Genomic DNA, 72,089 nt, shown 5'->3' with positions numbered 1-72,089 from the left:
TACCACTGATTGATCGATTGATCCATGAGGCAGGAAACAGGAAGATTTTGCTACTGGCCAGAGGACTTCGGTCACAGCGAGCACTCTGGGTATATTCAGTCAGTTTTTTGAGGGCAGGGACTTCGTCTTGTTCTTCATTTGAACTCCCTCAATCACTTAGTCCATGCTATATCATTTCTGATAACAATAATAAGAATAACAATAAAATAGTGATAATTTGAGGTGTTTATTAGGTGCCAAGCTATGTAGTAAACAATGGGATAAATACAGTATATCTGGAATGGACTCAGTCCCTTTCCCACATGGAGTTCGCAGTCTAAGTAAGAATGAGAACAACTATTGAAATCTCTATTTTACAGAGGAGGATACTGAGGTAAAGATAATTTAAGTGACTTCCCAAGGTCATGCTGCAGGCAAGTGTCAAAGTCAGGATTGGAATCCAGGTCCTCTTACTCTGAGGCCTGACCCTGTTACACGAGGCAATCCTGTTTCCCTAAGCATCTACATGGTAGGTAGTCAATATGTTCTACTGATTGATTGATTCAGTCCCCTCACCAAGGTAGACCTGCCTCCAGCAGAAAGACAGGACAGTTTCCATTCTGGTTGTATTTTGGAGGGAAAAAGTAAATGAAGTATTACATCCTGGTCAATCTGTTGTCATTGGCCTGTTGCCCGGAAGAGAGACTACCCAGCCCCAATTCCAACTAGGCCCCCCACCAGGTCCTGTTCCAATTATACAGGATGGGGCAATCCCACACCTTCTCTTGTCTCTGTATCATATCCACAGGGATGTCTCAGTGACACTTCAAACTCAACATGACTGATGGCCATGGTATTTGTTAAATTCTTCCTATGAGTTAAGAACTGTACTAAGTGCTTGGATAGATCTGAGATAATCAAGTCGGATATAGTCCCTGTCCCACTTGGGCATCTGAAAAATGATCAGGTCAGCAAATTGATGTATGGACTAGAGAGGGCAGAGACGGGAGACAGGGAGGTCAGCAAGGAGTCTGTTGCTGTGGTCAGAGTTAGAATTTGATTCTTGGGTGGGACAGGCACTTACTCCAACTCATTAGATGAGTCCACCATCTTTTCTGACCCAGAATAAAGAAGTAGTGCGGGGAGAGTTTATATTTACCTAAATACCTAGGGTTGCTAGGTTGTTGCGAGTCCAATCCATGGCTTCTTGTTCCATCTTTAGATTATACCATATGTGATATCACCATGAGTTTGCAGCCCTAAATTCCCGCCGCAAGAACCCCCAGGCTCCGGTCAACCTCCACTTGGTCCTAAAGCCCTACAATACCCTGTCCTTCAGAGAAACAGCGTAGCTCAGTGGGAAGAGCGTGGGCTTGGGAGCCAGACGTCATGGGTTCTAATCTCGTCTCCGCCACTTGTCAGCTGTGTGACTTTGGGCAATTCACTTAGCTTCTCTGGACCTCAGTTACCTCATATGTAAAATGGGGATTAAGACTGTGAGCCCCTCGTGGGACAACCTGATCACCTAGTATCCCCCCCAGCGCTTAGAATAGTGCTTGGCACATAGTAAGTGCTTAACAAATGCCATCATCATCATCATCATCATCATCATCATTCTATCACAGGTTTTGGGATGTCCTACTCACTCCCCGCCACCTAGGCTCCTGCTCCTCTATTGCTGCCACCATTCTTCACGTGGTTTCAAGGAATTTCCTTGAAGGTATAGGAGTCATCTCCCTCAAGGCCGCACCTGGAGAGATTCCAGCACTCTATTAGTCACGACTACCGGAGGGAGAATCAAGCAGATGCATACCCATTCCGTTCCTAGCTTGGGCAGGAGCTCACCTGTGCTGGGCAGCAGCGGCATGGGAGAGAGCCAAAGCTGGAGACTCAAATTTTCTGCACGGAAGAAGGCAATGGTAAACCACGTCCATATTTTTACCAAGAAAACTCTATGGATACACTACAAGAATAATTGCAGATGGAGGTGGGACTTTCTGGGAGAGATGTGTCCATGGAGTCACTATGGCTTGGAAGCAACTTAACAGTGTAAGACAAGACAAGACATGTTAAGCACTTACTATGCACCAACAACTGTTCTAAGCGCTGGAGTAGATACGAGTTAGTTCGGATATAGTACCTGTCTCACAGGAGGCTAACATTCTAATTCTCCATTTTACAGATGAGGTAACTGAGGTCCAGAGAAGTTAAGTGACTTGCCCAGGGTCACATAGCAGACATGTGGCAAAGTTAGAATTAGAAGCTAGGTCCTTCTGCCTCCCAGGCCTGCTCTCTATCGATTAAGCCACGCAGGACTTCAGTGAATGCTGTTACTTCTACTACTGGTGCTACAACTTCTACTACTACTGCTACCATTGCTTCTGCTACAACTATTACTACTACTGCAACTACTACTATAAAAACTACCAATTCTACTCTTACTGCTAATGCTACTACTTCTACTACTAATACTTGTTAAACAGTTCCTATGTGCCAAGCACTGTACTAAGCACAGTAGGATAAATGCGAATTATGCAGGTTCCAAACAGTCCCCGTCCCAAGTGGGGCTCACAGTCCAAGTAAGCGGGAGTAGGATTTAATCTCTATTTTACAGATGAGGTAACCGAGGCACAGAGAAGTTAAGTGAATTGCCCAAAGTCCCACAGTGGACACTTGACAGAGCAAGGATTAGAATCCAGGTCCTCTGACTCCCAGGGCCAAGCTCTTTCCACTAGGCACACTGCTTCTCACTATTCCCTACTATTACTAAAAGTGCTACAACTACTCCTTAAAGAAAATGATGTATCTTAACCCCAACACTGATTACACCTACACTGGTTTTCTCACCCATTACTAACACCATGCGCCCTACCCCTCGTCCTGTTTCTGCCCTCACTCTTGGTAATTAGGACGTGGAGTATGAGCGGCTTTTTCTGTTGCAGATCATTTAGAGTGGCTGAATGATCCCGTCTGTCTTGTTTGCCGGAGCCAAGAAGTATCTTAATCCTGGGAGCCTGCCTCTTCGAATAAGGAGGCTTCCTGGTTATCCCTTTGGTCGTCTATTGACATTTTAATCAGACCAGCAATCACTGGTATTTATTGAGCACTTACTGTGTGCGGAACACTACTTAGTAGAGTACTTTGCAAGAGAACTGGTAGAACAAATCCCTGCCCACATGAAGATTACAGTCTAGAGAGCGCTTACAGTCATTTCTATGTGATAGAATAATACCAGGCTCAATGACCAGCCAAATAAAGGAGTGTTTAACCCTAGAGAAATTGGTTTCGGCCCCAAACCTTGTTTAGGGTGGCCTTCATGTCCCTGTTTCTTAGGCTGTAGATGAGGAGGTTCATGGAGGCACGACTGTGTAGAACACTGACACCATCAGGTCCAGGGCCGACGGGGAGTCTGAAGGTGGCTTCAGGTAAGCACAGGCTCCATTAGACGGAAAAAACATGAAGACGGCAGTGTGAGGCAGGCAGGTGGAGAAAGCTTTGGAGCGGCTCTCTGTGGATGGAAATGTCAGCACTGTGGAGAAGATGTAAACGTATGAAATGAAGATGGATATGAAGGAGATGAAACCAAAGCTCATACCAATGATAACACTGACATCAACGACAATGTGCCTTTCAGAGCAGATGTTCATCAGGGAGGGGACACCACAGAAGAACTGTTGGATCATATTAGTTCTGCAGAAGCTTAATGTGAATGTTCCCGCTGAATACATCCCTACAAGCAGCCCCCCACTGAACCAGGTCGAAGCCACCATCTGCATAGAGTCCCCTCTGTTCATGATGACCTCATAGTGCAGCGGGTGGCAGATGGCCACATAGCAGTCGAAGGAGTGAGTGAGTGGATGAGCTTCCCAAGAGAATGGGTGCGGGGCAGATAGAGTAGGGAAGCAGAATGGAGACTTGAGGAGCACTAATAGTTCAGGGAAGTGAGGCAGAAGTAGAACCAGTGAATGAGATTGAGAAACGGCCAGAGAGGTAGCAGAAGAACCAGGCTAGTGTCAGATAAGCACAATCCATGGCTGAGAGTGTTCCAAGAAGGGGTTGGTCCACAGTGCCAAAGGCACCCTAGAGGTCTAGGAAGATTAACACAGAGTAGTTGGATCTGATGATAAGAAGGTCATTGTTGACCTTAGTGTGTGGAGTCGAAAACCTTATTGTGGTAGCTTATGAAGCATGTTGGTAAAGAGGACCAGAAGGTAGTCAGTGTAAATGACCCGTTTCAGGCGTTTGGTATTCTTGGGTCATCTGGGGTAAGCCACCTAACCTCTCTTTGGCCAGATTGTAAACTCTGTCAGGGCAGGGAGCATATCTGCCAACTATTTATGCTCTCCTGAGTGATTAATACAGCGCTCTGTAAACAGGAGGCACCCAGTAATTAAAGTCGATGAAATTTCCACATCTGCAAAATGAAGTTGTTTCTTTCTCTCTCTCACCTCTTAGACTGGGAGCCCCGTGTGGGACAGGATCTGTGTCCAATCAGATTCTCTTGTACCTAGCCCACCAAATGAATACTTAACAAATGGCAATAACTACAAATAACAATTAGGTGAGGAAACCATGCAGACTTGGTTTCTTGTCCCGCAAAAATCTCCGTTCCCTGTATCATTCTTTCATTCAGACTCACTTGATCCATAAAGAGTTCGGGAATCATGGTCCTTGCTATTCTCCTCTTCAGTGATTTTAGCTGTGGCTGGAAGGTTTCGGGGAGCAAACCATTCTACAGTATTCTCTTAATGCCCCCCTATCCCCCTTGGAGAAAACAGCTTTGCTAGGGGACTTTGTTGCCTGGTAAACTCTGGAGCCAATGGGTGACAACATCCTTGAGATGTGGCAGTGCTCATATCCCAGACTGTTTGGCCAGAGTTGCCAATCTCATAAAATGACTGTGGCACTGGGCTTATAGTCCCTCTCTGCCATGTGCTTTCTGTGTGACTTTGTTTCCAGTCACTCAATTACTCTGTATCTCATAGTCCACAGCTGCAAAATGGAAAGGAAATACCTATTCTTCCTTCCACTCAGACTCTGAATCCTGTATGGGTCAGGGGCTGAATAGAATCTGTATCTCCCTCTGCACTTAGTATGGTGCTTGGCTCGTGATACAAACCACTATTATTATTAATAACATTATTTTTTGTTGTTGTTGTTCTAGGCATTTCTTAGGGAATGGATTTCCCCCGAGGACCTTCCCCGGAGTGGCCGTCATGTTCTTCAGGCTGCAGATTAGGGGATTCAGGGTGGGGGGCACTATGATGTGGAACATGGACTCCAGCAGATCCAACACCAATGCAGGGATGCGGAGGGTGACAAGAGCTTCATGTACGCACAGGCTTCATTAAAAAGAAAAACCATGATGACTACCAGGTTGGGGAGGCAGGTGGAGAAGGCCTGGGACCGGCTCATGGCGTGTTGGAAACACATGTACGGAGAAAAAGATGTGAGCCTAAGAAACCACGATGAAAACAAAGAGAAGAAAGCAAAAACAAATCAAAAGACCATACTGACATCAAAAACAATGTGCATTTTGGAACGGGAGACCTTCAGTAAAGCGAGGTAGTCAGAGAAGACCTGCTGGAGCATTGAGGACCAGCTGAGGGCGACGCAGTGGTCGTAGGACATTGCAAGAGCTGTGTGAGACAGCCCAGGAAGGAGATGGAGCAGTTCCTGCTCAGGGAACAGACAATGTTATTTGGGAACTGTGACAGCGATGTACCAGAGAACGAGGAAGGACAGGTTCATTCACCCATTCAATTCATTCAATCGTATTTATTGAGCACTTACTGTGCAGAGCACTGTACTAAGCGTTTGGGAAGTACAAGTTGGCAACATATAGAGACGGTCCCTACCCAACAGTGGGCTCACAGTCTAGAAGGGGGAGACAGAGAACAAACCAAAACATATTAACAAAATAAAATAAATAGAATAAATGTGTACAAATGAAATAAATAAATAAACAGAGTAATAAATACATACAAACGTATATACATATATACAGGTGCTGTGGGGAGGGGAAGGAGGTAAGGCGAGAGGGATGGAGAGGGGGTGGAGGGGGAGAGGAAGGAGGGGGCTCAGTCTGGGAAGACCTCCTGGAGGAGGTGAGCTCTCTGTAGGGCCTTGAAGGAAGAAAGAGAGCTAGCTTGGCGGATGTGCGGAGGGAGGGCATTCCAGGCCAGGGGGATGACGTGGGCTGGGGGCCGACGGCGGGACAGGTGAGAACAAGGCATGGTGAGGAGATTAGCGGCAGAGGAGTGGAGGGCGTGGGCTGGGCTGTAGAAGGAGAGAAGGGAGGTGAGGTAGGAAGGGGCGAGATGATGGAGAGCCTTGAGGCCGAGGGTGAGGAGTTTCTGCCTGATGTGTAGGTTGATTGGTAGCCAGTGGAGATTTTTGAGGTTGTTTAGTGGAAAGCACGTAGGGTGCGGAGGCACTAGTCAAGATTGGTGATCGTAACGATTAGAAGATTCTCCATCTCTCTACCCTTTAGATTGTGGATTCCCATACAGAACAGGGATTGTGTCTGATCTGAATATCTTGTATCTACTCCAGCACTTAGTACAGTGCTTGATGCAAGTAAGCACTTAACAAATGTCACCATTGTTATTACGGGACACAAGATAAACCCAGATGCCACATATCCAATTTACTCACATAATTGCTGAAATATTTGCTGAATTAAAATAAGGCTGGGGCAGTTATGTGGCTTACAGAAAAATTAAGTCTAGCAGTAAGACAAGGAGGCGGAGGAGGTGTGGAGTGCCAAGAAACCATTTTAGAACCATTAGATCATTGGAGAGGCTTCTGCATCTCTTTTGGAGAGGCTTCTGCATCTCTTTTGGAGAGGCTTCTGCATCTCTTTACCAAGGACTGTGGTCTGGACCAATATGTCCCTCTAGTCTGTAAGGTCCTCCCTCTAGACTGTAAGACCCTCTCTCCAGACTGTAAGCTCCTTGTGGGCAGGGAATATGTCTACCTTCTCTATTATATTGTACTCTCCCGAGAGCTTAGTTTAATGCTCTATGCACTGTAAATAATATGACTAATTAATTGATAGATTGCCCCCTCTAATGACTGCTGTGCAACCTTGGACAAATCACCTAACCTCTCTGAGCATCTGTTACCTCATGTGTCAAATGGAGATGAAAGACTTGTTCTTGTTCCCTCTTAGACTGTCAACGATGCACATAGTGACATAGGGCAACACTAGTGGCACGGCCTGTGTTCCTTGAAAGCGACTAAAACAAACAAATAGCTGCTGATCCTCATATTCACGCAATCTCAAACAGAAAAGGAGTTGACTACAAAATATTCATTCATTCATTCATTTAATCGTATTTATTGAGCGCTTACTGTGCGCAGAGCACTGTACTAAGCGCCTGGTATGTACAAGTTGGCAACATATAGAAGCAGCATGGCTCAGTGGAAAGAGCCTGGGCTTTGGAGTCAGAGGTCATGGGTTCAAATCCCGGCTCTGCCAATTATCAACTGTATGACTCTGGGCAAGTCACTTCACTTCTCTGTGCCCCAGTTCCCTCATCTGTAAAATGGGGATAAAGACTGTGAGTCCCCCGTGGGACAACCTGATCACTGTGTAACCTCCCCGGCGCTTAGAACATTGCTTTGCGCATAGTAAGCGCTAAATAAATGCCATAAAAAAAATATAGAGACGGTCCCTACCAAACAGCGGGCTCAGAGTCTAGAAGGGGTAGACAGACAACAACAACAACAAAAATTAACAAAATAAAATAAATATAATAAATAAGTACAAGTAAAATAAATAGAGTAATAAATATGTACATATATATATGTATATATATATACATACAGGTGCTGTGGGGTGGGGAAGGAGGTAAAGCGGGGGAATGAGGAGGCGGAGAAGGGGGAGAGGAAGGTGGGGGCTCAGTCTGGGAAAGCCTCCTGGAGGAGGTGAGCTATCAGTAGGGCTTTGAAGGGAGGAAGAGAGCTAGCTTGGTGGATGTTGAGGGAGAGCATTCCAGGCAAGGAGGAGGACGTGGGCCGGGGGTCGACGGCGGGACAGGCGAGAACGAGGCACAGTGAGGAGGTTAGCGGCAGAGGAGCGGAGGGTGAAGGCTGGGCTGCGGAAGGAAAGAAGGGAGGTGAGGTAGGAGGGGGCAAGGTGATGGAGAGCCTTGAAGCCGAGAGTGAAGAGTTTTTGCCTGATGCATAAGTTGATTGGTAGCCACTGGAGATTTTTGAGGAGGGGAGTAACATGCGCAGAGCGTTTCTGCACAAAGGCGATCCGGGCAGCAGCGTGAAGCATAGATTGAAGTGGGGAGAGACAGGAGGATGGGAGATCAGAGAGGTGGCTGATGCAGTAATCCAGTCGGGATAGGATGAGAGATTGAACGAGCAGGGTAGCACTTTGGATGGAGAGGAAAGGGCGGATCTTGGCGATGTTGCGGAGGTGAGACCGGCAGTCTTTGTTGATGGATTGGATGTGAAGGGTGAACGAGAGAGTGGAGTCGAGGATGACACCAAGGTTGCGGGCTTGTGAGACGGGAAGGATGGAAGTGCGTCAACAGCGATGGAAAAGTCAGGGAGAAGGCAGGGTTTGGAGGGAAGATAAGGAGCTCATTCTTGGACATGTTGAGTTTTAGATGGCGGGCAGGCATCTTGATGGAGATGTCCTGAAGGCAGGAGGAGATATGAGCCTGGAGGGAGGGAGAGAGAGCAGGAACAGAGATGCAGATTTGGTTCTCATCAGCATAGAGATGATAGTTGAAGCCGTGGGAGCGAATGAGTTCACCAAGGGAGTGAGTGTAGGAGAGCTCACCTCCTCCAGGAGGCCTTCCCAGACTGAGCCCCCTCCTTCCTCTCCCCCTCCTCACCCCCCTGCCTTACCTCCTGCCCCTCCACACCGCACTTGTATGTATCTATATATGTTTGTACATATTTACTGCCCTATTTATTTATTTATTTATTTATTTTACTGGTACATATTTATTCAATTTATTTTATTTTGTTAATAAGTTTTGTTTTGTTTTCTGTCTCCCCCTTCTAGACTGTGAGCCTGCTGCTGGGTAGGGACCGTCTCTGTATGTTGTCAGGTTGTATTTCCCAAGGGCTTAGTGCAGTGCTCTGCACACAGTAAGCCCTCAATAAATACGACTGAATGAATGAATGAATGAATGAATGAAGGGGACAAAACCTTGAGGAACCCCTACAGTAAGGGGATGGGAGGGGGAGGAGGAGCCCGCAAAAGAGACTGAGAATGAACGGCCAGAGAGATAAGAGGAAAACTAGGAGAGGGCAGAGTCTGTGAAGCCTAGGTTGGATAGCGTGTTGAAGAGAAGGGGGTGGCCCACAGTGTCAAAGGCTGCTGAAAGGTCGGGGAGGACTAGGATAGAGTAGGATCCGTTGGATCTGGCAAGCAGGAGGTCACTGTTGACCTTTGAACAATGACCTTTGAACCTGACCTTTGATAGGGCAGGTTCGGTGGAATGTAGGTGAGGGAAGCCAGATTCGAGGCGGTCTAGGAGAGATTTGGCATTGAGGAATTCGAGGCAGCGCGTGTAGACGACTCATTCAAGGAGTTTGGAAAGGAATGGTAGGCGGGAGATAGGGCGCTAGCTAGAAGGGGAGGTGGGGTCAAGAGAGGGTTTTTTAAGGATGGGGGAAATGTGGACACGTTTGAAGGCAGAGGGGAAGGAACCAGTGGAGAGTAAGCAATTAAAGATGGAAGTTAAGGAGGGGAGAAGGGACGGAGCGAGAGATTTCATAAGATGAGAGGGAATGGGGTCAGAAGCACAGTTGGCCAGAGTAGCGCTTGAGAGGAGGGAGGAGATCTCCTCTGAGGCTACTGCTTGGACGAATGGGAGAGTAGCAAAGTGAGTTGAGAGCCGGAGGGTTGGAGAAGGGGGAGGAGTGACTTTGGGGATCTCAGATCTGATGGAGTTAATTTTATAAATGAAGTAGAAGGCCAGATCGTTGGGGGTGAGGGAAGGAGGGGGGGAGGAACAGGGGGCCTGAGAAGGGAGTTAAACGTACGGAAGAGCTGACGGGGATGATGGGCATGGGTGTCAATAAGGGAGGAGAAATAGTTTTGTCTGCCAGAGGAGAGGGCAGACTTAAGGCAGGAAAGGATAAAGCTGAAATGAACGAGGTTGGCATAGTGTTTAGACTTTCGCCAGCAGCGTTCAGCAGCTCGAGCATAGGAGCGAAGGAGGCGGACAGTGGTAGTAATCCAGGGCTGTAGGTTAGTCGTACGAGAGCGGCGAAGGGAAAGGGGAGCGAGGGAGTCGAGCTGAGTAGAGAGGGTAGAGTTGAGAGCATAATCTGATCATCAAGATTGGGTAGAGAGGAAAAAGAGAGGCGAGGTGGGGTGTGTGGCGCTCAGAAAGATGGATGGAGTTGAGATAGCGGAGGTCTCTGTGAGGTAGTAATATATATTTACAGAGGAGAGGAGTGTGAGTTACGAGGCAGGTGAGAAGGTTATGGTCAGAGAGAGGGATTTCAGAGTTGGTGAGGGTGGAGATAGTGTAGCGGTAAGAGATGATGAGGTCGAGGTTGTGACCAAGTTGGTGAGTTGGCGAGGTGGGATGGAGCAAGAGGTTGGCAGCGTCAAGGAGAGATAGAAGGCGGGAGGCAGAGAAGTCACCAGGAATATCCATTTGGATGTTTAAGTCTCCGAGGATCAGAGTAGGCATGGAAAAGGAGAGAAGGAAGGTGAGGAAGGGGTCAAAATCGTTAGAGTAGTTGGAGGTGGGGTCGGGGAAGTGGCAGATGACGGCTACAAGAATCTGGAGGGGATGGTAGAGGCGAATAATGTGGGATTCAAAGGAAGGGAAGGAGAGGGAAGGGGGAGTAGGGATAGTGCGAAAGTGACATTTGGGGGGCGAGAAGGTAACCGACACCTCCTCCTTTTCCGGTGAGTCTGGGGGAGTGGGAGAAGAAGAGGCCTCCACTGGAGGGAGCAGCAGAAGAGACCGTGTCGTCCGGAGAGAGCCATGTTTCAGTTAGGGCGAGGAGGAGTAGAGAGCTGGAAAGAAATAGGTCCAGGACGAACGGGACCTTACCTATAACGGATCGGGGGTTTCAGATGCCACACTTGGCAGCAGCTGTGGAGGGAGGGGAGGGAGGGTGAAGGGTGCGAAGGGTGGGGTGGGTTTGGATTGGGATTAGTTGACGGGGGCCTAGGTGGGCAGAGTGGGAAGAGGGGTGGTGATGAGAAAGGAGAACCAGGATGGGGTGGGGGCGGGGAGGAGGGGAGGGATAGGGCTGGGAGGGAGGAGTTGAGGGTTGGCACTGGTTCAGAGGGATCCTGGGTAGGGGGTGAGGTGAAAGGGTTGGGGGGGGAAAGGGAGCGAAAAAGCTGGGTGGGAGAGGGTAAGGTGAGGAATTGGAATGGCAGTTGGGAGCAAGGGAATTGATAGTTCATGGTGAGGTCAGCAGGGTAAATGACAGCACAGCTGGACGTTAACAATTGAAATACAGAAGCAATAACACAGCAATGATATAAGTAGGTGATGTCATCACAGAAGGTAGTTAACAATTAACATGCTATGGCAATAATAAAATAGGCAGATGATGATGTCACAGAGAGCAGATAACAACTACTATGTCATGGCAAAAAATAAGCAGATGATGACATCGCAGACAGAAGATAACAACTACTATGTGATGGCAAAAAATAAGCAGCTGACATCGCTGACAGCAGTTAACAATTAACATATGATGGCAGTAAAATAAACAGGTGATGACCATCGAGAGACGTTCGCAATTAACATTCGATGGGAAATAATAAAATAAGCAGACGATGACATCACAGAGAGCAGTTAACAATTAACATGCAGAAGCGACCATGATTTCTCCATAGGTTAGTCAAATCAGGTCAAAGAGGTTAATGTCAAACAGAATCCCGGGGCTCTTGGAAAACTTTCTCGGAGGTAGAGGAGGATATGAATAAGTGTGTGATTGAAAAGGTCAGTGGGGAACCACGGTCTCAGCCACACTAGGCACACCAAAATTTGTCCCTGGTTGTGCCAAGCACTATACTAAGCAGTGATAACGATATAATATATCATGTGCAGTCCATCTTCCTCATGGAATTCCCATTTGAAAGCGGAGGGAGAACAGATATCATTTTTATTGATGAGGAAGCTGAGGCTAAGATAATTTAAATGGCTTGCCTCAGGTCACACAGCAGTTGAGTGGAAGAGCCAGGAATAAAATTAGACACACACACACACACACACACACACACACACACACACACACACACACGTATACATCATCATTAATTCTTTCTTCTCGGGAAGTACAATCAACATTGTTCTCTGACTAGTCCAAAAGACATTCCCTACATTCTGGTGGGTCAAGATTTTAAGCATGTCTAAAACCACCTGCAAAATGAATGAAAGCCCACTCACTCACCAGTTAGGTGACTCGGTGGCTACTGGTTTGCCTTTGTCTCACAGCAACCAGGAGCCTGAAATTTTGCTGTAGCCAAAACATCCTCCAGATTTCTGTTTTTATTTTGTGTATTTGTGCTTACTTCATCACTCCTGATATGTCTATCTTCAGTCCTTTCTCCCATTATAGTCTTAGGTTATGAGTCCCTTAAGGACCAGAGATTCTATTTCCCATCTTTCTATACTATCCCAGCACTTACTACAATATTCTGCATACAGTAAGCACTTAATAAATACTACTTCTACTACTAGTAGTACTTGGTTGATGTTGGTAGAATCAAATGCTCAAAAGCACAAGTTCAAATTAATATTGCAGCTGATTCAAATTTGTTTGTGGGTTTGGGTTTGCCCAAGAGAGGGGCATGGGATGAATATGGAATGGAAAGAGGATACAGGATGATACTGGGGTGGAAACATAATAATGATAATAATAATGATGACATTTGTTAAGCGCTTACTATGTGCCAAGCACTGTTCTAAGCGCTGGGAGGGTATACAAGGTAATCAGGTTGTCCCACATGGGTCTCACAGTCTTAATCCCCATTTTACAGATGAGGTAACTGAAGGCCAGAGAAGTTAAGTGACTTGCCCAAAGTCACACAGCTGACGTGGCGGAGCCGGGGTTAGAACCCACGACCTCTGACTCCCAAGCCCGTGTTCTTTCCACTGAGCCACGTGAGCCGAGGTTAAAGCATCCTAGGATGGGTGGAGGTGTGGGGAAAAGCTGGGACCAGTGGTGGTAATGGACTTGCCAATGGGATAACTGGAATGGCAGCCCAAGTTCCCTCCCCAGGGGCCTCAGTAGGAGGGGAAATGTCTCCACTTATCTGTGGCCCCTTGTCTGCAGTTGGTGTGGGAACAGCTGCAGGAGGAGACAGTTACTGTCACAGAGTGTAGGTCAGTGCAGTTGTGGGGATTCATGTCACGGTGACAGACGCTGTTTTACTGTACTCTTCCAAGCGCTTAGTACAGTGCTCTGCACACAGAAGGGATCAGTAAACAGTACTGGTTGATTGCTTGAGAAGTCATTCCCTACCACGCTTCCCCTGGCTTTTCACCTTCTACCTTATCTTGCTGAATTCCTACTACAACTTAGTCTGCACAATTTATTCCTCAAGGCAAATTTACTCTGTCTTTTGTTTCATTAATAATAATAACAGTAATAATTGTGGTGTTTATTAAGCCCTTACTGTGTGCAAAACACTGTTTAAAACATTGGGGTAGATACAAGGTAATCAGGTTGTCCCACGTGGGGCTCACAGTCTTAATCCCAATTTTACAGATGAGGTAACTGAGATACAGAGAAATTAAGTGGTTTGCCCAAGGTCACACAGCAGACACGTGGCGGAGCCAGGGTTAGAACCCACGTCCTCTGACTCTCAAGCCCATGCAATTTCCATTATGCCATGCTGTGTCTACATCCTTCTTCTGGCCCGGAATGCCCTCCCGCTTTATATCCAACAGAGAAGGTCTCTCCACACCTTCAAAGCTCTACTCTAACTACAATTCCTCCAAGAGGCTTTCCCTAAAGAAGACTTCTTTATCCAATTTAGGCACAGAGAACTGAAATGAATAGTCCAAGATGATAATAATTTATTAAGCGCTTACTATGTGCAAAGCACTGTACTAAGCGCTGGGGAGATTACAAGGAGATCGGGTTGTCCCACGGGGGGCTCACAGTCTTAATCCCCATTTTACAGATGAGGGAACTGAGGCCCAGAGAAGTGAAGTGAGTTGCCCAAAGTCACACAGCTGACAATTGGCAGAGCCGGGATTCGAACCCATGACCCCTGACTGCAAAGCCCGGGCTCTTTCCACTGAGCCACGCTGCTTCTCATTAGCAACCTGATGACCCGCTGAGGTGAGGAACCCACGACTTTGCCACAGGGCACCTGTAGCATGACAGACCCCAAAGGCATACTTAGAGTCTGTATAGATGGTCACACGCTTCCCTTTACCGAGTAATAATGCCTGTGTAAGGGCTTCAAGCTCAGCTGCCTATGCACTGCAAGAAGCTGAGACTGAGACGGTCCACAGCACAGAGGTTAGGGTAACAACAGCAGCGCCGGTGAGACGCACCCCTTGGTCCATAAAGGAGGAGCCATCTGTAAATAAAGTTAGATCAGGAGAGGACAAAGGCTCATCGCAAAGGTCAGATCGAGGAGCGACAGTTTCCCGAACTACTTCATCACAATCATGAATTTGGTCAGTCATGGTCAGTCATCCAGCAGGGTAGCTGGATTCAAGGAGCCACAGCGCTCCACATGTACCTGCAGATTTTACAATAAAGCAACCTCATATTTAGTCAGGAGTGCCACAGATAAAGCTTGGGTAGCTGCTCCACGAAGGAGGTGCACAACTTCATGCGGAGTCCGAACAACAACGGGATGTCCCAAGAGGATATCCTGAGACTTTTCAAGCAACATTACCACCGCAGCTATGCAGCGGATACAGGGTATTTGACCTAGAATGACAGGATCAAGGACACCTGAATAATAGGCTACTGGTCGATAGTGAGGACCGAGAGTTTGGCACAAGAAACCTGAGGCCACTCCGCGGCGCTCATGAATGTACAAATAGAACGGCTTACTATAGTCAGGGAGTCCCAGGGCAGGAGCTGAACTCAGGCATGATTTTAGTGTCTGAAAGGCTTCTACAGCCTCGGGAGTCCAGTCCAGGGGCTCTGGGGAGGTCATTTTTAGGAGCTCAAAAAGGGGTCTGGTTAACAACCCAAATTCCGGAATCCAAGCTCGAGAAAACCCAGCTGCACCAAGAAAACCTCTCAGGACCCTCTTAGTAGTGGGGCGAGGCACGCATTGAATCAGGCTCGCTCGCTTGGGGGCGATTGCTCTTTCTCCCGCCCGTAACATGAACCCAAGATATTTTACCTGAGGCTGACACCACTGCAGTTTCTCGCGACTAACTTTAAGACCAAGCTGATGTAAACAAGCTAGGACCTGGAGGGAACCTGACCGACATAGATCCTCCGGGTCCCCAGCAATAAGGATATCATCCACATACTGGAACGTACTGATCCCTTCGGTTAATTTGAGAGGAGATAGGGCTCTGCACAATTCTCTGGAAAAGATAGTTGGGAAGTGAACAAAACCCTGGGGAAGCCTCGTCCAGGTTAGTTGACGACCTTCCCAGGTAAAGGCAAAAAGGTACTGGCTCTCACAGGACACCGGGATAGTAAAGAAAGCACCAGTTAGATCAATACAAGTAAAACAGGTTGCTTTGGGACTCACGGAGCTAACTACTGCCGTAGGACTAGGAACCACAGCATGCATGGGCAAACCGTAAGAGTTAATTGCACGCAAGTCCTGGACTAACCGATAGGATGGAGGGGAGCCTGGTTTTCGCACAGGCAACACAGGAGTATTACAAGGAGACCGACCAAGATCACACAGTAGGCAAGTGGCAGAGCAGGGCTTAGAATCAGGTCCTCTGAATCCTAGACCCTTGCTTTTTCCACTAGGCTATGCTGCTCTGAAATGAAATGAAATGAAATGAAAATGAATCAAATAATAACATAGTTATAAATGAATATGATGAAAAATAGAATGAAATCATGCGGTTCACTTTAATTCTTTAGCCATCCACAGGCTTTATCAATGGCCTCACAAAATATTACTGGAAGAAAATCACAGTAATAAGAACAGCATGAATAGTTTACGTGATGAAAAGAAATAAAAAACTATTTTTTTTCCATAAAGACAAAACTGGAATATGAGTTCAACTGATTAATTATTTTAAGTGAAAAAACTGGTTCTTCTATTGTCCATTTCTCAGATGTTCTAGAAAAAATTCTTCCTTAAATTTTTTTAGAAATTGTAAATATACACATACACATCTGTGAATTGTGAAATGTAAATTGTAAATATAATTGTAGATATAAAGAAGCATAAATAAACACGTTTTTAAATAGATGAAGCAGACTAAATAATGAAATATAAAGTGGATTATAGATTCACACTGAAATGCTAAATAGCTAAATAAATGCTTCAGGTGACTGCTGGGGTGATGAGACTTGTGTTACTGGAAATAAATCAGGGAAGTCTTGTTGGGTGTGAATTATTAGGAACATGCGGAACTTCTTGTCAGAGAAGCAGTGTGGCTCAGTGGAAAGAGCATGGACTTGGGAGTCAGAGGTCATGGGTTCTAATTCCTTCTCTGCCATTTGTCAGCTATGTGACTTTGGGCAAATCACTTAACTTCTCTGGGCCTCAGTTACCTCATTTGTAAAATAGGGATTAAAACTGTAAGCCCCACGTGGGACAACCTGATCACCTTGTATCCCCCCAGCGCTTAGAACAGTGCTTTGCACATAGTAAGCGCTTAACAAATACTATTATTATTATTATTATTATTATTATTATTATTATTACTCGCTTTCAAAGTCCTTGAGGGCAGGGATCATAAATCTTGCTTTTTCTGTACTTTCCCAAGCAATGATACAGTGCTCAGCATCTAGTAGCTGCTTTTAGAAAACCAAATTAAAGAGCCTTGTGCTTCCTTGGACACACTGACAGAGAGTGGCAGGAGCTAGGCAGCAAATCTTTGCCCAAATAAAGTTTATTAAATGATAATAATAACTGCAGTATTTGTTAAGCCCTTACTATATCCCAAGCACTGTACTAAGTGCTGGAGTATATGCAAGATAGGACAAATTCTCTCAATGTCTGTGGTCAATCCAGGTACCAACCTGGTGTGTCCAGGTTTTCAGTGTCTGATCCAGTTCTCATCATCATCTAGACTGTTCATCTAGCTCCCCAAGCACGTTTCCTTGAGAGTCATCCTCAATATCAAATGACAAGATACGTTTAGTGGAAATGATGCTGGAATAAATCTGGAGCCTAGATTCAGCGACTGTATTGCAGCTAGAAATGCCAAGGGGGTAAATAAATGTCAACCTCTCCGAAAGGAAATAAATGCCAGAGAGGGGGTTCCCGACCACATAAAGACCAAGCTACAAGACAATAACAGTTTTATACAAATTCCCATAATTGATGCGTGAAGGCCGTTTATAACATCCAGTGCCTGGCCAGGGAAACTCTAGAAAAAAGGCAAACATTGCAGATATTTGTGGGATGGAAGAGCCTCTAAAGGTCAAGGCGGGGGAACAGAAATAACAGAGTCAAGGCTCAAGGAGACACTTCATATCCAGGTGAAAAGAGTTTTACCAAGTATTATCCCCATCGCCGCCTTCATGTCCCGGTTTCTCAGGCTGTAGATGAGGGGGTTACAGAGTCGGAGGAACCACAGTGTAGAATACGGATCCCAACAGTGCCAGCACTGAGCGGGAAGCTGATGATGACTTCAAATGGGCGAGGGCAGCCGTGGTGAAAAATACAGTAGGGACAGCGAGGTCGGGCAGGCAGGTGGAGAAGGCTTTGGTCTGACCCTCGGTGGAAGGCATCCTCAACACAGCAGATGTGGATGTAGGAGACGAGGATGCAAGTTAAGAAGTTCGCAATAAAAGAAACACCAGTAATTATGATCACCTCAAGGGCAATGTATGTTTCAGAGTAGGAGAGCTTGACTACATAGGGGACATCACAGAAGAACTGTGGGACCAAATGGGCAGGGAGAATGTTCCAGCTGAGTACATCATTGCAAACAGACCTGCAGTGAACCATGAAGTGTCCGCCATCTGTACACAGACCCCTCTATTGATGATAATCGTAGCATGGAGGCAGCAAATAGCAACGTAGCGGTCATAGGACAACGCTGTGAGGATGAACAGCTCTGAACCGGCAAACAGAACCATGGAGAAGACCTGGGCAGCACGGCCTAGGAAGGAGACGGATATGTGGTTTGTCAGAGTGTTGGTGATGGATTTGGGGACGGTGGTGGAGATGAGGCAGAGATCAAGGAAGGACAGGTTATCGAGGACGAAGTACATGGGAGTGTGGAGGTTCCAGTCAAGGATAATGATCATGATGATGAGGAGATTCCCCATCAGGGCAGGCAGGTAGACCAGGAAGAACAGCACAGCATGGACCAGCTGCAGTTCTCGGGCCTCAGAGAACCCCAAGAGAAAGACCTCTGACTTCACACTAAGGTTGGCCATTTGGGGATGCCCAGTCACTGCCTAGGGAGAGAAATGAAATTCACTTTTTTTCTGTCTCCAAAAAAGAGATCATACTTTGTTTAAGTTATAGGAGCATCAGAGGATCCTCTGTCCCAAACTCAAATTTCCTTACCCCACCAACAACCGCACAGACACATATGGACATATAGGTAACACAAAGAAATGCACAAACACACATGGACATATAGATAAAATAAACATGTAAGGACGTAAAAAGATAGCAATTAAAAGGCCTAGAGACACACATGAAGAGAAATGAAAAACACAAACACAGACTCATATGTGAGCTGGATTCAACTCAGACAACATGTAAGTATTCACACAAAGGGATACAGCCAGGATACATAAATACGGGCAAAAACACAAGATAACAAAGGCATAACACACAGGGATACTAACACAAACGTGCACCTTGTTTCTGTTTCCCTCCCCTAAGCACTCGGAACACATTCAAGGAGCACACGATACATACCATTGATTGATTGATTGATTGATCTGGCTCTGTTCATTTTGGCCACCTGGATGCACACACTAAGCCATGCTGCTTCTCTATTCTCAAGAAGATTTCAATTTTCTCATCTGTGTTCTTTCAGATTTTCCCATCACCTTGGTTTCCCTGGACAAATTCTCCCCACATCTCAGAAACCTCCAGGAGTGGCCCACCTGCCTCCTCATCAAACAGAAACTCCTTACCATGGGCTTTAAAGAACTCAGTCAGCATAATCCTTTCCATCTTATCTCTCTGATTTCCTACCACAACTCATCCCACAAGCTTCACTCCTCTAATGCCAACATAGTCATTCTTGCCACTGACTCCTTGCCCACATCCTCCCTCCAGCCTGGAATTCCCTCCCCCTTCATTTATGACAGATCACCACTTACCAGCTTCAAAACCCCATTAATATCACCTCTTCAAAAGGCTTTCACAAACTAATCCCTCATTTTCCATACTGGCTCTCCCTTCTGCATCACCTAGGCACTTAGATATTTATACTGCAAGCACTTGATGGTCGTTCCACACTCAGCACAGCAGTACATTTGCACATATCCATAATGTATTTCAATTTCTGTCTGCCCCTCTAGACCGTAGGCTCGCGATGGGCAGGGAACCTGTGTACCACCTCCATTGTATTGTAATTTCCAAATGCTTAACAGATATGTGCAAACAGTACCTGCTCAGTAAAGATCACTGATTGATATTACAGTATTCTACAAATTGATGCTTTTCACTGCAGCTGTGAGAGGGTAAGTTCCTGGTAGGCAGGGAAAGTGTCTCATGCTTTTGCCAGATTTTCCTAACCCCTTAGTGTTGCGTTTTGCACCCAGTGAATGTGCAAGAAAAACCATTACCACTGAAACCACCTCTCCTTGCCATTACTGCTTAATAATGCTTGAAAGAATGCTTGCGAGAAGCAGGGTGACTTAGTGGAAAGAGCACGGGCTTGGGAGTCAGAGGTCATGAGTTCTAATCCTGGCTCTGCCACTTGTCAACTGTGTGACTGGGCAAATCACTTAACTTCTCTGTGCCTCAGTTTTGTCATCTGTAAAATGGGGATTAAGACTATGAGCCTCACATGGGACAATCTGATAACCTTGTATCTATCACAGCGCTTAGAACAGGGCTTGACACATAGTAAGTGCTTAACAAATACCATCATTATTATTATATTATAAATAATGTTAGTTTAAAGGCACCCTCTCAGGCTGCCCCCCTTTTAGAATAGACCTATGAGCTCTGCTCTGTTCTAGTTCTTCTTGACTTCTAGGCTCCCTCGGCCCCTGTTCATTCATTCATTCAATCATATTTATTGAGCGCTTATTGTGTGCAGAGCACAGTACTAAGCGCTTGGGAAGTACAAGTCAGCAACATATAGAGATGGTCCCTACCCAACAACCAGCTCACAGTCTAGAAGATGGAGACAGACAAGACAGAACATGTAGACCACCCCCGTTGACCATTTCCTCCTCCTTGAAATATCCCAAGGCCTCAGTTCTGCTGGTTCAGGACTGAACTGCTTCTCCTACCTCTCTGATCTCTCCTCAGTTTCTATGTAACTTCAGGGCCACCACTGATTCCTCACTCTTCTTCAGCTCTCTCATTCCAAATCCCACTGGTTCTTCCTACACAAAATCTCCTGGCTTGGTTACTTTCCCTCCATCCAAACAGCTACACCTCTGACACAAGCTCTAGTCACCTCATAACTACATTACCACATTGAACCCCCTGTGGTCAGAGAACGTGTCTACCAACTCAGTTGGGTTGTACTATTCAAGGCAGTTAGTAGAGTGCTCTGCATATGAGAAGCACTCAAAAAATACTATTGACTAGTTGATTAGAACTTACTCATCACCCTAACCCAAACTGCTCTCCATTCGTGTCTACTCTATGTAATAATAGTAATTAAGGATTATGGTATTTGTTAAGCGCTTACTATGTGCCAAGCACTGTAGTAAGCACGAGGGTGGATACAAGTAAATGGTGTTGAACACAGTCTCTGTCCGACGTGGGGCTCACAGTCTCAATCCCAATTTTACAGATGAGGTAACTGAGGCCGAGATAAGTGAAGGGACTTGCCCAAGGTCACACAACAGATAAGTGTTGACTAGAACCCATGACCTTCTGACTCCCAGGCCTGTGTTCTAACCACTAACCATGCTGCATGCTGCTATAGGGATCATCAAGAGCACGGGCTTGAGAGTCAGAGGTCATGGGTTCAAATCCCAGCTCTGCCAATTGTCAGCTGTGTGACTTTGGGCAAGTCACTTAACTTCTCTGTGCCCCGGATACCTCATCTGTAAAATGGGGATGAAGACTGTGAGCCCCACGTGGGACAACTTTCATTCATTCATTTATTCAATCGTGTTTATTGAGCGCTTATAATAAGCGCTTGGGAAGTACAAGTTGGCAACATATAGAGACGGTCCCTACCCAACAACGGGCTCACAATCTAGAGGGGGGAGACAGACAACAAACAAAACATGTGGACAGGTGTCAAGTCATCTGAATAAATAGAAATAAAGCTAGAAGCACATCATTAGCAAAATAAATAGAACAGTAAATATGTACATGTAAAATGAATAGAGTAATAAATCTGTACAAGCATATATACAGGTACTGTGGGAAGGGGAAGGAGGTAGGGCGGGGGGGATGGGGAGGAGGAGAGGAAAAAGGGGGCTCAGTCTGGGAAGGCCTCCTGGAAGAGGTGAGCTCTCAGTAGGGCTTTGAAGGGCGGATGTGTGGAGGGAGGGCATTCCAGGCCAGCGGGAGGACATGGGCTAGGGGTCGACGGTGGAACAGGCGAGAAAGAGGTACAGTGAGGAGGTTAGCGGCAGATGAGTGGAGGGTGCGGTCTGGGCTGTAGAAGGAGAGAATGGAGGTGAGGTAGGAGGGGGTGAGGTGTTGGAGAGGCTTGAAGCCGAGAGTCAGGAGTTTTTGCTTGATGTATAGGTTGACTGGCAGCCACTGGGGATTTTTGAGGAGGGGAGTAACGTGTCCAGAGCGTTTCTGCACAGTAATGATCCTGGTAGCAGCGTGAAGTATAGACTGAAGTGGGGAGAGACAGGAGGATGGGAGATTAGAGAGGAGGCTGATGCAGTAATCCAGTCGGGATAGGATGAGAGATTGAACTAGCAAGGTAGCGGTTTGGATGAAGAGGAAAGTGAGGATCTTGGCGATGTTGCGGAGGTGAGACCAGCAGGTTTCAGGAATGGATTGAATGTGAGCGGTGAACGAGAGAGCGGAGACGAGGATGATACCAAGGTTACAGGCTTGTGAGACAGGAAGGATGGTTGTGCCGTCTACAGTGACGGGAAAGTCAGGGAGAGGGCAGGATTTGGGAGGGAAGATAAGGAGTTCAGTCTTGGACATATTGGGTTTTAGATGGCGGGCAGACATCCAGGTGAAGATGTCCTGAATGCAGAAGGAGACCCTAGCCTGAACGGAGGGAGAGAGAGCAGGGGCAGAGATGTAGATTAGATGTAGATGTAGATGTAGAATACTTTGTTACCTTATATATACCCCAGCACTTAGAACAGTGCTCAGCACATCATAATCACTTAACAAATACCATAATTATTATTGTTATACTTTTGGAGTAATTACTATGTGCATAGCTCTGTAGTAAGTGCATGGGAGAGTACAATAGAGTTGATGGACAGGATTCCTGCCCTCAATGATCGTGCAATCTAGTGAGACTGTGAAGAGTTTTCCCATCCATCCATCCATCCATTTTCATTTCAAACAGAAACTTCTTACCTTCGGCTTTAAGCATTCAATCACTTAATAATAATAATAGTTTTGGTATTTGTTAAGTGCTTACTACATGCCAAGCACTACTCTAAACTCTTGGAGGATACAAGGTGATCAAGTTGTCCCAGGTGGGGCTCACAGTCTTAATCCCCATTCTCCAGAGGAGGTAACCGAGGCACAGAGAAATTAAGTGACTTGCCCAAAGTCACACAGCTGATAAGTGGCGGAGCGGGATTAGAACCCATGACCTCTGACTCCCAAGCCCGCGCTCTTTCCACTGAGCCACGGTGCTTCTCACTTCTCCTCCTTCTACCTCTCCTTGCTAATATACTGCAACCCGGGCCACCCACGTCACTGTAATTCCAACCTACTCACTATTCCTTACTCTCTTCTGGCCTTCCTTCAATGCCTTGCCCGCCTCCTCCCTTGGGCCTGGAAGAGGAATTTGGAATTCTTCATGTCTAACAGACCACCACTCTCCCCAGCTTCAAAAACCTACTAAAATCACACCTCCACCAAGAAGGCTTCCCTGCCTTAGCTTTCATTCCCTAAAGCCTTCCATTTCATCCCTCCATGTGATGTACAAGACTGGGGATCCCTGCCTAATAAACCCCGCTCCTGCACCTCTTTAGTTACTACCACCACTCCTTGATTTTGGAATAAGAGGTTTTTCACTAATAATAATTGAGATATTTGTTAAGAGCTCACTATGTGCCAAGTACTGAAGTAAGTGCTCGGGTAGATACAATACGACCAGGTTGGACACAGTTCCTGTCTTAAACGGAGCTCGGAGTCTACGGGGGAGGGGAACAGGCATTTATTCTCCATTAAAGTAGATTAGTGATAGGGGAAAGTATGACGGATCACAAGGGCCCCTTGGGGCAGTCATGTGGGGCACAGCCACTACCTTGGCTGTGAGAACAGGGCTTCAAGAGGAGCTGGATCTCAAGGGACCCAGTCCTGAACAGGATGTAATGTGGATCCTCACCCCAACATCTGGCTCGTCTCCTGGGGGGAATCCCATATGAAATAGCAGGGAGCTTCTCCAGAAAGCTTAGGCTTCACTGAGAGCCTGTCATTCTCCACATGGGAGCAAAGAGAAATCAGGACTCTCCTGTATATGCCAGTGATTTCTGTCAGCTGAAAGGTTAAAATGAGGTTTTCAGACCAGCAGAGCCTGGTCAGTGAATTCAAAATGCATGAGGGCTAGAGATGCCTGATTGGTTCATGTAGGATGTTGAGAACAAACTTGAAAGGCTGAGAATTGATTGCGGAAGGCATGTTTTCAGAAGGCAGGAATGACTGGAGAGTTGAGGTTAGAAAGGAAGACATCTTTTAGGAGTACATGAAAGAGATCCTTCTAAACATGAACAACAGTGGATGAAGCCAATGGGTTACTGACAAAAAATCAAGATGGACATATCACCGTACTCTGCTTGGTTACACCGGAACTTCTCCCTGTGAGATGAACAAATGTGATGGGGTCACATGGTCCCCATGGGGCAGTCACATGGCACAGGGCCACTACCCGGCCCATGGGACCCGAACCTGAATGGTGTCAGCCTCAGGGGACCCAGGCCAAAATAGGACATAATGAGGCTCCTCAGCCCAACAAACTGGCTCATCCCCCGGGGCGTGCCCTGCATGGAATAGCAGGGAGGTTTTCCAGAGAGGTTCAGCCTCACTGAGAGCCCACTGAGCTCCAAACGGGAAAGAAGCGGAGTCAGGACAGACCTTTCTGTGGCCCACGTTTATGAGCTGAGGGGACAAAGACAACTGGAGGACAACAGAGACCAGCACCTTCTTGTCCCAATCTGAACAGTGAGTTTGTCCCGGTGAGCACCAGGGATATGAAGGGCCTCATAGGGGGACCAGCAGTGACAGAGAAACCTCCCTGTCTCCTCTGACCTTCACTTGTAAAACAGATTGTCTCCACTGGCATCTCCAATGCTTTCCATCCAGCAGATCTCCTGGGTGGCTGGTGGGGATGGAAGTGGTTGACTCTATGAGAAACATTCTTAGAATATCTGTTTCCATAGTCCACTGTCAAAGCTGCTTATATCTGCCACTCATTGCAATTATTAAGAGCTCCCGTACTGAGAGCTCACCTTCTCCAGGAGGCCTTCCCAGACTGAGCCCCCTCCTTCCTCTCCCTCTCCTCCCCCTCCCCATCCTCCCCGCCTTACCTCCTTCCCCTCCCCACAGCACCTGTATTTATATATATATGTTTGTACATATTTATTACTCTATTCATTTATTTATTTTACTTGTACATATTTATTGTATATATTTTATTTTGTTCATATGTTTTGTTTTGTTGTCTGTCTCACCTTCTAGACTGTGAGCCTGCTGTTGGGTAGGGACCGTCTCTATATGTTGCCAACTTGTACTTCCCAAGCGCTTAGTACGGTGCTCTGCACACAGTAAGCGCTCAATAAATACGATTGAATGAATTAAGTGCTTTGTGTGTGCAGAGCACTGTCCTAAATGCTAGGGAAGAGAAGGATAAAATGATTATTTCTGCTAACACCATTGCGCTCTCCACACATTACAGTGTTCTGTATAGAGCAAGCACTCAAACAGTACAGACCCGCAACCTTGGTGTCATCCTCTCTCGTTCACCCCTCACATCCAAGCCGTCACCAAATCCTGCCGGTCTCAGCCCCGCAACACTGCCAAGATCCGCCCTTTCCTCTCCATCCAAACCGCTACCCTGCTCGTTCATGCTCTCATCCTATCTCGTCTGGACTACTGTATCAGCCTCCTCTCGGATCTCCCATCCTCTTGTCTCTCCCCATTTCAATCCATACTTCACACCGCTGCCCGGATTGTCTTTGTCTAGAAACGCTCTGGACATGTTACTCCCCTCCTCAAAAATCTCCAGTGGCTACCAATCAACCTACGCATCAGGCAGAAACTCCTCACCTTCGGCTTCAAGGTTCTCCATCACCTCGCCCCCTCCTACCTCACCTCCCTTCTCTCCTTCTACAGCCCAGCCTGCACCCTCTGCTCCTCTGTCGCTAATCTCCTCACCGTGCCTCGTTCTCGCCTGTCCCGCCATCGACCCCCGGCCCACGTCATCCCCCTGGCCTGGAATGCCCTCCCTCCCAACATCCGCCAAGCTAGCTCTCTTCCTCCCTTCAAGGCCCTACTGAGAGCTCACCTCCTCCAGGAGGCCTTCCCAGACTGAGCCCCTTCCTTCCTCTCCCCCTGCTCCCCTCTCCATCCCCCCGCTTTACATCCTTCCCTTCCCCACAGCAGCTGTATATATGTATATATGTTTGTACATATTTCTCTATTTATTTTACTTGTACATATCTTTTCTATTTATTTTATTTTGTTAATATGTTTGGTTTTGTCTCTGTCTCCCCCTTCTAGACTGTGGGCCCACTGTTGGGTAGGGACCGTCTCTATATGTTGCCAATTTGTACTTCCCAAGCGCTTAGTACAGTGCCCTGCACACAGTAAGTGCTCAATAAATACGATTGATTGATTGATTGATTACTATGGAGAAATTGATTCATTAATTGGATACAATCCCTGCACTTCATGGGGGCTTGCAATCTAAAAATAAATAGGAGAGGGGAAGACAACAGGCACTCATTAGTCTTTCCTTAATCCCACCCAGATAGGGCAGCCTCTCTTGGTGGTGATTAGGGGACAGGACTCTGTGGTTTTAGTGCTGCTTTCTCTGTTCAGTCCCCCCAACGGATGGGTCATCCTGGACTATTCTCTATATTAGCTCTGCCTGTGATAGGTTTTCCTGCCTCTGGTGTCTGAACCAGGAACAAGGATCTGAGGGAAGGGCATTTTGCCTCTAGATGGATGCTTTCTTCAGTATCTATTGTATCCAGAGAAGGGTGAGCGTGGGCAGCGAGAGGCATAGCTCCTTGGAAATAGTTCTAAGAACTCGAAGAAAGTGCCCTAGGGGAGAAAGAAGTAGAAATAAAATGTTTTTAAGACTCACTACCTCCCACCCCTGGTCCCAGTCCACAGACAGATGTGCCCTGGACAGGCTGGGTGGGCAGTGAAACAGAGGAAGAAGAGGAGGAGTAGGAGGAATGGCAGTAGGGCAGAGGGTGAACCACTCACCACCATGGCAGTTTTCCTCCTTGCACTGCCCCTCCTGACACAGAGACAGGGACATGGGCTTTTGTCTGGTTTCCACCTGATCTGTCCCCCTAACCAGTATGAATGAGGCATCAGGCACCTGGGAAATATTCAATCAATCAATCATATTTATTGAGTGCTTACTATGGGCAGAGCACTGTCCTAAGCATTTGGGGGACTACAATACAACATAATTAGCAGACATGCCCCCTGCCCAGAATGAGCTTACCATGTAGGGGAGGAGACAGACATTATGGAGCAGGCTGGGAACCCTGACAGCTCTGGTCATAGTTGGGGGTAGTTCAAGGTTCCCAAAATTACATATATGATAGCATGGAGGAGCAGTGTGACCTAGTGGAAAGATCGTGGACCTAGGAGTCAGAGAACCTGGGTTCTGATCCAGCTTTGCCACTTACTGCTATGTGACCTCGGGCAAATCACTTAACTTCGCTATGCTTTACTTCCCTCATCTATAAAATGGGGATTTGATATCTGTTCTCCCTTGTTCTTTACCTGTGAGCACCATATGGGGCAGGAACTGTATCTTATTGGTGATCTTCTAGCTGCTCCAGCACTTGCTACAGTGATTGACATATAGTCAGTGGTAAACAAATGCCACAATTAGCTGGGTCCAACATCACACAAAGGATACAACACTTGTTTCTGTATTCAGTATTCAAAGGCGTTGTAAACCAAGAGGTGGATTAAAGGCTATCTTTACTTGATGTTTTTATAAACCAGAGAGTAAATCTGGTGTTAAAGGTTTTGGTGTCTTCCTCCCTCGAGGCTGAGGGCTAGGAGGGATGGAATCTAAAGGTCACTTTGACCATCATTGTCATTTGAAGTTTGGAAAAATAGTCTTACTCTTGTGCCCTTTAGGTAATCTTGGAAATCCATGGGAAATGGTAAACATTGCAGAATGACCAGTTTCCTCCTTATGGGATTCTCTATTATACTGTACTCTCATAAATACACAGTAAGTGCTCAATGAATACGATTGATTGATTCTCCTCTCTCAGTGCTCCAGGAGACAGCGGAGGCCTTGGGAGACGAGATCCTTCCTTGGGAAACAGGGAGGTTCTATGTACTAATTGCTTTGGAGAGTGCAATAGAATTAGTAGATGTGATTCCTGACCCCAGGAGTTTACGATCTAGTGGGGGGATACAACCCAGTACAAATAGGAGGACATAATAGAGTGTAAATGAACACACATAAGGACACTAGAAGCGTGGAAGTGATGAGGTTGAACCACAGAACCTCTGAGACCATAGCATGCCCATACCGATCCCCCCACTAAACCAGGGTGAGCGTCTTAGGATGAATTCAGAGGCATCTCTCACTCTCTGCATTTGCAGTTGGAAGACATCAGAAAATTTAATTGATCGATTGACTGAAAGGCTGATTGTCAGAGGTTATTACCAAGATGAAGATAAAACTGCCTACAGTTGACCCAAATCGTCTGTCATTATGGGAACAAGCAGGATGGTGGGATGCAGATGCTGTTGTTTCCATGGAAATCTCTCAGGCCAGCTCCATTGCTGCAGATACGGGACTTTGTCTCTGTGGGTCTCAAGGGACCACAGGACCAGAATGTTCTCAGATTTTGTCTCTGTGAGTCTCAAGGGGCGATAAGACCAGAAGATTCTCACATCACCCAAGCCATTAGATCCTTTCACAGGCTCCAGGTCGGTCCTCCAGGGAACCTTCATGGTACAGCGGCTGCTTTATCTAAAGGGACAGGGGACTGTCTGGAGAGCAACTCAACATATGTAGCAGAGCTTAGAGAGGTTGAGGGCAACACACCATGCCTTCATGGCCATTTGCACCCAGGAGTCCGGGAAGAGCGGGGATCATCCCATCCGGGCAGAAGTCAGCGCCTCCCAGCCCTGCACTGCCTCGGTGAGTGTGACCATGAGCAGGACAGGCAGGGAGGGACTAGCAGGTCAGTGAGTGAGATGGAGCCAGTCGAAGGAGACCCTCGCACCTGGGGCCCAGGTTGGATTTCAGGTTGGATCTGAGTCCCCCAGCAGGGCATGTGGGCTTGTGGGAGGAAAGGCATTAGCCAGTGCAGTGCCTCCCATCTCTCACAAGGCTCCCCTACATCTAGTGTCCAACTGCGGCTACCCCAGCAGCTGCCATCCGGGCTATGGCACCATAGCACAGGACTGGCACTTCATCTTTCAATGGTGCTGCATGTAGCAAACCTTCACACTGTGCTGCACCCTTATCCACCCACTCACTGGATGCATTCAGCCCACCCCCCAAGTAATCGATGCATCCTGCATGTCAAAAGTATTGGCACATAATATTCGATGTACTGCACTTTTCCCACCTAACCAGTGGCTTCTTTGTCTGACCCAGGGGGGACATAACAAGCAGAGATAAGACCGTTCAGTAATGCTGCTCACACAACAAAGGCTATCATCAATTCCTCCACCCAGAACATTTCCCAAAATCTTGGGAGAATACAATGGTGTAAAGTATGAATTCCTTGCCCTAAAGGACTTTCCAATCTGCAGGGCTAAATGGACAATCAATCAATCAACGAATTAATCATATATATTGCACACTTACTGTGTTTACAAGACTAAGTACTTGGGAACATACAATACAAAAGTGTTGGAAGGCACATCCCCTGCCCACAAGGAGCTTACAGTGTTCAGAGGGAGACAGACATTAAAATACGTTATGGAAATGTACATAAGTGCTGTGGGGTTGAGGGTGGGGTGAATAAAGTGTACATGTCCAAGTGCAAGGGTGATGCAGAAGGGAGAGAGAATAGAGGAAATAAGAGTTTAGCCAGGAAAGGTCTTTTGGAGAAGAAAATTGGACACAAAATAATTTACAGCCTAGAGGAAAAGAAGAATGGAAAGAGGGATACGTAGATTACTAAGGGATTAGATAGTAACATGAAGTGTTGTGGGAAGTTTCAAATGTGTAAGTGCAGAGGTTGGGTTGATGTGGCCTAGGGAGAAGAAGCATTCATGCTGAAAGTTCTCTTGGAGAAAGTGGGCTTTCAAGAGGTTTTCTGTTTTTTTTTTGTTGTTGTTGTTTTGCAAATGTGGGGAGCTGTGTTCTGGGAAACTGAAGGGTATAGGTGTTCCAGGCAGAAAGACCATCGAAGCCAGGGGCTGGAGGAAGGAGAGTTGAGAACAGGGCACTGCGAGAAGGTTATCTGGGGCATAGTAGTAAAGAGAACAGATACAAGAAAAGAGAGCTCTTCGATTGTCTTGAAACCAGTGATCAGCCTTTATTTTCCCTCTTGCAGGGGAGAGCTACCATCGGATTCACTTTGCTTAATGCTTTAAGTGTGTGTGTGTGTGTGTGTGTGTGTGTGTGTGTGAGAGAGAGAGAGAGAGAGAGAGAGAGAGAGAGAGAGAGAGAGAAAGAGAGAGAGAGAGACAGAGTTAGTGTGTGAGGTGGGGCCAGGGAGGACAGCCTAGCCATAAACAAACGAACAAACGAACCAGGGTCCCTGCAGGGTCTGTTGCCGCTCTGCTGATGGGGAAGGAGTGGTAGGAGTCGTGAGAGTCCAGCTGGGGAGATGGGGAGAGAACCAGGAGAATTATAGATGTATTGCAGTAGGGGTCAAAGTGCCAGAAATAGTAGTAGTTATACTCACTGAGTGCCTATTATGTGTGACACACTGTATTAAACGCTTGGGAAAGCTTAATGGAGACCTCAGGCACATTCATTGTCTACAAGCAGCATACATTATAGGGGGGAAGGTCTGAGCAGAAGAAGAAAATACAAGGCAGAGTCAGCATCAAAGTAGGCAAACATAGTTGGGAAGATAAAACTTATTGGGTAGGACAGCGTCCCCTCCAGGCTATTCCCACAGCACCAAGGACTGCCTCTTCTGAGGGTTGGTCCAAAGACCATCACTCACTACCCAGAAAATGTCTCCAGATTCTGCATCTGACATCAGATAACCTGACCAAAACTGAGATACCTTCCCCAACCCAACTGCCTCTCACTGCCCTCAGCTTCTGCTTCCCCTCATCCATGCTCTGTGCTCCCTAGAAGCCCACCTGCTAAATAGTACCATGCACCAAACGCCTAGTGCAGTGCACCCCATAAAGTGAGTGCTCAACAAATTCTTCTACTACTACCACGGCCTGCTATGCTCTACATTTAACCCTTCCCTGCTCTGGGATATTAAATATGCTGCCCCCCAAGCCAGGAATGTCTTTCTCCTGTTTCTTGCCAAAGAAGACTTTCTCATCTTCCAAATTCCTGGGCCCAAATTCATGTCTTCCGGGAGTCTTCTGCCAGCCAGGATATGACGCACACTGAGCAAGTAAGGAGACAGGGACACTGCACATGACAGAGTGCTTATTTTTTTCCCTTGCAGGCCACTTTCCTCACCACTTGCATAACCAGACCATGTCCTAAACTCAACATTTGTAAAACAGAACTCACCTTTTCCCCTAAACTTATGCTTCCTTCTAGCATTCCCATCTCAGTTGTCAAACTTGACACTCTCCCCATCCCTTACGCCCACAGATATTGTGTCATCCTCAACTCTTTGCTAATCTTCAACTCTCACATTCATTCTATTGCCAAATCCTACTTGTTTTTTCTGAAATGACATCTTAATCCACATCTTCCCCTGAATCAAAAGTGCTATCACCCTGGTACAAGCTCTGGTCAGTCTCTTCCCCTCCAAACTATACTAGATAGTCAGCCCACAACTCTCCTCTCCCCAAAATTCTCCACTGCATTCCTGTTCTTTGCAGATCAAGCAGAAATTCATCACTGTTGTCTTCAAAGCTCTCCATCATCTGGACCCACCTTACCTATCTTTTCTCCTCTCCGACTATTCCTCAGCCCATTCTCTTCATTCCTTCCGACCCGATCTCCTCTCTCGGCCTTGCTCTCAATTCTGTCCCTACAACCCCTTTCTTTTTACCCACAGTAGACAGACTACAGCCTCTCCACATTTCAAGCCCTCCTAAAATCTCACCTCCTTCCACGAACTTTCCCTGATGAACTTCCCAACACCTGAGCCTCCAGCCAACTCTAGCATTTGAACACTCATTCCTACTTTCCTCAATTATTTATTTTCACTATAATAATTGAAAATATTTGTCTCTGCATTATATTGCAAACACCTTGTGCTAAGGGAATGCATTACTTCTTTATTCTGAACATCCCAAGTGCCTAGTACAGTGCACTATACAATGTTAGTGCTTAATAAATTATTATGATTACTAGTACTGCAACTACTACATTCTCCATCCTGTACCTTTGTAGTTTGTTTTTCGTCCCTTAGAGCTTATGCTCCTTTAAAATTCTCTCCTGATTATGTGGAAGCACTTTACTGTTTTGAAGGTCATTTGGAATTAAATATCTATCTTGGAACATGCTAGAAGCTATTCTTTACATAGAATCACCAACAAATATTCTGTTGATTTTTTTTCACCCATCCCGTAAATAAGTTTAAATTTGGTCCTTCCCTTTTCCTTTTCAGGGAGCTACTCTCACTTCACTGAAATGGCCAATGTCTCCTTGGTTACCAGCTTCCTCCGGATGGGATTTTCCAATATCAGGAAGCCTCAGGTCATTCATCTGATTTCCCTGAAATGACCAACATCGCCTTAGTTACCAAGTTCCTACTAATGGGATTTTCTGATATCAGGAAGCTGCAGGTAGTTCATGCTGCACTGTTCCTCCTGGTCTGCCTGGCAGCCCTGACAGGGAATCTCCTCGTCATCACCGTGACCATCCTCGAACAGCACTTCCACACCCCCATGTACTTATTCCTCAAGAATCTGTCCTTCATAATTATGTTACATCTCCTCCACCGTCCCTAAATCGATCGCCATCTCCCTGACCAGGAACAGCTCCATATCTTTCTTGCTTTGTGCCACACAGCTCTTACTCGTGGTTTGGCTGGCTGCTTCAGAGTTTTTTGTCCTCACAGCAATGTCATATGATCACTATGCTGCCATCTGCTGCCCCCTGCGCTATGAGGTCATGATGTGCAGGGAAGCCTGTGTGAAGATGGTGGCAGCTTCCTGGCTCAGAGGGAATCTGTTTGGTTTCTTGTTTTCGACTTCAGCACTCTCTCTGTCCTTCTGTGGGTCCAATCCTGTCCAGCAGTTCTTCTGTGATGTCCCCTCCCTGCTGAAGATCGCCTGCTCTGAGGTCCACATAGCAATTGATGTGAGTGTGTCTGCTGGTGTAACTTTAGGTGTCATCTGCTTCATTTACATCATCCTCTCCTACATACACATCTTCTCTGCCATGCTGAGGATGCTATCCAGTGAGGTCCGGGCCAAAGCCTTTCCACCTTCTTGCCCCACCTTATTGTCATCATCATTTTTTTCTCTACTGGGGCGTTTGCCTACCTCAAACCACTTTCGGACTCCCCCTCGGTTCGGGATCTTTTGGGGTCTGTGCTCTACACCGTGGTGCCCCCACCACCACCCTGAGCCCTCTCATTTGTAGCTTGAAGAATAAAGAGGTGAAATCTGCACTGCGGAGTGCCCTAAAGGGGATATTCCCTTGCTTTCCTCTTTCGAGTAAATTGTCCATTTTCTTGTGCTGATAATCCCAATCCCTCATTAGAGGGATTGTCTTCAGATTTTTCAAGATATAGAGCTGTCCTCCAGGCCCTAAGAGAAAACCTTGGCAAGGACAGTTTCCCAATGTGTGCTGTTGAGGCTGAGAAGGTCGTTGTAGTCCTTCATGATGAGGATGTAATATGTCTCCTTGATATCTATTAGATTTGCTTGGAAGGAATCAAGGCATTAACTGGGGTGCTGTGAAAGAAGAGAAAGGGGGTAGATAAGAAGGAGACGGGTAATGGAAAGCCTCAAATCTGAGGCCTAAGTGACACGGTCTCTGCTTTCCCAGCCCATGGAAGTCTTCCTTGATTAACTCAGAACAGCCCAACTTTTTCAGCTCAATAGTCACCCTTCACACTTATTTATGTTATTCCAGCTCCCAGCTCTTACTATGTAGAGAGTACCAATTGTATTGAGAAGCAGTGTGGCTTGACGGATAGAGCACGGGCTTGGGAGTCTGAAGAACCTGGGTTCTAATCCCCACTCTACCACATATTCATTCATTCATTCAATCGTATTTATTGAGCACTTACTGTGTGCAGAGCACTGTACTAAGCGCTTGGAAAGTACAATTCATCAACAGAGACAATCCCTCCCCAACAGTGGGTTCACAGTCTAGAAGGGGGAGACAGACAACAAAACAGAATAATAACAACAATAGCATCAAAATAGATAAATAGAGTTATAGATATAAACACATCATTAATAAAATAAATAGAATAATAAATATGTACAAATATACACAAGTGCTGTGGGGTGGAGAAGGGTGTAGGGCAGAGGAAGGGAGTAGGGGCGATGGGGAAGGGAGGAGGAGCAGAGCTAAAGAGGCTCAATCTGGGAAGGCATGCATATCTGCTGTGTAACCTTGGGAAAGTCACTTCACTTCTCTGGGCCTCAATTCCCTAATCTGTAACTGGACACTGTGTCCAACCTGATTAAATTGTATCTACCGCTGCACTTAGAACAGTGATTGGCACATAGTAGTCTCTTAACAAGTACTATTATTATTATTATTATTATTATTATTATTATTATTATTATTATCATATTCAGTTAGTGATTTGTGAATCATTGGTATCTATTCTTCCCACTAGTTTGTGAACGTCTTGAGGCCACAACTCCGTGAGACCTTGAGGTATGTTTTGCTTTTGTTGAACTCCCTCAAATGTTTCCTACAGTACCTCATTCAGTAGGTTGTCAATAGATGTCATAATTGTAATTGATTGATCATGTCATTGATTGATTTTGGTTTTTGTGAGATGGCATGAGTGGCCATTGGGTGTTTTCGTTCTGTTCAGTATTTTTCAAAAAGATGTATACTTACCAAATACCAGTAGTGCTGACTCAAGCGAGTTAAAGTGATCTATCTAGCCCCACAAAATGTGAATTGATTCAAGCCTCTTTGTTTTTTCATTCCACAGTCACCAAGAGCTCTCATTTTACAGGAAAACCCATATTTTCTGCATTTTTCTTAATGTCTTAGTTTTCATTCATTCATCCAATTGTTTAATCATTTTTAGGAGGCACTAACTATGTGCAAAGCACTGTACTAAACGCTTGAGAGAGTACATGCTAACAAGAAACTGACACAGTCCTGCCCATAATGAGCTCATCGTCTAGAGTCTAAATTAATAGACAAATAAATAAATAAATTATGGATATATGCCTATGTGTTGTGGGGATGGGATGAAGGATGAATGAAGGAGCAAGAAAGAGACACAAAGGAGGGAGTAGGAGAAGAGGAGAGGAGGGTTTAGTCAGAGAAGTCTTGTTGGAGGAGTTGTGTCTTCAATAAGATTTCGAGGTGGGGGAGAGCAATTATCTGTCTGCTATGAGGAGGGAGGGCATTCCAGGCCAGAGGTAGGATGTGGGAATGAGGTCAGCGGCAAGATATTTCATTTAACCTCTCTGTCCCTCCCTTTGCTCAACTGCAAAATGAGTATTCAATATCTCTTCTCCCTCCTACTTAGACTGCGAGCCCCCTGTGGGTCAGGGACTATGTCCAACCTGATTAACTTGTATCCAGCCCAAATTTAGAACAGTCCTTGATATGTAGTAAAGAAGAGAGGAAATGTGTTTTAATAAAATACAAAGAAATGGGACCAAAAGTGCAGGTAGAGGGGGTGGATTTAAAGAGGAGGTGGGAGATGCTGAGAGACTGCTGGGAAGAATGGGACGGGGGAAGCATAATAATAATAATGATTAATAATAATACTTATGGTGTTTGGTAAGCGCTTACTATGTGCCAAGCACTGTTCTAAGTGCTGGAGTAAATACAGGGTAATCAGATTGTCTCACGTGGGGCTCACAATCTTAATCCTCATTTTACAGATGAGGTAACAGGGGTACAGAAAAGTTAAGCGGCTTGCCCAAGGTCACACAGCAAACAGGTAGCAGAGCCAGGATTAGAACCCACATCCTCTGACTCCCAGACCCGTCCTCTTTCCACAAAGCCATGCTGCTTCTCAAGCATGGCAGAAAGAATCTGGCCTGGAAAGGAACAGGAGAGGTTTTAAGGAAATCATGTCTGATGATTTCAATTTTACCACTGAAATAGTTGTCAAGATCATCCTTCTCCCCTACTACCATTCCAATTTCCAATTTTTACAATTTTCCAGTTAACCCAAAAATGATGTTGGCATGCATATCATTTTATTTTTCATTGTTATCAACTTTATCATGTTGATGTTAACAGTTTACATACCAAATTATGTGCCAAGTGTTGGAGAAGAAACGAAATAAAAAATTAAACGTATTCCCTGTCCCACAGGAGCTCAAATGTAAGAAGAAGAGAGAACCGGGGATGGTAAAAAATTGACACCACATTGCACAGCCAATCAATGGCAGAGCTGCGATTAGAACATAGGTCTCATGACTCCCATTCACATGTTCATTCCATTAAGCATTGAGGCCTCCAAAAACTGGATTGTCAGTTACACATTAGGTTTAACAGCCAATCTGACAGACGTTGACAAATCTTCAGTGTCCAAACATTTTCTTTAGCCCACTAAGAAAGCAATATTCATGGGAATGACCAGAGGCAGTCGCTCTGTTGAAAGGTCAATTTGGGATTATTCACACAAGGAAACAGACATTCTGTCCCAGAATGGATGCTGGGAGAGTGTCCCCTTTAGGATCCTGCCCAGGGCAGCCTTCAGGTCCCTGTTCCTCATGCTGTAGATACGGGGGTTCGCAGTGGGGGGCACCACAGTGTAGGACATGAAAACCAGCAGATCCAGAGCAGAGAGGAGCGTGCCTGAAGGTGGTTTGAGATAGGCAAATGCTCCGGTAATTAGAAAATGATGATGACAGTGAGATGGGGCAGGCAGGTGGAGAAGGCTTTGGCCCGGCCCTCGGAGGATGGCATCCTTAGCACGTCTGAGAAGATGTGGACATAGGAGAAGATGATGTAAAAAAAAAACAGATGGCACCTAAGACTACTGCAAGGGCAACACTCACATCTTTGGCAATGTGGTCCTCAGAGCAGGAGATCTTCAGCATAGAGGGGACGTCACAGAAGAATTGCTGGACAATATTGGACCCACAAAAGTTCAGGGAGAAAGTAGAAGCTGAAAGCAAGACTCCAAACAGAACCCCATTGAGCCATGATGCTGCTACTAAGCGCACACAGGCTGTTTTGTTCATGATGTGCTCATAACGCAACGGGGAGCAGATGGCAGCATAGAGGTCATAAGACATTGCAGTGAGGACAAAAAACTCTGAAACACCAAACAAGACCACTAGGAAGAGCTGCGAGACACAACCCAGAAAGGAGATGGAGCTGTCACTGTTCAAGGAGTGGACAGTGGATTTGGGTACCGTTGTAGAAATGTAGCAAAGGTCTATGAAGGACAGGTTCTTGAGAAAGACGTACATGGGAGTGTGGAGATGCTGGTCGAGAGTGGTGACAGCAACAATGAGGAGATTCCCCAGAAGGGCCACTAGGTAGACAAAGAGGAACAGCGTGGTATAGACCAGCTGCAGCTCCCGGATGTCAGAGAACCCCAGGAGGAAGAATTCAGCCACCGTGGAGATGTTGGTCATTTCTGGGAGATGATGTTGACTCCCTGGAAGGGAAGAGGGGAACTTCAATTTAGAAACATTGGCATTCCCTCAAGACTGTAAGTTCCTTTTGGGCAGGTACCAATTCTACAAATTATATCATATTGTACTCTCTCAAGCACTTAGTACAGTGCTCTACACATTGTAAGTGATCAATAAATATGATTGATTCCCATTTTAATAAATAAAGCAGTTGCATTCATTGAACACCTATAGAGTTCAATAGTATTGATACATGTAGGGATATGAACACATCAATCAGTAGCTCAGTGGTATATACTGGATACTCACTGTGTGCAGAGCACAGTACTTAGTGCTTGGGAGAGTTCAATCCAACGGACTTGGCAGATATTTTCCTGCCCACTAGGTGGTAACAGTCTAGTGAGTAGACTCTGCATACCATAAATGCTTAATAAGTATGATAGATTGATAGCATCGATAAAGTAATCAACACTAATTCCTTTTGGAGTTTGCCAGCACTTGAACAGTGCTTCACACATAGTGAGCGCTTAACAAATCCCATCATCATCATTATTAAATCAATCTGTTGTATTTATTTGTCACCTGTAGTTTTCGATAGTATTAATATGTGCAGTGGTCTGACATGTCTTGACCTATGCTGTCGATTCACCTTTGACCCTTAGCGACTCCATGGACGAATCACTCCCAGAATGCCCCACCTCCATCTGCAAGCGTTCTGGTACTTTATCCATAGATTTTTCTTAGTAAAAATAGAGAAGTGGTTTACCATTGCCTTCTTCTACCCAGTAAACCTGAGTCTCCACCCTCGATTCTCTCCCCTGTCACTGCTGAATTAAGAGACTTACTCTTAATTCTAGACTGTGAGCCCACTGTTGGGTAGGGACTGTCTCTATATGTTCCCAACATGTACTTTCCAAGCGCTTAGTACAGTGCTCTGCAAACAGTAAGCGCTCAATAAATACGATTGATTGATTGATTGCTGCCTAGAAGAGGTGCGTTAAGACTTACAGCAAATTGTCTTCCACGTGCTAGCCACTGTCCAAGCTAGTCATGGAATGGGTATCGCTCTGCTTGGCCCCTCCCTACCTTGGCCGAGACTGGAAGAGTACTGGAAACACTCCAGGTGTGATCCGGAGAGGGGGCAGGGGTATGTACCCTCCAATTAATCAAGCAATGGTATTTACTGAGCACTTAGGGCTCAGTCTTATCTGCCATTTTACAGATGAGGTATTTGAGGCACAGATAAGCAAAGTGACTTGCCCAACGTCACCCAGCGACAAGGGGCAGAGCCACGATTAGAACCCAGGTCCCCAAGCTCCTTGTTGGGTAGGGGTTGTCTCTATCTGTCGCCGAATCGTACTTTCCAAGGGCTTAGTTCAGTTCCCTGTACACGGTAAGCGCTCAATAAATATGATTGAATGAATGAATAAATTAATAGCAGGATTAGCACCCAGGTCAATCAATCAATCAATCGTATTAATTGAGCGCTTACTGTGTGCACAGCACTGTACTAAGCGCTTGGGAAGTACAAGTTGGCAACATATAGAGACAGTCCCTACACAACAGTGGGCTCACAGTCTAGAAGGGGGAGACAGAGAACAAAACCAAACATATTAACAAAATAAAATAAATAGAATAGATATGTACAAGTAAAATGAATAAATAAATAGAGTAATAAATATGTACAAACATATATACATATATACAGGTGCTGTGGGGAAGGGAAGGAGGTAAGATGGGGGGATGGAGAGGGGGACGAGGGGGAGAGGAAGGAAGGGGCTCAGTCTGGGAAGGCCTCCTGGAGGAGGTGAGCTCTCAGTAAGGCCTTGAAGGGAGGAAGAGAGCTAGCTTGGCGGATGGTTAGAGGGAGGGCATTCCAGGCCCGGGGGATGACGTGGGCCGGGGGTCGATGGCGGGACAGGCGAGAACGAGGTACGGTGAGGAGATTAGCGGCAGAGGAGCGGAGGGTGCGGAGTGGGCTGTAGAAGGAGAGAAGGGAGGTGAGGTAGGAGGGGGCGAGGTGATGGAGAGCCTTGAAGCCGAGGGTGAGGAGTTTCTGCCTGATGCGCAGATTGATTGGTAGCCACTGGAGATTTTTGAGGAGGGGAGTAATATGCCCAGAGCGTTTCTGGACAAAGACAATGTGGGCAGCAGCATGAAATATGGATTGAAGTGGGGAGAGACACGAGGAAGGGAGATCAGAGAGAAGGCTGATGCAGTAGTCCAGACGGGATAGAATGAGAGCTTGAATGAGCAGGGTAGCGGTATGGATGGAGAGGAAAGGGCGTATCTTGGCAATGTTGCGGAGCTGAGACCGCAGGTTTTGGTGACGGCTTGGATGTGAGGGGTGAATGAGAGAGCGGGGTCGAGGATGACACCAAGGTTGCGGGCTTGTGAGACGGGAAGGATGGTAGTGCCGTAAACAGAGATGGGAAAGTCAGGGAGAGGGCAGGGTTTGGGAGGGAAGACAAGGAGTTCAGTCTTGGACATGTTGAGTTTTAGGTGGTGGGCAGACATCAGATGGAGATGTCCTGAAGGCAGGAGGAGATACGAGCCTGGAGAGAGGGAGAGAGAGCAGGGGCAGAGATGTAGATCTGGTTGTCATCAGCGTAGTGATGATAGTTGAAGCCGTGGGAGCGAATGAGGTCACCAAGGGAGTGCGTGTAGATCAATAACAGAAGGGGACCAAGTACTGAACCTTGGGGAACCCCCACAGTAAGGGGATGGGAGGGGGAGGAGGAGCCTGCAAGGAACACCTTTTACCGGTGTTCTCCTTCGTGTTTCCCTTTCTTCTTCACCAACTACCCTCCAGCCCTCGGAAATAGATCTGCTCCCTGTGCCTCTCCAAGGACATTCCCTTCTCCAACGCATTGCTTAGATCCTTCATTCTGCCCGAATCTCCCTCTCCCTCCAAATTTGCCCTGATTGATGTTTCTTCTCTCCATGCCGAATCAGCCCAGATGCCACCTCTGCATTTATGCATTCAACAACTGCTCATAGCCCTTCCTTATGTATAGAGTCACATTACTATGTAAGAACATATTAAGCTGTGCATTCAAATTTTCATGCTTATTTCCCCCTAGGTGTAAATTCATTTGGATCAGTCTACCCCAGCAAACTGGTAAATCCAGAAGGGAAGGGATTGAATCACTTACCTCCATTGCATTCACCGAACATTCCTTCACTGAGAAGTTGATGATAGTGCTCGTGGTCTAGAACGAATCACACACTCTCATTCCCTCCCTATCATTTCGCACCAGAAAGATTTTCTGGTGTCCAGGACCCATTTCTGGCCAAAGTGACCACAGGTGCTGATGCTGTGCTGCAGGGCCCCCGCCAGCCACTCAGACAAACAGACACAGGCACAGACATACAGACACAGACACAGACACACACACACACACACACACACACACGTTTCAATTGACTGAGCTTATGTAAACATACATACACACAGTCACACAAACCCACACCCATTTAGACACTCAATTATTCATTTAACTATTCGCTAAAGCATCACTCTCCCAACTCAAAATCGTACCTGGAGAGTATCCAGTACTCTACCAGTCTCGGCTTCCAGATGGATGGTTAAGCAGAGGTATACACATTCCATTCCTAGCTTGTGCAGTGGCTAGCGGGTGGAAGATAATCTGCTACAAGTCAAAACTCACCTGTGCTGGGCAGCAGAGTCATGGGAGAGAGTCAAGGAGGAAACTCAGGTTTACTGCAGCGAAAAAGGCAATGGTAAACAACTTCTGTATTTTTACCAAGAAAACTCTATGGATAAACTACCAGAACATTTGCAGTTGGAGAATGGGAAGTTCCTGGAGAGATGTGTCCATTTATTCGCTATGGGTCGGAGACGACACGATAGCATAAGAACAGACAAAGAAGTGCCCAAACATCTCTCCTCCAAACCCTTCACTGGCACCATGTATCTTTTCACATGAAACAAAAGCATCTCACAATTATGTTCAAGGCATTCGACGATGTGAGACTTACTCTTAATTCCCATTTTACAGATGTGGCATCTGAGACACAGAGAAGCCAAATAACTTGCCCAACGTCCGTCACACAGCAGACAAAGGACAGAGCCAGGATTAGAACTTAGGTCTTCGAGCCGGTTGTTGGGTGGGGAATGTCCCTATCTGTTGCCAAAATGTACTTTCCAAGCGCTTAGTACAGTGCTCTGCACACAGTAAGCATTCAATCAATGCAACTGAATGAATGAATGAATTAATGGCAGAGTCAGGATTAGAGTAAGTTCCCCTTACTACTAGCACTACTATTTGCCTCTCCCTGGGCCCAGACACACTTTTTCCATGGAAGGTGATGGGAGAATATTCCCTTCTCCTCCTCCCCTCCAGACCTCCGCCGGCCAAGTTTTGTTCACTGCCTCCCCTGCCCCACCTTGGATACACACACAGCCGCCGACACAACAAATCTGATTGTGGTTCTCAGAGGAAAATGAAATCTGGCTGACTCCAATCAACTCCTTGCCACTAGCTTCAAGGCTTTTGACCGATCTTCTTCTCCTTGTTTCCCTTCCCTCTTCACTAACTACCTTACAGCCCTTGGAAATAGATCTTCTCCCTTTTCCTCTCCTCCTCCTCCCCTCCCCATCCCCCTACCACCACCCTACCCTCTTCCCCTCCCCACAGCACTTGTGTATATTTGTACATATTTATTACTCTATTTTATTAATGATGTGTATATAGCTATAATTCTATTTATTCTGATGGTATTGTCACCTGTCTACTTGTTTTGTTTCGTTGTCTGTCTCCCCCTTCTAGATTGTGAGCCCATTATTGGGTACGGACCTTCTCTATCTGTTGCCGATTTGTACATCCCAAGCGCTTAGTACACTGCTCTGCACAAAGTAAGTGCTCAATAAATACAATTGAATGAATGAATGAATGAAAAAGAACATTCCCTTCTCCAACACATGGCTCAGATTCTTCTTTCTTCCCTAATCTACCTCTCCCTTCAAATTTGCACAGATTGATGTTTCTTCTCCTCATGCTGAATCAGGCCAGATACTACCTTTGCATTTACACATTCACAACTGCTCATTGAACTTCCCTACCTATAGATTCACATTACTAAGCACTTATTAACCTGTGCATCCACCTTTCCATTCTTATATCCCCTTGGCTGTAAATTCTTTTGGATCAGTCTAGCACAGCAGACTGGTAAGTCCAGGAGGGAAGGGATTGAATCTCTTACCTCCACTGTGTTCACCCAACATTCCTGCATGGAGGAGTTGATGATAGTGCTCAGGTCTAGAACCAATCACACTGCCTCATTCCCTCCCTTTCATTTCTCACCATAAACATTTTCTGACGCCCAGGATCCACTCGGGTTAAGTGACCACAGCATAATGCTGACGCTGTGCTGCAGGGCCCCAGCCAGGCGCGCGTGCGCGCACACACACACACACACACACACACACACACACACTTCAACTGACTGTGGTTGCTTACACATAAATGCACACAGTCACACAAACCACACCTATTAGGCCACTCATTTATTCATTTAACTATTTGCTAAAGCATAACTCACCCCCACTCAGAATCGTACTTGGAGAGTTTCCAGTATTCTACCAGTCTCGGCTACCAGATGGACGTTTAGGCAGAGGCAATCCCATTCCATTTCTAGCTTGGGCAGTGGCTAGAGAGTGGAAAGCAATCTGCTACAAATCAAAATTCTCCTATACTGGGCAGCAGTGTCATGGGAGGGAACCGAGGAGGAACCTCAACTTTACTGCAGGGAAGAAGACAATAATACACCACTTCTGTATTTTTAACAAAAAAAGACTATATGGATAAATAACAGTTGGAGAATGACGAGTTCCTGGAGAGATGTGACCATTCATTCGCTATGGGTCAGAGATGACACGATAGCAAAAGAAAAGACAGAGAATTGCTCAAATATATCTCCGTAAAACCCTTCATTGGCACCATGTATCTTTTCACATGAAACAAAAACACCTCACAATTATCTTCAAGGCTTTCTACCATGTGAGGCTCACTTTTAATTCCTATTTTACAGATATGGTGTCTAAGGCACAAAGAAACAAATTGACTTGCCCAACATCACACAGCAAACAAGGGGTAGAACCAGGATTAGAACCTAGTTCCCAAGCCGGTTGTTGGGTAGGGATTGTCGCTATGTGTTGCCAAATTGCACTTTCCAAGTCCTTAGTACAGTGCTCTGCACACAGTAAACGCTCAATCAATGCGATTGAAAGAATGAATGAATGATTGAATGATAGAGTCAGGATTGGAACCCAGGACCCCTTATTACTGCCACTACTATTTGCCTCTCCCTGGGCCCAGACACACTTTTTTCTTGGAAGGTGATGGGAGAAGATTCCCTTCCCCTCCTCCTCTCCAGACCTCCACCAGCCAAGGTTTGTTCACTGCCTCCGCAGCCCCACCTTGGATATGCACACAGCCGCCGACACAACAAATCTGATTGTGGTTCTAAGAGGAAAATGAAGCAGAATGAAATCTGATTGACTCCAATCAACTCCTTGTCACTAGCTTCAAGGCTTTTGACCGGTGTTCTCCTCGTTTCCCTTTCCCTCTTTACCAACTACGATCCAGACCTTGGAAATAGATCTTTTCCTTTTCCTCTCCTCCTCCTCCCCTCCCCATCCCCAAGCAGGCAGGGGACAGGGGGGGGGGGCTCTGTCCTACCCCCTTCCCCTCCCCACAGCACTTATACATATTTATTACTCTATTTTATTAATGATGTGTATATAGCTATAATTCTATTTATTCCGATGGTATTGTCAGCTGTCTACGTGTTTTGTCTTGTTGTCTGTCTCCCTCTTCTAGACTGTGAGCCCGTTATTGGGTAGGGACCTTCTCTATATTTTGCTGATTTGTATTTTCCAAGCGCTTAGTACACTGCTTTCTATACAGTAAGCGCTCAATAAATACGATTGAATGAATGAATGAAAAAGGACATTCCCTTCTCCAACACATGGCTTAAATCCTTCTTTCTTCCTGAATCTACCTCTCCTTTCAAATTTGCACAGATTGATGTTTCTTCTCCCCATGCTGAATCAGGCCAGATACCACCTCTGCATTTACACATTCACAACTGCTCACTGCACTTCCCTACCTATAGATTCACATTACTAAGCACGTGTTAAGCTGTGTATACACCTTTCCATTCTTATTTTCCCCTAGCTGTAAATTCTTTTGGATCAGTCTAGCCCAGCAGACTGATAAATCCAGGAAGAAAGGGATTAAATCTCCATGGTGTTCACCCAACATTCCTGCTCGGAGCCCCCCGTGGCTCATGAATGTGAGCCCCCCGTGGGACAACCTGATTACCGTGTAACCTTCCCAGCGCTTATAACAGTGATTTGCACATAGTAAGCGCTTAATTAATGCCATTATTATTATTATTATTATTATTATGGAGGAGTTGATGATAATGCTCGTGGTATAGAACCAATCACACTCTCTCATTCCCTTCCTGTCATTTCTCACCAGAAACCTTTTCTGAGGTCCAATACCCACTCCTGGCCAAAGTGACCACAGCATAATACTGAGGCTGTGCTGCAGGGCCCCAGTCAGGAAGCGACTTCCATGTTAGCTGGATGGAGGTGGATGAGGAAGGGGAGATGAGTGATAGTTGGGGCCACTGTACTGTCAAATACCTACTCTCCTGAAAGCCCACCTGCCCCTCTGGGGATGTAGCCCTGCCCCAAAGTCCGAAATTGGCTCCGTGGGTGAGCACGTCCCCAGAATGGCTCCATCTCCTGCACCCCCATCATGGTTTCTCCCTCCCACTCCACCATTCACCGGTCACACTCACTGGGGCAGCGTCGGGCTGGAGGGCTCTGACCTCTGCTGGCTTGCGATGGTCCTCTCTCCACTCCAGGTACTGGTTGCAGCTGGCTATGAAGGAAGGGACAACATAGCACCCTTAGGCCCTCTCTGATCTCCTCTGGGCAGGGAAATGTTCTCCAGTGAGTCCCCCATCCCCAAAGGTAAATTTCCACTGCACCGTGAGGAACCCCTGGAGGATCAACTCAGGTGGGACCTCGTGTCCTGGCCGATGCCAAAAACCTCTGCCTGTGAGGTACCTGAGGTTCTGCCTCTGCAGATAAAGGCCCAGTCCCTAAAGCTGAAGTCATGATGCTGCACCCCAAGGTTTTCATGGAAACAACAGCATCTGCATCCCAACATCCCAACTGTTTCTAATGTTACTGACAATCTACAACAACTGTGGGTGGTTTCAGCTTCATCAGATATACAACCTTAGACAATGAGCTTCTCATTCAATCAGTCAATTGAACGATTTCATTTCTGACACCTTCTGATTGCAAGGCTAGAGAGAGCAAGACAATCCTCTGAATCCATCCTATGATTCTCCCCCAGGCCAAATGTGGTGGGGCAGGGGACTGAGGTTTTGAGAATGGGATGATGGGAAGGAGAAATCCCTGGCTTGAAGAAGACTAGGATGGAAATGGCTCCTCCTGTTGTGATGATTTACTAACCTGGGTTCTGGAAACAAGAGTTCCATCAGTGAATGTCTCTGTCCCCTTTCAAACACCATTATTTTGATTATTATCACTTTTATTATTTGGTGTTAGCAATTTCTGTGTCCACGTCTGTGCCACGTGATGAAGCAGAAACAAAATAATTCAATCGATTGATGGTATTTGTTGTGTGTTTACTGTGTGCAGAAAATTGTAATAAGCACTTTGAAGAGTACAATACAACGGAGTTGGTAGATTCAATCCGTGCCCACGATGGTCTTACATCCCAAAAATGAAATTACATTCCAATCAGGCGCGTTTCCTGTCCCACAAGGGCTCTGAGTGTAAGAGGAAGTGAGAGCCCAGGAATGGTAATGACACTAACGCCAGGTCACATAGAAGGCCAGTGGCCGAGCTGGGATTAGAACTCAGGTCATGTGACACCCATTCACATGCCATTTAGCCATGAAGCCTCCTAAGGAATGCATTGTCACTCATGACCTAGTTTTATCAGCCAACCTTCCAGACCTTGACAAATCCGGAATATCCACGCTTATTCTTTGGGTCTCTGGTTCAGTGGTATATATATGGATATGTCTAATGGCAATTCCTTTTTTGAGGGTGGGTAGGGGATTATTGGTACGTGGACACGGAAATTTTGTCCCAGAATGGATGCTGGGGGAATGTCCCCCTTAGGACCCTGCCCAGGACAGCCTTCAGGTCCCTAATCCTTAGTCTGTAGATAAGGGGGTTCACAGTGGGGGGAACCACAATGTAGAACACAGAAACCAGCAGATTCAGAGACGAGGGCTAGTCGGAAGGTGGTTTGAGATAGGCAAATGCTCCCGTAAAAAGAGAAATGATTATTTCACTGAGATGGGCAGGCAGGTGAAGAAGGCTTTAGTTCGTCCCTCATAGGATGGCATCCTCAGCACGGCCGAGAAGATGGAAACGTAGGAGAGGGTGATGTAAATGAAGCATACAGCATCTAAGACGAACCCACCAGCCACACTCACATCAATGGAAATGTGGACTTCAGAGTAGGAGATATTCAGCATAGGGGGGACATCACAGAGGAACTGCTGGACAATATTGTACACACAAAAAGTCAATGAGAAGGTGAGGAGTAAATAATCCAATAACATTGGTGGGCTGAGTGCGAATGCAGGTAGTTCATTCATTCATTCACTCATTCAATCGTATTTATCGAGCGCTTACTGTGTGCAGAGCACTGTACTAAGCTATTGGGAAGTACAAATCGGCAACATATAGAGGTGGTCCCTACACAACAACGGGCTCAAAGTCTAAAAGGGGGAGAAAGACAACAAACCAAAACAAGTAGACAGGTGTCAATACCATCAGAATAAATAGAATTATAGTTATATGCACATCATTAATAACATAGAGTAATAAATATGTACAGATAAAGTAAATAGAGTAATAAATATGTACAAATATATACAAGTGCTGTGGGGAGGGGAAGAGGTTAGGGCAGATGGAGGGAGGAGGGTTGATGGGGAGGGGAGGGGAGGTGGAGGACCGGAAAAAGGGGGGGCACAGTCTACGAAGACCCTCTGGAGGAGGTGAACTCTCAGTAGGGCTATGAAGGGAGGAAGAGAGTTAGTCCAAGACTCAGCTCCTTTTCTTCCCTCCCAAACCTTGTCCTCTCCCTGACTTTCGAAGCACTGTGGATGGCACTACCATCCTTCTCGTCTCACAAGCCCACAACCTTAGCGTCATCCTTGACTACGCTCTCTCATTCACCCCACACAACCAATCCGTCACCAATACCTGCAGGTCTCTCCTTCATAACATCGTCAAGATCCGCCCTTTCCTCTCCATTGAAACCGCTACCTTGTTGGTACAATCTCTCATCCTATCCCTACTGGATTACTGCATCACGCTCCTTTCTGATCTCCCATCCTCCCTTCTCTCCCCGCTTCAGTCTATACTTCACCCTACTGCTTCACACTCTGGGAATGTCACCCCGCTCCTCAAAAATCTTAAGTGGTTGCCTATCAACCTTCGCATGAAGCAAATCTCTTCACTATTGGCTTCAAAGTCCCCAGTTGGAGAAGCAGCGTGGCTCAGTGGAAAGAGCCCGAGCTTTGGAGTCAGAGGTCATGAGTTCAAATCCTGGCTCTACCACTTTTCAGCTCTGTGTCTTTGGGCAAGTCACTTCACTTCTCTGGGCCTCAGTTACCTCATCTGTAAAATGGGAATGAAGACTGTGAGCCCCCCGTGGGACAACCTGATCACCTTGTAACCTCCCTACCGCTTAGAACAGTGCTTTGCAGTAGCGCTTAGAACAGTGCTCTGCACATAGTAAGCGCTTAATAAATGCTATTATTGTTATTATTAATCACTTGCCTCCTCCTGCCTCACCTCCCTTCTCTCCTTCTACAGCCAAGCCCGCACACTCTGCTCTTCTGCCACACCTCCTCACTGTGCCTCGTTCTTGCCTGTCCCACCATCGATCCCAGGCTCACGTCCTACTTCTGGCCTGGAGTGCCCTCCCACCTCACATCCACCAAACTAGCTCTCCTCCTCCCTTCAAAGCCCTTCTGAGAGCTCACACCCTCCAGGAGGCCTGTCCAGACTGAGCCCGCCTTTTCCTCTGCTCCTCTTCCCCTCCCTATCATCCTACTCCATCCCTCTACTCCACCACAACTCTGCTCCATCCCCCCTCCACGCCTCACAGCACTTGTGTATATTTGTACATATTTATTATTCTGTTTATTTTATTAATCACGTTTATATATCTATAATTCTATTGATCTATTTTGATGCTAGTGATACCTGTCTACTTGTTTTGTTTTATTGTCTGCCTCCCCCTTCTAGACTGTAAACCCGTATTGGATAGAAATTGTTTATATCTGTTGCCGAACTGTACTTTCCAAGCGCTTAGTACAGTGCTCTGCACACAGTAAGTGCTCAATAAATACAACCCCAGAGTCTCCGAGGCCCAGGATCCCCTGGGCCCCTCTAGCCCCAGGAGCCCCACAACACTAGAGCTGCAGAGCCCCCGTAGCCCCTGAGCCCCAAGATCTCCAAGGCCCCAGGGCCCTGAGACCCAGGAATATTCATTCATTCATTCATTCATTCGTATTTATTGAGTGCTTTCTGTGTGCAGAGCACTGTACTAAGCGCTTGGGAAGTACAAGTTTGCAACACATAGAGACGGTCCCTACCCAACAGCGGGCTCACAGTCTAGAAGACTAGATCTCTAAGAGAGCTAGGAGAGCTAGACTAGGATCCTAGGAGCCCCAAAGCTCCAGAGCCACAGAGCCCAGGAGTCCAAGTGTCTCAGGAGCAACAGGACCAAAGGGTCCCAGAGCCCCAGGAGTCCCAAATCCCCAAGGCCTCAGAGCATCAGGAGCCCCGGGACCTCAAGGGACCTATACCCCAGATTTGCAGGTACCCAGAGTCCCAAGAACCTCTCAGCCCACAGCCCCAGAGACCCAGTAGCCTCCAAGCTTCGGACCCCCATATCCACAGGGCCCAGGGAGTTCTGATGCTCAATGAATGCCAGAAGCCCCAGCGCCCTAGAACTCCAGAAGCCTATGAGGCCCAATGCCCCAGAGCCACAGAGTATAAAGCCCAGGGCCCAGGAGGCCCAGAGCCCCAGAAGCCCCAGAGCCCAGAGCCTCAGAGTCCCAGGAGCCTCACAGCACCAGGAGCCCCAGAGTCTTAGGAAACCTGGAGTACCAGCAACCCCAGGAGCTGAAGAGCACCAGAGCCTCAGAAGTCCAGAACTCCAGTAACCCCAGACCTCCAGGAGCCAGAAGGTCCCAGAGCCACAGGAACCCCAGAGAAACAGGAGCCCCTGATCGCCAGGAGCCGCGGACTCCGGAGACCCAAAGACCCAGGAGCCCTAAGGAGCACCTAGGCCTTAGAGCCCGAGACCCAAGGCACCCAGAGCCCCAGATTCCAGAGCCCCTGATTGCCAGGAGTCAAAAGACCTCAGGGCCCCAGAGCCCAAGGAACCAAAAGGCTCTGGAGTTCCAGACCCCCAGGACACCAGAGCCCCAGTGGCTCCAGAGCTCACAGCCTCAGAGTACCAGGAATCCCAAAGCCCCAGAGAACCAAATACCATGATCCCCAGAACACCTATACTCCCAAAGGCCCCAGGGGCCCCAGTGCCACAGGCCCACAGAGCCTCAGGATCCCTAATAGCCCAGTGCCCCGAGAAGCAGGAGCCCAGAACAACAGAAGTCCTAGAGCTCGAGGTGCCCCAAGGCCGTAAAGACCCATAAACCGAAGAGCTATAATTCCCCATAGCTTCAGAGTTAATGGAGTACAAAAGTCCAAGGATCACAAGGCGACCTCCTGCCCGAGCCCCAGAGCACCCGGAAACCCAGAGACCCAGATTCCTCGTGCTTGAGGAGTAACAGAGACACAGAGCCCGAGGTTCCCTCAGGCCCCAGAGCCCCAGAGCCCCAGAGCTACAGAAGCCCCAAGATCACATAACACCAGAAGCTCCAGAGCTCCAGAACCTCAGAATACTAGGAACCACAAGTCCCCAGAGACCCAAGGCCACAGGAGCCCCAAAACCAAGAGTTCTAGTGTAGAAAGAGTCACAAAGGAACAGAGCCCCATCATCCCCAAGGCCCTAGTTCCCTATAAACCCTGGAGCTCCGGAACCCCAGATGCCCCAATGACAAAGAGCTCCAGGATCCCCCAGGCTGCAGAGCCCCAGAGCCCCAGAGACACAGGAGCCCCTAGAACCCGCAGCCCCAGAACTCAGACTTCCCAGAGTCCAGGAGCCCCAACACCTCAGAGCCCCAGAGACCCTGAGCTCCCAGAAACCCCAGGAACCCCAGAGTCCCAGGAACCTCCAGGCCACAGCCAGGGGCCCCAGAGCCCCAGAATCCAAAGCCCCAGAGCCCAGAGAGTCCCAAGGCTCAGGAGACCCAGAGTCCCAGCTTTCCCAGAGCCCCAGAGAATCAGGAGCCATAAGGCCATCTTGCTCGACAGACCCAGGACCCCCAGAGCCCAAAGAGCCTCTGATGTCCCAGAGACCAGAGTCGTAAAGTCCCTGGAGCCCCATCAACCCAGAACCCCAGATCTCCTATGCCCCAGGAGGGCCACAGCCTCTCACCCCCGGAGCCCCTAAGCCCGGGGAATCCTTGGAATCTCTAGGAGCCCCAAAGAACAAGAACAAAGGAGGACAGAGGCTCGAAACTCCCAGAGCCCCAATGAGCCCCAGAGAGCCAGAGCCTCAGCAGCGCCAAGGCTCCAGATCCCGAGAACCCAGGAACACCAAAACACCAGGAGAACCAAGGCCCCAGAGCCCCACTACCCAAAAAGCCCTAGAGTGCAGAATCCCAGAGTTCCATATCTCCTGTGCCCCTGGAGTATCAGACCCCGAGATTTCAGGGCCCCAGGGTCCCAGGAATCTCAAAGCCCCAGAGCCCCAAATCCGCTGTGCCCATGGAGTCCCAGATCCCCTGAAGCCCCAGATCCCTGAGGCCCGGGTGTCCTTGAATCTTAAATAACCCAGGAGCTCTTAAACCCCAGACCCCCACTCAGAGGATCCCCAAGGTCTGAGAGCCCAAATATCCCAGGAGCCCCAAAGGTCCAGAGCTCCAGATATCCCAGAAGCCTCAAGGGTTCAGCGTCCCAAGGACCCAGGTACCCGGAGCACGAAATCCTCATAGCCCAAGGAGTCCCAGATCCCAAAGCCGCACAGTTCCAGGAGTCTAAAAGCCACAGGACACCAGATCCCCAGATCCCAGGGTCCCTGGAGATCCAAGAACCCCAGAGGCCCATGAGCAGCAGAGACCAATAGCCCCAGAAAAAGGTGCCCCAAGTCACCAGAGCCCCAATGTTCCAGAGCCCTAGATTTCTGGAACACCAAGGCCACAGAGCCCCAGAGCCCCAGAGTCCCAGGAGCCCTTTGACAACAAAATGTCCAGGACTGGAAACCCTAGAGCCCCAGAGCCCCAGAGTAGCAGGAGCTCTATAACGTCAGAGTTCCAGATTCCCAGAACCCCAGGAGCACTAGAGTCCCAAAAATTTCAGGAGCCCCAGAATCCCAGAGTCTAGGAGTCCAAGAGTCCAGAGGACCAGAGTTCCTCGATTCCCAAGACCCCCAGAGGCCGGGGAGCACCCGAGCTCCAGGAGTGCCTGAGCCCCAGGAACCTCACATTCCAGAGTCCCAGAGCCCCAGAGTCCTAGGAGTCCACTAGCCCTGGGTCCCAGAGGCCCAGACTACCAGAAGCCTACAAACCACAAGCCTAGCCACAGTAGCCCTGTAGACCAAAGTACCCGAGGAATCCCAGAAATAGCCCTGGAGCCCAAAGTACCCGAGGAATCCCAGGACCCCAAAGCTCAAGAGCCTCAGGAAATCCAAAGTCCCAGGAGCCCCAGAGCCCAGAGCCCCAGAACTCCAAGAACCCTATAGCCACAGAGCCACAGAGTCACAGAGCACAAGGACTCCAGAGACTCAGAGCACTAAAATCTCACATTTCAGAGCCAGAGGATCTGCAGAGCCCAGAGCCCAGAGCCTCTGAGTTCCAGCAGACCAAAAGTCAATAGCCCCAGAATCCGGAGCTGCAGGAGCTGCAGAGCCCAGAGCCCCTGAGTTCCAGAAGCCCCAAAGGCCCATAGCCCCAAATCCCCAGAGAACCACCCTAGAGTCCAAGAACCCCCAAAGCCCCAGGGCCCAAGACCCCCAGAGTCCCAGTAGCCCCTGGCCCCGGAGTACCAGAACCCCAGGAGCCCCATAGTTTCAGGATCACCAAGTCCCAGAATCCAGAACCCAGAGCCCCAGGAGCCGCTAGGCCTCAGAAACCTAGAGAAACCCGAGCCCTACAGTTCTTTAAGCCCCAGAGCTCCAGCATCCCCGGTACCTAGAGACCTGGACCCCAGGAGTCCTGGAGTCCCAAGAAATTTGAGTGCCCCAGATCCCCAGAGCCCCAGCAACCCTGAATTACTAGAACCTTTTGAGCCCCAGAGTCCCAGTGGCCCTAAGGACTCAGGGTCCAGAGCCCCAGAGCCCCAGAATCCCTTAGACCTCAGAGACCCAGAACACAGAGAATCCAAAGAAGCCTAGGAGCACCAGAGCGCCAGAGCCTCAGGAGCCATGAAGTCCCATGAACCCCACGACCCTAGAGCCCCAGAGCCACAGTGCCAAAGAACCCCAGGAATCCTATAGCCCCAGTAGGCCCACAGACCCAAGAGCCACAGGACCCCAGAACCCCTGAGCTTTCAGAACCTCAGAGCCCCAGGAACCCCAGAGCCTCAGATTCTCCAGAGCACCTGAGCCCCAGGTGCCCCAGAACCCCGGAGTACAGAGCCACAGAGCTCCAGGAACCCTAATGCCCCAGAGCCCTAGGAAGCCCAAGAACCCCAAAGCCTCAGATTCCCCAGAGCACCTGAGCCCCAGGAGCCCCAGAACCCCGGAGTACAGAGCCACAGAGCTCCTGGAACCCTAATGCCCCAGAGCCCTAGGAGCCCCAGGAACCCCAGAGCTTCAGATTCCCCAGAGCGCCTGAGCCGCAGGAGCCCCAGAACCCCGGAGTACAGAGCCACAGAGCGCCTGGAAACCTAATGCCCCAGAGCGAGCCCTAGGAGCCCCAGGAACCCCAGAGCCCCCAAAGCCCCAGTGCCACCAAACTCCAGAGGCCCAGTAGCTCCAGAGTCCCAGGACTCACAAAGCCCCAGAGCCCTCGAGGTCCAGGAACACAAAATACAGAGTACCAGAGTACAGAGGACCAGTACCCAAAGTACAGAGTTCCAGAGCCCCAGGAATTCCAGGAGCCCCAGAGCCCAAAGCCCTCGATCCCCAGAACTCCAGGAGCCCTGGAGTCCAAAGAACCCAAGGAGCTACAGAGCTCCAGGTCCCCTGAGCTAGAGGGTCCCAGGAGCCACAAAGCACAAGCAGCCCCTAGACCTCAGAGCCCCAGAGCCCCAGGAGCCACAAAGCCCCAGGGTCCCAGTACATCAGTGGCGAAAGAGTGAAGACCACCAGTCCCATGGGCCCCAAAGTCCCAGAGCCCTAGATCCCCAGAGACTCAGATTCGCAGAGCCCTAGAGCCCCAGGTTCCCCAAGGCCATAGAGACCCAGAGCTCCAGAGTCCAGAGCCTCGGATCAATCAATCAATCAATCAATCATTTTTATTGAGCACTTATTGTGTGCAGAGCACTGTACTAAGCGCTTGGGAAGTACAAGTTGGCAACATATAGAGACGGTCCCTACCCAACAGTGGGCTCACAGTCTAAAAGGGGGAGACAGAGAACAAAACCAAACATATTAACAAAATAAAATAAATAGAATAGATATGTACAAGTAAAATAAATAAATAGAGTAATAAATATGTACAAACATATGTACATATATACAGGTGTTGTGGGGAAGGGAAGGAGGTAAGGTGGGGGGATGGAGAGGGAGAGGAGGGGAAGAGGAAGGAGGGGACTCAGTCTGGGAAGGCCTCCTGGAGGAGGTGAGCTCTCAGTAGGGCCTTGAAGGGAGGAAGAGAGCTAGCTTGGCGGATGTTGGGAGGGAGGGCATTCCAGGCCAGGGGGATGACGTGGGCCGGGGGTCGATGGCGGGACAGGCGAGAATTAGGCACGGTGAGGAGATTAGCAGCAGAGGAGCGGAGGGTGCGGGCTGGGCTGTAGAAGGAGAGAAGGGAGGTGAGGTAGAAGGGGGTGAGGTGACGGAAAGCCTTGAAGCCGAGAGTGAGGGGGTTTTGCTTGATGCGTAGGGTGACTGGTAGCCACTGAAGATTTTTGAGGAGGGGAGTAACATGTCCAGAGCGTTTCTAGACAAAGACAATCCGGGCAGCGGCGTGCAGTATGGATTGAAGTGGGAAGAGACAAGAGGATGGGAGATCAGAGAGGAGGCTGATACAGTAGTCCAGACAGGATATAATGAGAGCTTGAACAAGCAGGGTAGCAGTTTGGATGGAGAGGAAAGGGCAGATCTTGGCAACGCTGCGGAGCTGAGACCGGCATGTTTAGGTGACGGCTTGGATGTGAGGGGTGAACGAGAGAGTGGAGTCGAGGATGACACCAAGGTTGTGGGCCTGTGAGACGGGAAGGATGGTAGTGCCGTCAACAGTGATGGTAACCTCGGATCCTCAGAAGTCCCAAGTCCACAGAATCCCAGAGCCTCAGGATAGCAAGAGCCCCAGGATCACATAACACCAGAAGCCCCGGAGCTCCAGAACCTCAGAGCCCAGGATTCCTGGACTCCCAGGATTCCCGGGACGCCCGGATCCAAAATGTCCCAGAGCCCCAGTGTCGTAGCATTCCCAAAGCCACAAGTACCTATAGACCGTGGGGCCCCAGATCCCCAGATGCCCAAAGGATCCAGATCCCCCAAATCCACCAGAATCCAGAGCCCCGAAGTCCCAGTTTCCCCAAGGTCCCAGATCCCCAGAACCCAGGAGACCCAAAGGCCCCAGAGTGCAGAGTCCCAGAGTCCCAGGAGCCCTAAAACCCAAAAGCCCTATTCCCCCAATAACCCCAGGAGCCCTAAAGCCCTAGAACAAAGGAGGCCAGAGGTTCGAAAGCCTCGGAGGCCTTGAGACCCAAGGCCTTTGAGTCCCTTGATTTCTGGTGTCCCAAAAAACCAAGGAGCCACAGAGCCCCAAAGGGCCCAAGCCACCGAGTCCCAGGGGTCCATAGCCTCAGAGTCTAGAGGCCCAGATCCCCAGGAGCACCAAAGACATAAAGCCCCTGAAGCCCAGGAGCCCCGGAACCTCAGCAGTGTCAACGACCACTAGCCCAAGAGCCCGAGGAGCCCCAGAGCCCCAGGAACCCCAGAGCCACAGACCACAAGAGCCAAGGGACTCTGGATATACAATAACCTCAGGAGCCACAGAAATCCAGGACCACACAACCTAGATCCGAAGGGTCCGAGGAGCCACAAAGTCCCACAGCGCAAGAGCCCCAGAGCCTAGGGATCCTTGATGTCCCAAGAAGCCAGGAACCACATAGTCCCAGAGAAACAGGAGACTCAGAGACTCAGGATCCAGAGCCCCAGACCCCCAGGAGACCCAGAGGCCCAGGAGCCTCTTAGCTCCAGTGTTCCAGTATCCCCAGAAACCCAGAGCCACAGAGCCCCAGGAGCTACAGAGCTGCAGGACCACATGACCCAGGTCCAAGGGTCCCAGGAGCCCCAAACTCCCAGAGCCCCAGACCCTAAGGAGCTCTGAAGTTCCCCAAACCCCGGGAACCCCTTAGTCCTAGAAACACAGGAGCCCCAGAGCCCCGGAGTCCAGAGCCCCAGAGCCCCAGGAGACCAACATCCCCGGGAACCTTAAGGCTCCAAAACCCCCAAACCGCAGGAACCCTTTAGCCCCAGAGGTCCAGGAGCTCCAGAGACCCAGGATCCCTCAGGCGCCAGAGTCCCTGAACCCCTGGTAGCCCTTGTGTCCCAAGAACCACATGAATCCCAGAGACCCAGGAACCAAAGGTCCAAGGAGCCTGAGAGTCCCAGGACTCCCAGGGATCCAGAAACCTCAGAAACCAGAGAACCCCAGAGTCCCAATAACCCCCAATCCCCAGAGTCCCAGATTCCCAGTTCCCCAGGAGTGACAGAGCCCCAGGGGTCAAGGCCCCAGAGTCTTAGGAGGCCTAAAGCCCCAGAGCCCCAAGCCCTCTGCACACAAGGAGCCCCAAAGCCCCTGAAGCGCCAGAGCCACTTGTATGCAGCATGACCTTAGGCAAGTCAATTCACTTCTCTGGGCCTCAGTTCCCTCATCTGTAAAATGGGGATTGATACTGTGAGCCCTCATGGGACAGGGACAGTGTCCAACCCAACTTGCTTGTATCCATCCTATTGCTTAGTACAGTGCCTAGCACATATTCAAAAGCTTAGCAAATACCATTAACAAACAAAGAGAGTTATGGGGCCCGGGAACCCTGGAGTTCCAAGAACCCCAGGAGCCCCTAATCCACAGAGCCACATAGACCCAGGAACCTCAATGCTTCAAAGACACAGAGCCCCAAATCCCCATTTGCTCTGTAACCCCAGAACCTAAGAGCCCCAGAGTCCAGAACCCTAGAGCCCCAGGAGAATTAAAGTGCTGGAGCCTCAGGAGCTCCAGAGCCCCAAGGTCCCAGAGACCCAGAGCCTAGAACCCCAGAAGCACTGGGGTCCCAAGAACCCCAAGAGCCCCAAAGCCCCAGAACTCGAGAACACAGGAGCCCCAATGTCCCAGAGCCCCAGAAACCCAGCATCCCGAAGGCTCCAGAGACCCCGCCCCCCGAACCCCTGAGCCTCAGACTCCCACAGTCCATAGTCCAGACTTCCAGGAGCCCCAAGGCCCCAGAACCCCAGAGTCCGGGAATCCCCAAGCTCATGGAGCCCCTGATCCCCAGGAGCCCCATAACCCAGAGTCTCAAAGCCCCAGAGCCCCAGGAATCTCAAAGGTCCAGAGCCCCAGATCTCCAGAAGTCCCAGAGCCCAGAGCCTCTGTGTCCAAGTAGCCCCATAGACCCATAGCCCCATAGCCCCATAGCCCGAGATACCCAGTGACCCAGGTCCTCTGGAGTCCCAGAGTTAGCCCTGGCCCCGGTGTAGTAGAACCCCAGGATCAGCCCAAATCTCCAGGGTCCAGATTCCCCAAGCCCCATGAACACTGGAGTCCCAAGAATCCAAGGAAACCCAGAGCCCTAGAGTCTCAGATGTCCTGAGGTATAGAGGCCCAGGATCCCCAAAGCCCCAATAGCCCCTAGGCTCCAGATCCCAAAAACCCAGGAGTCGAAAGCACCAGTAGAACAAAGTCCCCACAACCCCACTACCCCAGAAGCCCCAGAGTGCAGAATCCCAAAGTCCCATGAGCTCCAAAGCCCAGGAGTCCAACATCCCCGGAGCCCCTGAGCCCTTGAAGTCCCAGGAACCCAAGGAGTCCCAGAGATCCAGAGCCCCAGCAGCATAAAGTCCCTACAGGTCCAGAGACCCAGAATCTCAAGAGCTACAAAGCCTTAGAGAACCAAATCCCCTGGTGCCCTGGAGACCAAAGACACCCAGGACCCGAAGAACTCCAGAGATCCAGAGAACTAGAGCCCCAGAAGACCCAGAGCCCCAGGAAACCCAGAGCCCAGAGTCTCAAAGTCCTAAGAGCTCCTAGGATCTAGAGCCCCAGATCCTCAGAGGCCTAGGAACCTAGGAGTCTCAAGAACCCCCAGGAGCCTCTGAGCCCCAGAGCCCCAGAGCTCAAGGATCTCCAGAGCCCAAGGAGCCCCATAGCTCCAGAGCCAGAGCCGAAGAAGCCATAGAGGCCACAGCCCCAGAGTCCTAGCAGCTCCAAAGTCCCAGATCCCCCGAGCCCCTGAGACAAAGAAGTCCCAGAGGCCCAAAGTCCAGAAACCCAGAACAACAGGAGGCCCAAAGCCCCAAGGTCCTAGCACCCCAATAGCCCCAGAGACTCAAGAGCCACATAGCCCAGAGCGCCATATACCCAGGAGCATCAAAGCCCCAGAGCCCCAAGTGATTTGGAGTCCCAAGAAACCCAGGATACCAGGAACCACACAGCCCTAGAACCACAGGAGCGATACCCGGAACCACACAGCCCTAGAACCGCAGGAGCCCTAGAGCCTCAGAAGCCCCAAGTCCCTGGAACCCTACGAAAGCCCTGGATCTACAGCCCTGGAACCACAGAGTCCCTAGAATCCCAGAAACCCAGGTGTTCCAGACTCCAGAATCCCAGATACCCAGGAGATCATGAGCTCTAAGAGGACAGTGATCAAAGAGCATTAGAACCCCAGGAACTCCAAGGTCCAAGGAGCTACAGAACCCAGAACTCCAGAGTCACAGGAGCCTCATGGCCTCAGAGCCTCAGAGCTCCAGGGGCCCCAAATCTCCAACTGCCCCAGAGCCCCAGGAGCCCCAGATCCCCAGTTGCCCCAGAGCCCCAGGATCCCCAAGGTCCCAGAGCACCAAAGACCCAGGAGCCTTCAGGTACCGGAGCCCCAAAGCCCCACACAGCAATAGCTCCTTAGCCTTAGAGCCAAAGGAGTCCCAGAGCCCCATATCCCCAAAGCCCCAGGAGCCCTGGAGTCCCAAGAGCCTAAGGAGTCCTAGAACCTCAGATCACTAGAGCCTCAAGAAAACCAGAGTCCCAAGGTGTCCCAGGGCCTCAGAGCCCTTGGATCCCCAAAGCCTCAGGAGGGCCAAGGCCACAGAGTCCCTAGGAACCCGACAGGCCCAGTGTCCAGAGGCCCAGAGGTCCATGTGTCCCAGTGTTCCAGAGCAAAGGGTCTCTGAATCCCAGAAGCACCAGTAACAGAGCCCCAAAGCTCCAGGAGCCCTGGAGCCCCAGAAACACCAGGAAACATAGAACCCTAGATCATCAAAGTCCCAGAGCAACAGGAGACCTAACGCCCTAGGGCCTCATGCGCCCCAGGGCCTCAAAAGCCCCAAGGCCCGAGAGCACCAGAGACAAAGGAGCCCCAAAGCCCCAGAAAACCAGAGATCCAGGAGCTCCCATGTCCCAGAGCCCCAGAAGCCCAGTGGCCCCGGAGCTCCTGAGACCCCGAAGCCCCTGAGACCCTGGAGCCCCAGAAACATTAGAATCCCAGAGTCCAAGAACCCACAGGGTCACAGATTTCCAGAACCCCAGGAGTCCAAGGCTCCAGAGCTCCAGGGCTCCAGGAGCCCAAGAGCTCCAGGAGCCCCAGAACAAAGTCTCCCAGAACCTCAGGAGTCCCAGTGCCCCACGAGCCACATGGCCCCAGAATCCCAGAGCCCCAGGAGTCCCAGGAGTCCCAGGAGTCCCAGAAGTCCCAGGAGCCCCTTAGCCCAGATCCCTGGAGCCCAAAGAGCCCTGATGCACGGTGAACACCAGGAGCCCGAACAACCCGGAGCTCCAGAGCCCCCTGAGCCTCAGGGTCCCAGAACCGCTGACGCCCAGGAGCCTCAGAACCCTCGAGGCTCAGGAAGCCCAGAGCCAAGACTCCAGGGCCCAACGACCCAGGAGGCCCAGAGACTCAGGGGCCCCAAGGACCCAGAGCCCCAGAGCCCCAGGGGCTCCAAAGCCCCAGTGCCTCGAACTCCAGGAAATCAAGAGCCCAGATCGCCAGGAGCCCAAAGACCCCGGAACCCCAGAGCCCAAGGAGCCAAAAGGCCCCAGAGACTCAGACACCCAAGACACCAGAGCCTCAGTACCTCAAGAGTGCAGAGCCCCAGTAGGCCACCAGATCAGAGCCCCAGCGTCCCAGTAGTCCCAAAGACCCAGATCCCCAAATCCCAAGAGCCCCAGGAAACCTGTATTCTCCAAAGTCCCAGGGGCCCCAGAGTCCCAGACATTCAGAGCCAAGGGAGCTCCAATACTCCAGAGGCTCGAAAACCAAGAAGCCCAGAGCCCTAGGAGCCCTACAGCCTGAGGTGCTCCACAGCCACAAAGTCCCAGATCCCGAAGAGCTCTAATGTCTCAATTCTTCAGAGCCACAAGAGCCCAAGAACCCCAGGAGCCCAAAGCGATAGAGTGCCCGGAGCCCCAGAGTCCCACGAGACCCAGAGACGCAGAGCCCAGAGCCTTAGAGCCCCAAATCCAAGGAATCAAAAAGCCACAGAGCTACCGAACCCTAGAGCCCCAGCGCCCTAGTGTCCAGAGTCCAAGAACTCCAGAGCTCCAAGAGCTCCAGAGCCCTGTAGCCCCAGAGTTCAGAGTCTGTAACTCCAGAGCCCTAAGAGCCCCAAGAGTCCCAGAGCCCTGGAGTCCTAATGTCCAGAGACCTAGGAGTCCCTGAGTCCCAGAAGCCCAAGTTCAGAGCTCCTGAGTCCAAGGAGTCCCAAAGCCCCATAGAAAGTAGCAGGCACCCTGGAGTCCCAAGACGGGATGGATCCCCAGAGGCCCAGGAGCCCAGAGACCCAGTACCATTTAGTCCACCGAGTTCCAGAAACCCAAGTTCCTCAGACTTAAAGGAGTCCCAAGGCCCCAGAGCCGCAGTGCCCCAGAAGCCCCATAGCCCCAGGAACGCCAAAGTCCTAGAGGACCCAATCCATTGTAGTCTCAAAGCCCTAGAGCCCCGTAGTTCAGGCTCTCAGAGCCCCAGTAACCCCAAGACCTCAGAGCCCAAGATCCTCAGGATACTCTGAGCCCCAGGAGCCCTGGAGAGCAAAGAACCCCAGGAACTCCAGATCCCCAGACCCCAAGAGCCTCAGAGTCCAAGGAACCTGAAGACACCAGAACCCCAGAGCTCCAGTAGCCCCAGAGGCACAGAAGCCCTAAGGCCATCTAGCCCCCTACACCCAGAGTCCATTAGCCCCAGAGCCCCAGAGTCCAAGGTCCCAGGAGCCCCAGAGCACCAGTAACACCAAGAACAAGGAGGCCACGAGACCTCGAGACTCAGAAGCCCTGGGGTTCCAAGAATTCTAGGAAACCCAGTACCCCAGAGACCCAGGGTCTCAGGAGTCACAAAGCCTCAGAGACCCGAATCCCTAGAACTCCAGTTTCCCTGAAGTACCACGCAACCCAGGCCCCGAGGAAATCCGGAGATCCAGAGATCTAGGGACCAAGGAGCCCCAGTGCGCTAGGATTTCCAGAGCCCCAGAGGCCCAGTAGCTCCAGAGTTCAGAACCCGGATTAACAGGATCCCCAGGACCGCAGAGTCCCAGCGCATTAATATCCCAAGAGCTCCAGGAGACCCCAAATCCGAGAGTCCCAAGAGATTTAGAGTCCCAAGAGCGCTAGGAGCCCCCGAGCCACACAAAGCCCCAGAACCGTGGGAGCTTCAGAGGCTCAGCAACCCCGAGTCCCCAGTACCCCAGGAAACCCAGACGTAGAAGAGCCTCAGAGCCCAGAGTCCCAGAGACCCAGGACCCCAAGAGCTCCAGAAGCCGCACGGCCAAAGAGTATCAGAGGCCCAGGAGCTCCATAGCCCCAGGGGCTCCAGAACCCAGAACCGTAGAGTCAAATGAGCCCCAAGTCTTAGAGCCCCAGATCCTCAGAGCTATAAAAGACACAGAGCACTAGGAGCCCCAAGGTCCCAGAGCCTCGGATCACCAGGAATCCCAGATACCCAGGTGCCCCGGAGTCCCATCTGCCCTAGAGTCCAGAGTTCCAGAGCCACAGTAGTACCAGAGCCCCAGGAGCCCCAGAAACCAGGGTCCTAGAGTCCCTGGAACACCAAAGCTCCAGAACGCCGGATCCCCAGAACCTCGGGATCCCTGGAGTCACAAGGAAAGCAGGAGTGTTAGAGCCCCAGAGCCCATTAGACGCAGAACCTCAGGAGCCACAAGGTCCCAGAGTACCAGAGACCCAGCAGGCCCAGGGTCCCAGAGTCCCCAGGCTCTAGGAGCCCAAGAGCCCCGCTAGCCCCTAATTCCCTCAGCCCTGGACTACTAGAGCCTCAAGATCCCTGGAGTCCCAAGAATCCCAAAGCCCTATTGCCATATAGCCCCAGTGCTCAGGAGCCCCAAGGACACAGAGCCCCAGAGCCTGAGGAATCCTTGAGTCCCGTGAACACCAGGAGCCCCAGAGAACAGAGCCCCCAAATCTAAGGAGTCCCTTAGAGCTCCAGGATCTCCAAAACACCTGATCCTGAGTAACAGGATTTCGAGACCCCCAGGATCCCTAAGACTACAGAACCCAAGAGCCCCAGATTCCTGAGCCCCAGAACCCCAAGAGCTACAGAGCCCCAGAACCCCCAGGTTGTCAAAGCCCTAGTGCCCCAGGACGCCCAGAGTCCCAACAGATTGAAAGTCCCAGAGCCCCAGATCCCTAGAATCCAGGGATCCTTGGAGGACAAAGCACCCCAGGAGCCCCAAGAACCCCAGAGTCTCAGTAGCTCAAAGTCCCCAGAGCCTCAGAGCCCAGAGGACCCAGAGAACAAAAGCGTCAGAAGGCCCAGAGCCCCAGGAACCCCAAGACCTCAGAGCCCTAGAGCCTCGGGAGCGCCAGAGCCCAGAGTACCAAACCCTCAAAGTCCCAGAGATCCAGATCCCCAGAGCTCCAGAAACTCTGGAGTCCCAATAACCCCAAGAACCCAGACACCCAGTGTCCAAGAGCCCCAGAGCCCAAGGAGACCCAAAGATCCAGGAACCCCAAAGCCCAGAACCCCAGATTCCCAGGAGCCTCAAAGCCCCAGTGCCCCGGATCCCCCAAACCTCGGGAGTCATGGAGTCACAAGAACCCAAGGATCCCCAGAACTACAGATTCCCAGTAGCCCCAGGATCCCCAGAGCCCTGGAGTCCCAAGGACCCCATGAGAACCAGAGATTCCAATCTCCAGGAGACCCAGAGCCCCTGAGTTCAGAGCCCAATAGCCCCAGGAGCATCAAACCCCAAAGAGCCTCAAGGCCCCCAAGCCCCCAAGCCCCAGTAGCCCCAGAGACCCAGCGTCCAGAGACGCAGATCCCAAGAAGTCACAAAGCCACAGAGCCCCCGAACCCCAGGACCCCAAAGAGCCCCAGAGTCCAGTGCCACAGAGCCCAACGTCCCCGATTCCCAGAGCCGCAAGACCGGGAGTCCAAAGAACCCCAGGAAAGCCAAAGCCCCAGAGCCCCAGATCCCCAGAGTCCCAGGAGCCCTGGAGTCCCAACAATCCAAAGAGGCCCAGAGACTCAGAGCCCCAGAGTTCCTGAGTCATAGAGCCCGGGTGCATCAAAGCATCAGGAGCCCCAGAGCACCAGAATCAAGGGCCACAGAGCCCAAAGAGCTTGTGAGCCCGTTGTTGGGTAGGGACCGTTTCTATATGCTGCCAACGTGTACTTCCCAAGCGCTTAGTACAGTACTGTGAACACAGTAAGCGCTCAATAAATACGATTGAATGAATGAATGAATGAATAAGGCCCTAGAGACCCAGGGTCCAGAGCCCCAGAGCCTCATGAATCCGACAACCCCAGGATCCCTAAGACCCCAAAGCCCCAGAGTCCCAGGAGCCCCAGAACACCTGAGCCACTGGAACCCCAGGGTTACAGGAGCCCAAGAGCCTAGAGCTCCAGATTTCCACAACCCCACGAGCCCTGGAGTCCCAAGAAGAGCATGAGCCCCAGAGCCCCAGAGTCCCCGAGCTCCAGCAGTCCCCGAGACACAGAATCCAGAGCCCCAGAGCCAGGAACCCCAGAGTCCCAGGTGCCCCAGAGCCTAGAACCCCAGATTCCCAGAGCCCAAGCGTTCAATGCCCCAGAACCACAGAGCCCCAGAAGCCCTGAGCCCGAGAGCCTCGGATCATTAGGGCACCTGGAATCCGAGATTTCTAGGAGCCCCAGAGCTCCAGAAGCCTCGAACCCAGAGATATGTATCTCCAGAAGCCCATTAATCCTGAGAACCTCAGAAGCCCCAGAGCCTCAGAGCCCCAGAAACCCCGGAGTCCCAGAACCTCAGAAAGCCCCAGAGTCCAGAGTACCAGGTTCCCAGGTCCCCAAGGCCCCAGAGCCACAGTGCACAGGAAGCCTGAAAAACCTAGGATCAAGAGAGCTCCATGAACCTCGAAATCGAGAGACCCAGATCCCCCGGAGCCCTGGAGTCCCAAGAGCAACAGGAACCCAGATCCGCAGAGCCCTAGGAGCTCTGGAGTCCCGTAAACCCAAGGACCGCAGAGCTCCAGAGCCACAGTGCCCTAGAGGCTCAAACCCCCAGGAACCACAGAGCCCAAAGAGCCAAAGAGCTCCAGGAGCCACAGAGTCCAGATCCCTTAGTGTCCCAGGATTCTCCAAGTCCCTGAACCCCAGATCCCCAGAGCTTCAGTAGCCCTGGAGTCACAATAATCCCAGGAATGCTATTGACCCAGAGCTCCAGGAGACTCATGGTCCCAGGATCCCTGGACTCCCAGGAATGGCATGAACCCCAGCTACCCAGAGGCCTAGAGCCTCAGAATCCAGAGTCCCAGAGCCCGAGGATCCTCTAGGCGCCATAGCCCCATAATTCATTCATTCATTCATTCAATCGTATTTAGTGAGCGCTTACTGTGTGCAGAGCAGTGTACTAACCGCTTGGGAAGTCCAAGTTGGCAACATAAAGAGACGGTCCCTACCCAACAGCGGGCTCACAGTCTAGAAGTCACAGTCACAGTCAGGTCCGACCTCCCCAAAGTCTCTTCCCCCCTTTCTCCATCCCCCCGGCTCTCAACACTCTCTGCTACTCTCCCATCCTTCCCAGCAGTGTCCTCAGAGGAGCTCTCCTCCTTCCTCTCAAGTGCTACTCCGGCCACCTGTGCTTCTGACCCCATTCCCTCTCATCTCATGAAATCTCTCGCTCCATCCCTTCTCCCCTCCTTAACTTCCATCTTCAACCGCTCACTCTCCACTGGTTCCTTCCCCTCGGCCTTCAAACATGCCCATGTCTCTCCCATCCTAAAAAAACCCTCTCTTGACCCCACCTCACCTTCTAGTTATCGTCCCATATCCCTCCTACCATTCCTTTCCAAACTCCTTGAACGAGTTGTCTACACTCGCTGCCTAGAATTCCTCAACAACAACTCTCTCCTCGACCCCCTCCAATCTGGCTTCCGTCCCCTACATTCCACGGAAACTGCCCTCTCAAAAGTCACCAATGACCTCCTGCTTGCCAAATCCAACGGCTCCTACTCTGTCCTAATCCTCCTCGACCTCTCAGCTGCCTTTGACACTGTGGACCACCCCCTTCTTCTCAACACGCTATCTGACCTTGGCTTCACAGACTCTGTCCTCTCCTGGTTCTCCTCTTACCTCTCCGGTTGTTCTTTCTCAGTCTCTTTTGCAGGTTCCTCCTCCCCCTCCCATTCTCTCACTGTGGGGGTTCCCCAAGGTTCAGTGCTTGGACCCCTTCTGTTTTCGATCTACACGCACTCCCTTGGTGACCTCATTCGCTCCCACGGCTTCAACTATCATCTCTACGCTGATGACACCCAGATCTACATCTCTGCCCCTGCTCTCTCCCCCTCTCTCCAGGCTCGCATCTCCTCCTGCCTTCAGGACATCTCCATTTGGATGTCTGCCCGCCACCTAAAGCTCAACATGTCGAAGACTGAACTCCTTGTCTTCCCTCCCAAACCTTGCCCTCTCCCTGACTTTCCCATCTCTGTTGACGGCACTACCATCCTTCCCGTCTCACAAGCCCGCAACCTTGGTGTCATCCTCGACTCCGCTCTCTCATTCACCCCTCACATCCAAGCCGTGACCAAAACCTGCCGGTCTCAGCTCCACAACATTGCCAAGATCCGCCCTTTCCTCTCCATCCCAACCGCTACCCTGCTCATTCAAGCTCTCATCCTGTCCCGTCTGGACTAATGCATCAGCCTTCTCTCTGAGCTCCCATCCTCGTGTCTCTCTCCACTTCAATCCATACTTCATGCTGCTGCCCGGATTATCTTTGTCCAGAAACGCTCTGGGCATATCACTCCCCTCCTCAAAAATCTCCAGTGGCTACCAATCAATCTGCGCATCAGGCAGAAACTCCTCACTCTGGGCTTCAAGGCTCTCCATCACCTCGCCCCCTCCTACCTCACCTCCCTTCTCTCCTTCTACAGCCCAGTCCGCACCCTCCGCTCCTCCACCGCTGATCTCCTCACCGTACCTCGCTCTCGCCTGTCCCGCCATCGACCCCCGGCCCACGTCATCCCCCGGGCCTGGAATGCCCTCCCTCTGCCCATCCGCCAGGCTAGCTCTCTTCCTCCCTTCAAGGCCCTGCTGAGAGCTCACCTCCTCCAGGAGGCATTCCCAGACTGAGCCCCTTCCTTCCTCTCCCCTTCGTCCCCCTTTCCATCCCCCCCATCTTACCTCCTTCCCTTCCCCACAGCACCTGTATATATGTATATATGTTTGTACATATTTTTTACTCTATTTATTTATTTATTTATTTTATTTGTACATATCTATTCTATTTATTTTATTTTGTTAATATGTTTTGTTTTGTTCTCTATCTCCCCCTTCTAGACTGTGAGCCCGCTGTTGGGTAGGGACCGCCTCTATATGTTGCCAACTTGTACTTCCCAAGCGCTTAGTACAGTGCTCTGCACATAGTAAGCGCTCAATAAATACGATTGATGATGATGATGATAGAAGGGCGAGACAGACAACAAAACAAAACATATTAACAAGATAAAATAAATTCATTCACCCCAGAGCAACAGAGTCCCAATAACCCCAAGGTCTAAGAGCCCCAGAGCCCCAGAACCCCAGGCATGTCAGAGCCAAAGATCCGAGAGCTCCAGAGTCCCAGTAGCACCAAAGACCCAGAGCTCAGATCCCCTCTTCCCAGATCTCCTCAGGGGCTAGAGGTCTAAGGAACAGTCGAGTCCCCAGAACCCCAGGAACCCCCAAATCCCAGCGCCCTAGACCACAGGAGCCCTATGAGCCCCAGGGCCACAGTGCCTCAGAGTTCCAGAACACCAGGATACCGAAGGTCCTAGAGCCGAAAAGTTCCAGGATCCATAGAACCCCAGGAGTCACAAGGTCCCAGAGCCCAAGATCTCCAGGAGCCCCGGAACTCAAATCCCAGAGACCCGAGAGCAGCAAAGCCCCAGATCCCCAGATCCACTGTGCACCTGGAGTGCCAGAGGCCCAGAGTCCAGAGCTCTAGGCACCCGAGAGCCCCAGAGCCCCTGAAATCTAGGAGCCCTGAGCCCCAGGAGCAGTGCCATGCCAAAATCCCTGTCTCAAAGACCCAGAGTCCTAGAAGCTCAGGAGCCCCAGAGTTAGACCCCAGAGTTCCAGAACCCCAGGTGGACCATAATCACAGGTTCCCCAAAGCATCCGAGTCTCAAGAGCCCCAGAGTCCAGGAGTCCAGAGCTCAAGTCCCAGGAGTCCCAAGGCCTAAGTGTCACAGAGTACTGAGAACTCAAGAGCACCAGCAGCCCCAGAGCTCTAGCAGCATTGTAGCCCAGAGACCCAGGTCCCCAGGAGCCCTGGAGTCCCAAGATCACCAGGACCTTCAGAGAACCAGGGCCTCATGGCCTCACAGCCCCAGAGCCCCAGGAGCCCCAGGCTCCTCCTCCACCTGTTCGTGGCCGTCCTGCTCCACCTGGTCCTGGTCCTCTCCTTAGCCTTGTCGTAGCCCGCGTCCTCCGTCTGATCCTGGCCCACCTCCAAAACCTAGTCATGGCTCTCCTCTTCCACCTTTTTCTGGCCCTCCTCCCTCACCTGGTACTGGCTTTCCTCCTCTGCCTGGTCCTGGCCCTTCTTCTCCTCCTTTTCCTGGCCCACCTCTATGGCCTGGTTCTGGCCCTTCTCAATCACCTGGCCCTAGCCCTCCTCCTTCACCTGGTAATGGCTCTTCTCCTCCGACTTGTCCTGGCCATCCTCCTCCGTCTGGTCCTGGCACTCCTCCTCCACCTGGTCCTGGCCTGCTCTTCTGACTTGTCCTGGCCAACCTCATCCTGTTCCTCGCCCTTCTCGTCTACCTGGCCCTGGCCCTCCTCCTCTATCTGGTTGTGGCCCTTCTCCTCCACCTGGTCCTGGTCCTCCCCTCTGCCATGTCCTGGCCCACCTCCTCGACCTGGTCCTGGCCTTTCTCATCTACCTGGTCGTGGCCCTCCTCCTTCATCTGGTAGTGGCTCTCCTTTTCTGCCTGGTCCTGACCCTCCTTTCTGTCTGGTCCTGGTCCTCCTCCATCAGCTGGTTCTGGCCCACATCCTCAGCCTGGTCCTAACCCTTCTCGTCCACCTGGACCTGGTCCTTCTCCTCCACCTGGTAATTCCTTTCCTCCTCCACCTAGTCCCGGCCCTCTCCTTCGCCTTGTTCTGGCCCACGTCCTCGACCTGGCCCTGGCCCTTATCATTTACGTGGTCATGGCCCTCCTCCTTCACCTGCTACTGACTCTCCTGCTGCGTCCTGGTCCTCCTACTTTGCCTGGTCCTGACCCTCCTATTCTGTCTAGTCCTGGTCCTCCTCCACCGGGTGGTCCTGGTACTCCTCCTTCACCTGTTACTGGCTCTCCTTTTACACCTTGTCCTGATCCCCCTATGCGGCCTTGTCCTGGCTCTCTTCCTCCGCCTGGTCCTGACCTTCCTCCTCCACCTGGTCGTGGCCTACCTTCTCCAACTGGTCCTGGCCATCCTACAACACTTGGTCACGACAGTCCTTCTGTGCTATTCCTGGCCCTCCTTCTCCATCTAGTCTTGCCCCTCTCCCCCTGCCATTTTCTGGCCCACCTCCACGACCTGGTCATGGCCCTTCTCATCTACATAGTGGTGGCACTCCTTCATTCATTCATTCAATCGTATTTATTGAGCGTTTACTGTGTGCAGAGCACTGTACTAAGCGCTTGGGAAGTACAAGTTGGCAACATATAGACACGGACCCTACCCACCAACGGGCTCACAGTCTAGAAGGGGGAGACTGACAACAAAACAAAATATGTGGACCAGTGTCCACATTGGTCCCCGTATCGGTCCCCACATCGGACAACAAAACCAAACATGTGGACAGGTGTCCACATCGGTCCCCATGAGGACCGATCCATTCGGACTCCACTAGGAGGCGCCCCGATCACGTCCCTCCAGGACCTCCCTCTTGTCTTCCGCTCTCGAGTCACCTCCTACCCACGGTGACACATTGGCTACCTCTCTCCCAGAACGTCCCAACTCCATCTGCCATCGTTCTGGCACCCCCGTAACTGATGTCCGCCCTCCGGGCGAGTCCTAACCCTCACAGAGGCCCCTGGGCCTGGACTGGTTCCGACGGGGGAGGGAGGGAAGACCCGACTCCTTCTTCACCTGATACTGGCTCTCATTTTCCACCTGCACCTGGCCTTCCAAGTTTGCCTGGTCCTGACCCTCCTATTCTGTTCGGTCCTGTCCCACCTCCTCCACCAGGTCCTGGCCCTCCTATCCAGCCTGGTACTGACGGTCTTACTATGCTGTTCCTTTCCCTCCTCCTCCCCCTGGTCCTGGCCCACCTCCTAGTCCTGGCTCTGGCCTCCTCCTCTGCCTTGTCCTGGTCCACCTCCTCGGCCTAGTCCTGGTGCTTCTTGTCTGCCTGGTCATGGTCCTCCTCATTCATTCATTCACTCGTAATTTCCGAACGCTTACTGTGTGCAGAGCACTGTACTAAGCGCTTGGGAAGTACAAGTCAGCAACGCATAGAGACGGTCCTCACCCAACAACGGGCTCACAGTCTAGAAAGGGGAGACAGACAATAAAACAAAACAAAACATGTAGACAGGTGTCAAAATCGTCAGAACAAATAGAATTAAAGATATATGCACATCATCAACAAAATAAATAGAATAGTAAATATGTACAAGTAAAATAAATAGAGTAATAAATCTGTACAAATATATACAAGTGCTGTGTGGAGGGGAAGGAGGTAGGACTACGGGGATGGAGAGGAGGAGAGGAAAAAGGGGGCTCAGTCTGGGAAAGCCTCCTGGAGGAGGTGAGCTCTCCTCCTCCACCTGGTCCTCTTCCTCCACCAAGTCCTGGCCCTCCTACAACGCATGGTCACGACAGTCCTTCATGTCCTGGCCCATCTCCGCGACCTAGTCCTGGCCCTTCTCATCTACCAAGTTGTGGTCCTCCTCCTTAACCTGGTATTGGCTCTTTTTCCACTTGGTCCTCGCTCTCTTACTTCACCTGGTCCTGCCTCTCCTATTCTTTCTGGTCCTGGTCCTTTTCCACCGGCTGGTCCTGGCCCTCCTCCTTCACCTGGTACTGGCTCTCCTTTTATACTACTCCACCTGGTACTGCCCCTCCGAATCTACCTGTCCTGGCCTTCCTATCCCTCCTGGTACTGACAGTCCTACTGCGCAGTTTCTGGCCTTCGTCTTCCACCTTTTCCTGGTGTACACCTAGTCGTGGTCCTCGTCCTCGTCCTGGTCCTTCTCGTCCACCTAGTCCTGGCCCTCCTTCTTCACATGATTCTGGTTCTCTTCTACACTTTGTCCTGGTCCACCATTTCTGCCCGGTGGTGGCCCTGCTATTGCCTTTGGTACTGACCCTCGTACTCTACCTGGTCCTGATCCTTCTCCTCCGCCTAGTCCTGGCCCTTCTCATCTGCCTGTTCCTGGCCCTCCTCTACCTGGTCGTGGCCCTCCTCCTCCATCTGGTCGTGGCTGACCTCCTCGACCTTATCCTGGTCCTCTCCTCTGCCTTGTCCTGGCCCACCTCCTTACCAGGTCCTGGCCCTTCTCATCTGCCTGGTCATGACCCTCCTCTTTCATGTGGTACCGGCTCTGCTTTTCCACATGGTGCTGGCTCTCCTACTCTGCCTAATCCTGACCCTCCTATTTTATCTGGTCTTAGTCCTCCTCCACCGACTGGTCCTTTCCCTCCTCCTTCACACTGGTACTGCCTCTACTTTTCTACCTTGTCCTGGCCCTCCTACTCTGCCTGGTACTACCTTCCGATTCTGCCTGGTCCTGGCCCTCCTATCCCACCTGGTACTGACAATCCTACTATGCTGCTCCTGGCTCACCTCCTCCCCCTGGTCCTGACCCACCTCCTAAGCCTTGTCCTGGCCCTTCTTGTCCACCTAGTCCTGGCCCTTCTCCTCCACCTGGTCCTGGACGTCCTACACAACTTGGTCATGACAGGCGTTCTGCACTGTTCCTGACCCTCCCTCTCCACCTGGTTCCGGCCCCCTCCTTCACCTTGTCCTGGTCCACCTCGACCTGGTCTTGGCCATTCTCATATACCTGGTCCTGTTCCTTCTCCTCCACCTGGTCCTTGCCCTCCTCCTTCACATGGTACTGGCTCTCCTTTTCTGCTTGGTCCTGACCCTCCTATTCTGTTTCAACTTGGCCTCACTCCACCGGCTGGTCCTGGCCCTCTTCCATCACCTGATACTGCCTCTCCTTTATCACCTGGTCCTGGCCCTCCTACTGTGCCTGGTCCTGACCCACCTACCCCACCTGGTACTGACAGTCCAGCCACGCTGTTCCTGGCCCTCCTACTGTGCCTGGTCCTGACCCTCCTACCCCACCTGGTACTGACAGTCCTACTACACTGTTCCTGGCCGTCCTCCTCCCCTTGGTCCTGACCCACCTCCTACTCCTGGTCCTGACCCTCCTCATCTGCCTTATCCTGGCCCACTTCCTCAGCCCGGTCCTGGCTCTTCTCCTCCACCTGGTCCTGGACCTCCTAGCCTGCTTGGTCATGACAGTCCTTCAATGCTGTTCATATCCTTTCTTCTCCACCTGGTCCTGTTCCTCTCCTCTGACTTGCCCTGGCCCACATCAACCTGGTCCTGGCCCTTCTCATCTACTTGGTCGTGGCCCTCCTCCT

The 72,089-nt window shown here is 49.9% G+C and overlaps 1 non-coding gene across 1 annotated transcript; it reads left to right on the top strand.

Annotated features, from left to right (window-relative positions):
• The first annotated feature begins 41,009 nt into the window (after positions 1-41,009).
• LOC119921855 lies at positions 41,010-41,147 on the top strand. The gene has a single exon (XR_005448594.1). It is a non-coding gene; the product is annotated as a small nucleolar RNA SNORA7 (small nucleolar RNA).
• The last annotated feature ends 30,942 nt before the right edge of the window (positions 41,148-72,089 follow it).

This window comes from Tachyglossus aculeatus, unplaced genomic scaffold (assembly GCF_015852505.1).
Source record: "Tachyglossus aculeatus isolate mTacAcu1 unplaced genomic scaffold, mTacAcu1.pri SUPER_30, whole genome shotgun sequence".
Lineage (NCBI taxonomy): Eukaryota > Metazoa > Chordata > Mammalia > Monotremata > Tachyglossidae > Tachyglossus > Tachyglossus aculeatus.
Note: the sequence above shows the minus strand (reverse complement) of the source record. Positions and strands in the feature narration are given on the sequence as shown.